Source organism: Dendrobates tinctorius, unplaced genomic scaffold (assembly GCF_039654945.1).
Source record: "Dendrobates tinctorius isolate UK_male_01 unplaced genomic scaffold, ASM3965494v1 ptg000156l, whole genome shotgun sequence".
NCBI classification, from domain to species: domain Eukaryota; kingdom Metazoa; phylum Chordata; class Amphibia; order Anura; family Dendrobatidae; genus Dendrobates; species Dendrobates tinctorius.
In genome coordinates, this window is record NW_027361823.1 from 7,326,664 (window position 1) to 7,398,752 (window position 72,089).

Genomic DNA, 72,089 nt, shown 5'->3' on the forward strand with positions numbered 1-72,089 from the left:
TAGGGGTTTTCCACCCAGTGCACGTTGTTAGCAGTGCAGCGTGCTGAACACTAACAGAGTGTAATGTTGGGATTCGGCTTTACCAGGTGGTGCAGGCAGTTGTTACGTAACCATAACTTTGTGATGTGCCAAACACATTCTCATTACTTCTCCTCCAATTCTCTTACTTTTCTGTTGATGGAGGCAGACGAGAACTTGTTTGGCGCAGCGAGGGCTCGCTCACACTGGCGTATAATACGGCAGAGTGCTGTGTGATGTTTTATCAGATAGCACGCAGCCCAATGTTATACTATGGGGCAGAGCAGATCTGCGTTATTTTCTTCAGTCCAAATAGGTCTGAAATTTGCAGCATGCTGCGAGTGACTTTGGAATTTGGATCACCCGTACAAGTCTATGGGTGCGTGTGACACATTGGACTTCACTCTGACCTCATTCAACTACAGTCTGATTTAAGCTGACGAAGACAATGGAGAAGGTGGCGACATTAAGTTCTCCGTCTCCTCCACACCTGTGATACCATACTCTCATGCGAGAGAAGCAGATCACAGTAAACTGACACTGATCAGACGTGGATCAGAGTGTGACCAAACTCATTACCGTAATCCATCTGATTCTCTGGCAATCAGCAATCATGTGAACAAGCCCTTAATGTTATCACCACAAAGAAAAGTAAAGCAGTTGTCGCCCTACTAAAAACGGACAGTCCTCCAGCCAGACCTCCACCAGGAGCTTATTTGGCCTAGAAGATCTGATTTATGTAGAGAGAGATTGACCAGCACTGATAGAAATCATATGTTCTTGGCCAAATAAGCTCCTGGTGCAAAACCGGTTGGAGGATTGGCAATTTTAGTAGGGAGAAAACGTAATTATCATCAGCACCAAAAGTTAGCGACGAGCCAGGTTTGTACCAGAGGAGGGAAACATAAGTATTTAAAGGGGTTGCCCACTACTTTAACACTGATGACGTATCCTTAGGACAGGTGATCAATGTCTGACCGGCGTTGCTGCGACACTTGGCACCATTGGCAGATCAGCTGTTCTCAGTGCCGGCGGGAACTGCTCAGTTACAGAACTGCACAGCAAAGCTCAATCTACTGTAAAGTGGCCACAACCGGGTTCTGCACATCCGCCCCTTATTGATTTGAATAGGTCACGAATGTGCAGTACGCGGCTGTGGCCAGTATACAGTAGACAGCTGTGCCATAACTGAGCAGTTCCAGCCATCACCGAGAACAGCCATTCGGCAGGGATGCCAGGAGTCACACGCACACAGATCAGACATTGATGAGATAAGGATAGGTCATCAATGTTAAAATAGTGGACACTCTCTTTAAATTTACTAAATTTATCTCTGGGATGGGATAGAATCCTAACTCATCCAGTGACCCAGATTGCTGCAGATTGGGGCAGGAACAACAACATACTGCGGCTGACTGATGGTCTGGAGCCACATGGTGTCCCAGAGCAAAAGTCCTAATAGCCCTGCAAATACTGTGATAACCCCAAATATAATATCATCACATACAGTACGATGGCCCCACATATAATGATATCACATACAGTACACTGGCCCCACCTGTATTCTCCCAAATAGTATACTGGCCCCACCTGTAATCCTCCCATATAGTAAGCTTGCCCCACCTGTAATCCCCCATATAGTAAGCTGGCCCCACCTGTAGTCACCCATATAGTACGCTGGAGCCACCTGTCATCCCTCATAAAGTACACTGGCCCCACCTATGTCATCCACCATATAGTACGCTGGCCCCACCTGTGTTGTACCCCATGAAGTACACTGGCCCCACCTGTGTCATTCCCCATATAGTACGCTGGACCCTGATGTAGTCCCCCATATAGTACGCTGGACCCTGATGTAGTCCCCCATATAGTACGCTAGACCCTGATGTAGTCCCCCATATAGTACGCTGGACCCTGATGTAGTCCCCCATATAGTACGCTGGACCCTGATGTAGTCCCCCATATAGTAGACTGGCCCCACAAGTCATCCCCCATACAGTACACTGGCCCCACACGTCATCCCCCATACAGTACACTGGTCCCACACGTCATCCCCCATACAGTACACTGGCCCCACACGTCATCCCCCATACAGTACACTGGCCCCACACGTCATCCCCCATACAGTACACTGGCCCCACATGTCATCCCCCATACAGTACACTGGCCCCACATGTCATCCCCCATACAGTACACTGGCCCCACATGTCATCCCCCATACAGTACACTGGCCCCACATATCATCCCCCATACAGGAAACTAGCCCCACATATCATCCCCGATACAGGAAACTAGCCCCACATGTCATCCCCCATACAGTACACTGGCCCCACATGTCATCCCCCATACAGTACACTGGCCCCACATGTCATCCCCCATACAGTACACTGGCCCCACATATCATCCCCCATACAGGAAACTAGCCCCACATATCATCCCCGATACAGGAAACTAGCCCCACATGTCATCCCCCATACAGTACACTGGCCCCACATGTCATCCCCCATACAGTACACTGGCCCCACATGTCATCCCCCATACAGTACACTGGCCCCACATGTCATCCCCCATACAGTACACTGGCCCCACAAGTCATCCCCCATACAGTACACTGGCCCCACATGTCATCCCCCATACAGTACACTGGCCCCACGTCATCCCCCATACAGTACACTGGCCCCACATGTCATCCCCCATACAGTACACTGGCCCCACATGTCATCCCCCATACAGTACACTGGCCCCACAAGTCATCCCCCATACAGTACACTGGCCCCACATGTCATCCCCCATACAGTACACTGGCCCCACGTCATCCCCCATACAGTACACTGGCCCCACATGTCATCCCCCATACAGTACACTGGCCCCACATGTCATCCCCCATACAGTACACTGGCCCCACGTCATCCCCCATACAGTACACTGGCCCCACATGTCATCCCCCATACAGTACACTGGCCCCACGTCATCCCCCATACAGTACACTGGCCCCACATGTCATCCCCCATACAGTACACTGGCCCCACATGTCATCCCCCATACAGTACACTGGCCCCACATGTCATCCCCCATACAGTACACTGGCCCCACATGTCATCCCCCATACAGTACACTGGCCCCACATGTCATCCCCCATACAGTACACTGGCCCCACATGTCATCCCCCATACAGTACACTGGCCCCACATGTGGTCCCCTACATAATACTTTTTTTGATTTAAAAAAAAAAAAAGTAAAAAAAAAAGACGCTCATCTGATTCTTGTTCCCTGCTGCTCTGGCTCGGCCACGGCTGCAGCGTAACCAGGGCCGTGGCTGCAGCATCACCAGGGCCGCACGCCGCACCGTCGCCGACTCGCCCATGCCACGCGCTCAAATTAAAAATGGACACGGCCGCAAGATTTCCTCCTGCTCATGCTGCGGTCCGGGGGCGGGGCCTTGTTGACCGACGACGTTCAGCGTCACCACGTCGCGGCACGGTTTTAACCCCTGCTGTCTGCCGCCTTGCCAGAAACTTTCAAGGGCCGGCGGCAGGAAAAAAAAAAAAAGAGGCCGACCGGCCGCCACCTGCGGCCCATAACCTCATGAAAATGGCGGCCCAGCGGGAAAATGCCCGATTGGGTAAGTGGCCAATCCGGGCCTGACTGGAACCATATGGCAGATTTAAAAACAAAACAAAAAAGAAACTGACTTTTCAGGGCAGCAGCAGGAAAAAAAAAAAAAAAAAAAAAAAAAAAAAAAAAAGAGGCCACTCTTGATCTGGTGACAGGTACTTTTTCTTATCAGGGCTCTCAATTTCCAAGGTACTCCTGAGGTCAACTAAAATATTCTTACGTCAACCACAGCTAGAAGTAATACCGCAATATAATGGTTATATAGACGCCTGGTGGCCTATGTAGACTTGCAGTGCGGTGACCCGGGTGTTGTGGCCATGTTAAGACTGAACGTGGACTCATCTCTGTATTTGAAGGTTTGGGGCGGCCTCGGAGCTGTCTTTATCAGAGCCCCATCATGGATTGCTTGGGGACATTCTATGGCTGAAGATGAAGATGCTCAAGCCCAGGTTACGCCGATGTGAAGGCTGCCATCTTGTGGCAATTTTTGCCCAAACTTCTCCATTAAGGATAAAGTTATGTACTTTCTATCGTTGTATGTTATCTTTTGCTAACTTTATAATCCAATGATAATACATGGAAAACTAGGCTTTAAAGAGGCTTTATCAATGCTAGACATTCCTGGCTGCCCACAATATAACTGATGGAAACAGATAGTGGATAATTAGTCTTTTTAGGGCCCATGCTTGCAGTATCTGTACTGCTCGTCAGCAGGGTCCCCCATACATATAAGCATATTCCCTAGAAATGTCCTCGCATCTCCACTGTTTTACAGGAAGCAAACCTAACATGTATTTGGAGATCACTATGCAGCAAAAAAGCTTATTTATGTCGCAGTGCTAGAAAGGGTTAATCCTACGAAGCCAAGCAGTGCGACATTAACGGAACACAGACCAGACTGGCACCGAGCAAACAAAGTATAAGGCCTGTCCGGCCACCTAACCTTTTCTAAAATTAGTAATATTCGTTTTATTGATCCACGGCAACTCACTCTCCAATGCCTTCTTTGAACTTCATATTCCGTTTGGATGGACATATGACCGCTGCAGTCAGTGACTGGCAGCAGCAGTTACAAGTCTATTCAGGCAGAGCATGTAGTACAGAAAACAGCTCGGCTTCAGAAAACCGGCGGTATGGAAGCAGCAAGGGTTCAGCCTCTGATATTTTACACAATACTGAGCATTTTCCTGTAAAAAAAAAAATAAAATGTAAGCAACTGGCCTACTTCTTAACCCCTTCACGACCATTGACGCCACGTAGGCGTCGTGACAATACGATCCATGACGCCTATGTGGCGTCATGAATTGATTGCCCCCGTGCGGGTCGGGTGACCGGTGTCACTGAAAGGTCACCCGACCCGCACACAAAGGACCCTACACAGTTAACACCTGGGGGTGTGGCTTAGCCCCCACGTGCCTACGATCGCTCTGATTGGCTGTTAAAAGTGAAACTGCCAATCAGAGCGATTGTAATATTTCACCAATGAAAATTGGTGAAATATTACAATCCAGCCATGGCCGATGCTGAAATAGCATCGGACATGGCTGGACACCGAGACCCCGACCCCCCCCACACCGACTGATGGCACCGATCGGCTGCCGCCACAGTCTGACGGCACCGATCGGCAGCCGCCATCATAATCTGCCCCCCGCCTTCCCTCCGCCCCCCAGCCCTCTGATCATCCCCCCTCACCCTCCGATCACCCTCCTTTGTGCCTCCGATCTCCCACTATCCGTCCCGGTGTCCCGCCGTCCAGCGTCATGGGCGCCGCCATCTTGGAAGATAACGGGTGCATGCGCAGTGCGCCGAATCGAATCTGCAACGCTGCAGATTCATTCATTTATTTTGATCACTATAATAAACTTTCATAGTGATCAAAATAAAAAAAAAGTAAATCACCGCCCCCCTTATCACCCCCATAGGTGGGGACAAATAATAAAAAAAACAAAATATTTTTGTTTTATTTTTCCGTTAGGGTTAGGGCTAGGGTTAGGGTTGGAATTAGGGTTAGGGTTAGAAAGAGGGTTAGGGTTAGAAATAGGGTTAGGGTTGGACTAAGGGTTGGAATTAGGGTTAGGGTTGTAATTGGGATTAGGGTTGGGGTAGGGATTACGGTTAGGCTTGTGGTTAGGGTTAGAGTTGGGATTTCGTTAGGGGTGTGTTGGGATTAGTGTTGTGGTTAGGGTTATGATTAGGGTTGGGATTAGGGTTAGGGGTGTGTTGGGGTTAGGGTTGGAGATAGAATTGAGGGGTTTCCACTGTTTAGGCACATCACGGGGTCTCCAAACGCGACATGGAGCCACCATTTATTCCAGCCAATTTTGCGTTCAAAAAGTCAAACGGTGCTCCCTCCATTTCGAGCCCCGACATGTGCCCAAACAGTGGTGTACCCCCACTTATGGGGTATCAGGGTACTCAGGAAAAATTGCACAACAACTTTGGGGGTCTAATTTCTCCTGTTACCCTTGGGAAAATAAAAACATGGGGGCTAAAATAATTATTTTTGTGGAAAAAAAAATGATTTTTTATTTTCACGGTTCTGCGCTATAAACTTCTGTGAAGCACTTGGGGGTTCAACGTGCTCACCACACATCTAGATAAGTTCCTTGGGGGGTCTAGTTTCCAAAATGGGGTCACTTGTGGGGGGTTTCCACTGTTTAGGTACATCAGGGGCTCTGCAAATGTATCAGGATACAAATCCAGCTCACCAGATACGGCATTCCAACATCGGAGCACGAGACCGCTGTGTCAAAGCGCACAATCCAAGGCAAATGAGAAAAAAAACTTTGTCCAGCTCCACGATGTAGTGAAAAATATTCTTTATTCACTCAATAGAAATGAGGTTTAAAAGCCAGCATGAGTTACAAGGCATGCGATCGATCTACGCATTTCGAGTGGCTAGGCACTCTTAATCATGATGATCATGATGATCATGATTAAGAGTGCCTAGCCACTCGAAATGCGTAGATCGATCGCATGCCTTGTAACTCATGCTGGCTTTTAAACCTCATTTCTATTGAGTGAACAAAGAATATTTTTCACTACATCGTGGAGCTGGACAAAGTTTTTTCTCATTTGCCTTGCTCTGCAAATGTAACATGACACCCACAGACCATTCCATCAAGTCGGCATTTCAAAACGTCACTACTTCCATTCCGAGCCCCAACGTGTCCCTGAACAGTACCCCCCCACATATGGGGTACCAGTGTACTCAGGACAAACTGGACAACAACTTTTGGGGTCCAATTTATCCTGTTACCCTTGTGAAAATAAAAAATAGTGGGCTAAAAATAATTTTTTGAGGAAAAAAAAATAATTTTTTATTTTCACAGCTCTGCGTTATAAACTTCTGTGAAGCACTTGGGGGTTCAAAGTGCACACCTCACATCTAGATTAGTTCCTTGGGTGATCTAGTTTCCAAAATGGGGTCATTTGTGGGGGGTTTCCACTGTTTAGGTACATCAGGGGCTCTGCAAACGTAACATGATGCCCACAGACCATTCCATCAAGTCTTCATTTCAAAGCGTCACTACTTCCCTTCCGAGCCCCAATGTGTGCCCACACAGTGGTCCCCCCCCACTTATGGGGTACCAGCGTACTCAGGACACACTGGACAACAACTTCTGGGGTCCAAAATATCCTGTTACCCTTGTGAAAATAAAAAAATAGTGGACTAAAAATCATTTTTTGAGGAAAAAAAATATTTTTTATTTTCAAGGCTCTGCGTTATAAACTTCTGTGAAGCACTTGGGGGCTCAAAGTGCTCACCTCACATCTAGATTAGTTCCTTGGGTGATCTAGTTTCCAAAATGGGGTCATTTGTGGGGGGTTTCCACTGTTTAGGTACATCAGGGGCTCTCCAAACGTGACATGACGCCCACAGACCATTCCATCAAGTCGGCATTTCAAAACGTCACTACTTCCCTTCCGAGCCCCAATGTGTGCCCACACAGTGGCCCCCCCCACTTATGGGGTACCAGCGTACTCAGGACACACTGGACAACAACTTCTGGGGTCCAAAATATCCGGTTACCCTTGTGAAAATAAAAAAATAGTGGACTAAAAATCATTTTTTGAGGAAAAAAAAAAATTTTTTATTTTCAAGGCTCTGCGTTATAAACTTCTGTGAAGCACTTGGGGGTTCAAAGTGCTCACCTCACATCTAGATTAGTTCCTTGGGTGATCTAGTTTCCAAAATGGGGTCATTTGTGGGGGGTTTCCACTGGTTAGGTACATCAGGGGCTCTGCAAACGTAACATGACGCCCACAGACCATTCCATCAAGTCTTCATTTCAAAGCGTCACTACTTCCCTTCCGAGCCCCAAAGTGTGCCCAAACAGTGGTCCCCCCCACATATGGGGTACCAGCGTACTCAGGACAAGCTGGACAACAACTTTTGGGGTCCAATTTATCCTGTTACCCTTGTGAAAATAAAAAATAGCAGGCTAAAAATTTATTTTTTGAGGAAAAATTTTTTTTTTATTTTAACGGCTCTGCGTTATAAACTTCTGTGTAGCACCTGGGGGTTCAAAATGCTCACTATGCATCTAGATAAGTTCCTTAGGGGGTCTAGTTTCCAAAATGGGGTCATTTGTGGGGGAGCTCCAAAGTTTACGCACACAGGGGCTCTGCAAACACGACATGGTGTCCGCTAACGATTGGAGCTAATTTTCCATTCAAAAAGTCAAATGACGCTCCTTCCCTTCTGAGCCATGCCGTGCGCTCAAACAGTGGTTTCCCCCCACATATGCGGTACCAGCGTACCCAGGACAAACTGGACAACAACTTTTGGGGTCCAATTTATCCTGTTACCCATGGGAAAATAAAAAATAGCGGGCTAAAAAATCATTTTTGAGGAAAAATTTTTTTTTTTATTTTCATGGCTCTGCATTTATAAACTTCTGAGAAGCACTTGGGGATTCAGAGTGCTCACTACACATCTAGATAAGTGTTAAATATTAATAATCCGTTAATTTCTTATAAGACTCAGTTCTGTACATTGCTTTAGCTTACACGACATAGGCTATTTTTAAGCTTGGCTCATGGTAGAAAGACAGCTCCATATATGTAGAGACCACGTGCTTTAGGAGACGTATATAATTCATGGCTAACTGTAGAGGTCGCTCTTCTTCCCTCACCATCATGAGAGACAGACACGAAGATGTCATCTGTTCTGGGCCATGACATGACATAACAGCTGGTATGTTACTTTACTACGAAGAAGCCGAACTGAGAGACAGACGCCATTTGCCATGCGAGATCCCGGAGAGAAAGAAGAATACACGTTGCTTTGCTATGAACTGATGGACAATCTCTCACCTATTTTTATTCACCCGTTTTTCTGTAATAACCTTTCTTTGATGGAAGAATCCAAATAAACCACTATATTTTTATCTGGTAACTAGTCCTGAGTATTTTACAGGATAAGCATTATTTTACATTGGAGAGCCAGCCAGATCTGAATTTTTGTACTTTTTTGCGGATTTCCCTCAACTTGCCCACAGGGGGGATTGAACTTTGCTCATATGTGCAAGTTGTCAGGAACTCCATTATTCACAAGAATCAGACGGAACCTAGACGTGAGGACTAAGAAGTGCCAGATAGATTGAGAAGTACTACAAGTGCCAAAGTGCCAGACGTGCTGAAGCCAAGACGTGTGAAGACAAGAGCCCAGCGTTGTCCATCAAAGGAACAAGCTGAGACATTTCAAGGTAAGATAAAATGGATGTCATTAATTGTCTTGCTAAGCAGAGTAAATTGAAATTTAAGTCTGTAGACAATTCTAATTCAGAAGTTTTATGGTTAAGTTTATATGCCGAGTGTGAACTCGAGAATCAAAGGTTAGATTCTAAGTTTTTCAATAGAGAAAGAGAGAGATTAAAAAATATTCTACAGATGGTAGATATATTTCATAGATCTGTGTCAGAGAAATCCAAAAATGATTGTGTAGAGGATAGTGATATTCCCGAGATTCACCATGCTAGTAACGGGTTGGACCCCCTTTTGCCTTCAGAACTGCCTCAATTCTTCGTGGCAGAGATTCAACAAGGTGCTGGAAGCATTCCTCAGAGATTTTGGACCATATTGACATGATGGCATCACACAGTTGGCGCAGATTTGTCGGCTGCACATCCCTGATGCGAATCTCCCGTTCCACCACATCCCAAAGATGCTCTATTGGATTGAGATCTGGTGACTGAGGAGGCCATTTGAGTACAGTGAACTCATTGTCATGTTCAAGAAACCAATCTGAGATGATTCGAGCTTTATGACATGGCGCATTATCCTGCTGAAAGTAGCCATCAGATGTTGGGTACATTGTGGTCATAAAGGGATGGACATGGTCAGCAACAATACTCAGGTAGGCTGTGGCGTTGCAACGATGCTCAATTGGTACCAAGGGGCCCAAAGAGTGCCAAGAAAAAATTCCCCACACCATGACACCACCACCACCAGCCTGAACCGTTGATACAAGGCAGGATGGATCCATGCTTTCATGTTGTTTACGCCAAATTCTGACCCTACCATCCGAATGTCGCAGCAGAAATCGAGACTCATCAGACCAGGCAACGTTTTTCCAATCTTCTACTGTCCAATTTCGATGAGCTTGTGCAAATTGTAGCCTCAGTTTCCTGTTCTTAGCTGAGAGGAGTGGTACCCGGTGTGGTCTTCTGCTGCTGTAGCCCATCTGCCTCAAAGTTCGACGCACTGTGCGTTCAGAGATGCTCTTCTGCCTACCTTGGTTGTAACGGGTGGCAATTTGAGTCACTGTTGCCTTTCTATCAGCTCGAACCAGTCTGCCCATTCTCCTCTGACCTCTGGCATCAACAAGGCATTTCCGGCCACAGAACTGCCGCTCACTGGATTTTTTTTCTTTTTCGGACCATTCTCTGTAAACCCTAGAGATGGTTGTGCGTGAAAATCCCAGTAGATCAGCAGTTTCTGAAATACTCAGACCAGCCCTTCTGGCACCAACAATCATGCCACGTTCAAAGGCACTCAAATCACCTTTCTTTCCCATACTGATGCTCGGTTTGAACTGCAGGAGATTGTCTTGACCATGTCTACATGCCTAAATGCACTGAGTTGCCGCCATGTGATTGGCTGATTAGAAATTAAGTCTTAACACACAGTTGGACAGGTGTACCTAATAAAGTGGCCAGTGAGTGTATATATTTTGTGTAACAGTGTTATACAATTAGTGAGTTATATGTAATTATTTTATAGAGTATAATCCTGTAGTTTTATGGTTTGTGGATATATACATAGTCATACAGTATATATAGAGTGTTTGTAGAAGTAGAAATAGTAGAACTGTATTTTTTAATGAAAATTAAAATCTACATCAGTAATAATATTTAGAATATGAATATGATATTAACCTTCTCTTTTATGTTTCCTTAGAATTTTCATTTCAAAGCAGGACTTAATCGGGAAAAATTCTCTTCCAAGGATTTATGCCTTTATTTACACAGGAAGTTGCAATAATTGCATGATTTTATATATCTAACCCTTAAAAGGAAATAACTAACTGCATTTTAAAATATGTTCTGTGTGTGTGCTTTCCTGCATGGTTCGAATGACTACCACAGCATGTGGAATTTGTACCTTGCTCTAATAATAAGTATACCAGTATACTATGTCCCTGTTCCTTAGGGAAAGAATTTTTAAAGGGGTCTCAACTTTTGCAAACCAATGGAATTTTTTTTCCAGGCCTAAATGTCAAGTATAGCTATACAACATATATTTATGTCATGAGTATTTGGGGAATATTCAAAGAAATATTAAGACTAAATTTAAATAGTTTACAATGCATTGATAATTAGGATAATTTGGGTTAAAATACGTGTATTCATCACACCTTCGTATGTGAGGTATTTGGTTTAAACTTAAATATGTGACACAGTCTGAATGACAGTGACTGAGTGTATGAGCAGCTGCTGAGCGAGTAATGTGATACGTTTGTGAGGCCTCAGGATCCTGAATGCATGAGAGAAAGAAAAAAAAACCCCAAAAGCTTTTATCTTTAGGAGAAATATGCAGATCAGATAAATTATTAGAATATTAAGATACATAATGAAATATTATCTACACAACATATATTTCTATAGTTCTTTAGTAATTATTTCTTGATTTAGTTAATTGTGGATAAGTGCAATCGCACAACAAAATAGAAAATAGTTTATGAAGAAAATCTATTCTTTCCTTATCAGCTTTAGCTCTTTTAAACAGGCACCAGCACAGAGCCTGGTATTCACCAGCTGCATCTGGGAATAGTGGACCTTCCTTCTCTGTCCAAGTGTGTTAATCTTAAACTACATTTAAATTAATTTTTCCAAAGGATAATTTTATGATATTCAAATTAATTTTAATGGTTACACATCTTCAGACAAATAATGGTATAAGCAAGTATAATATTTACACAATTTATAAATTAATTATTTTTAATTTTGGTTTTGATAAATGAATTATTTCATGAAACAATATTTTTTGGTATTAAGGGGGAAAAATATGTTTTTTATCCTGACTACATCATCACATTTGATTAATACCTCTTCTTCACACATTTTAATAGGAAAAAATATTAATAAGGTACAATGGTATAAGTATTGGGTATAATAACAAGTATTATAAAGAGTCATTTCTTTACACTAAGAGGAATTACATGCAAAGTTGCATGATTTGAATATTTTGATAACACAAGTTTATGACAATTATGAAATAATCCAGATCATGGAAATATTAAGGGTATATGTTACTGAAAACATAACTACTCTGCATCAACATAAAGGCCTTATTCTTATTTTTATTCTTATTTTTCATTATTTTTAATTCTTTCACCAATATTTAGTAAAGTAATGTCTACTGAGAATATTGCTTCATTAAATATAGCAATTATATGGTTCTTTTACTAAGGAAAATGTTTCACTTCTGTGTTATATGCAACAATTCTTTTATTCATTCATTCGCTCACTCATATATTCTTATTTTGGTTCATGGCTATACATTCCTACATATTATTAGTATAATAAATATATTCCTTATTAATAAAGATGATAACACTGGTTACATAAAACACAGTGACACCTATGGGTTGAAAAAGGTAATTACACCTATGACATAAAAAATGTTCTATCACATGAAAAATATGGATAATAATGTATTATCACTTATTATTGGTTTATTATTTCAAATATTGAAATCTATATATGGTACAAATTCTGATAATTATATGGATATTACTGATTGCTATGGTACGCTGTGATATTATAGGATAGGAAAATTACCAGATTTGGTATAGAATAGGGAATGCAGACTTCAAGCAAGATACTGAAATTATGTTAATAAAGACTTTTCATATTTCTAAACTTCATTGATTCTTATCAGTTGCTAGAAGAAGAATGTCGCTATCCAGAAGTCCCAGAAGGTAACAAAGCTATGATTACTGAGTAATATACTGTGTTAATTACAAATGCAGTATCCACCACTGACAGTCACGAGTGCAGTATCCACCACTGACAGTCACGAGTGCAGTATCCACCACTGACAGTCACAATTAAAGTGTCTAACCTGACAACCAGAGGATGATGATCCTATGATGCTGAGATGAACGGTGTTATCACGTTTTTACCAAGTTCCAGAGGTTTTCAATCACCTGAAAAGCTTTGATGAAGGCTGGTGAACAATGAAGGTAATTAACCCTGACATATGTCCTGTGCATTAGGACAAGGACTGGTTATGGTGCTATGTTTAGCAAGGAAGAGTCATTTTAACCCTTGCTTTGCTGACCAAAGACGTCACACCTGTTCAAAGACCAGTGCCGATGAAGGATTCCAGAATATCCAAGGCGAGCCAATGTAAGCCCAGGTTTTTTAAAGGTGACACTGCACAGATATTAAAGCTGCATCTATAAACTTTGTTTTCGTATTAACATTTGAAATTATGGACTTTGATTTGACACACAACACAATTTCTACAACATCTATATGCTACAGAAAAACTGTGTTTTTAAAAGAACCAAGAAGAAGACAGAAGACATCAAAATGAAGACCAGATGACATCAGATGATGATGACTGGACCTGAGATGCTTCAATTTAGACTTAGGGAAGTATAATTATACATATTTTATATGAATATTGTTCACGGCTTACCATAACATGAATTCACATCAATTATGTCATTGAGTACTTATAACGGTAATCTGATATTATTATTATTGATATTAAATTATTTTGTCAAAGAAGAAGAAAAGAAGAAAGAAGATCTTGTTATATTTTGAGGGTTCCAATTAATGTCTGTCTCCCTCAAAAGGGGGAATTGTTAAATATTAATAATCCGTTAATTTCTTATAAGACTCAGTTCTGTACATTGCTTTAGCTTACACGACATAGGCTATTTTTAAGCTTGGCTCATGGTAGAAAGACAGCTCCATATATGTAGAGACCACGTGCTTTAGGAGACGTATATAATTCATGGCTAACTGTAGAGGTCGCTCTTCTTCCCTCACCATCATGAGACAGACACGAAGATGTCATCTGTTCTGGGCCATGACATGACATAACAGCTGGTATGTTACTTTACTACGAAGAAGCCGAACTGAGAGACAGACGCCATTTGCCATGTGAGATCCCGGAGAGAAAGAAGAATACACGTTGCTTTGCTATGAACTGATGGACAATCTCTCACCTATTTTTATTCACCCGTTTTTCTGTAATAACCTTTCTTTGATGGAAGAATCCAAATAAACCACTATATTTTTATCTGGTAACTAGTCCTGAGTATTTTACAGGATAAGCATTATTTTACAATAAGCTCCTTGGGGGTTCTAGTTTCCAAAATGGGGTCACTTGTGGGGGTTTCTACTGTTTAGGCACACAGGGGCTCTGCAAACGCAACATGACGCCCGCAGAACATTCCATCAAAGTCTGCATTCCAAAATGGCGCTCCTTCCCTTCTGAGCTGTCCCGTGCTCCTAAACAGTGGTTCCCCCCCACATACGGGGGATCGGCGTACTCAGGACAAATTGCACAACAACTTTTGTGGTCCAATTTCTCCTGTTAGCCTTGTGAAAATAAAAAATAGCGGGCTGAAAAATCATTTTTGAGCAAAAAAAATTGATTTTTTATTTTCACTGCTCTGCGTTATAAACTTCTGTGAAGCACTTGGGGGTTCAAAGTGCTCACCACACATCTAGATAAGTGCCTTCGAGGGTCTAGTTTCCAAAATGGGGTCACTTGTGGGTGAGCTCCAATGTTTAGGCACACAGGGGCTCTCCAAATGCGACATGGTGTCCGCTAACGATTGGAGCTAATTTTCCAATCAAAAAGTCACATGGCGCTCCTTCCTTTCCGGGCCCTGCCGTGCGCCCAAACAGTGGTTTATGACCACATATGAGGTATCAATGTACTCAGGAGAAATTGCCCAACAAATTTTAGGATCCATTTTATCCTGTTGCCCATGTGAAAATGAAAAAACTGAGGCTAAATAAAATTTTTGTGAAAAAAAAAGTACTTTTTTTTTTACGGATCAATTTGTGAAGCACCTGGGGGTTCAAAGTGCTCACTATGCATCTTGATAAGTTCCTTGGAGGGTCTAGTTTCCAAAATGGGGTCACTTGTAGGGGAGCGCCAATGTTTAGGCACACAGGGGCTCTCCAAACACGACATGGCAACCGCTAAATATTCAAGCATATTTTCCATTCAAAAAGTAAAATGGCGCTCCTTGCCTTCTGAGCCCTGCCGTGCGCCCAAACAGTGGTTTATGACCACATATGAGGTATCTGTGTACTCAGAAGAAATTGTCCAACAAATTTTAGGATACATTTTATCCTGTTACCCATGTGAAAATGAAAAAACTGATGCTAAAAGAAAATTTTGGTTGGAAAAATTAAAATGTCCATTTTTTCATTCCATGTTGCTTTAGTTCCTGTGAAGCACCTGAAGGGTTAATAATCTTCTTGAATGTGGTTTTGAGTAGCTTGAGGGGTGCAGTTTTTAGAATGGTGTCACTTTTGGGTATTTTCTGCTATATAGACCCCTCAAAAGTGACTTCAAATGTGAGGTGGTCCCTAAAAAAAATGGTTTTGTAAATTTTGTTGTAAAAATGAGAAATTGCTGGTCAACATTTAACCCTTATAACTTCCTAACGAAAAAAAATGTTGTTTCCAAAATTGTGCTGATGTAAAGTAAACATGTGGGAAATGTTATTTATTAACTATTTTGTGTCACATAACTCTCTGGTTTAACAGAAAAATTCAAAATTTGAAAATTGCAAAATTTTCACCAAATTTTCATTTTTTTCACAAATAAACGCAAAAATTATCGACCTAAATTTACCACTAACATGAAGCCCAATATGTCACGAAAAAACAATCTCGGAATCGCTAGGATGCGTTGAAGCGTTCCTGAGTTATTACCTCATAAGTTAAGGTCAAAATAGGCTGGGTCATGAAGGGGTTAAATAAGTTGATACTGGATCCCTTTACAGAAGAGTAAGGTGAAGATCTGGTCTGGAGCTACTTACACTAATACGTACTGCATGAGCTGAACCAAAATCACTATGTAGCAGAACCACGCCTGTGAAAAGAACGATCCCATACAATTTTAAGTGGCTGCCCATGGAATAAGTGGTCTCCAGTCATGTGGTGGAAGCCACAGACGTCATAACAATGGAAGGTGGGGTTCGTCTTGACGACAGGCGGCGGCGGGGGGATTCGTCTTGACGGCTGGCGGGGTGTTGTCTAGACGGCAGGCGGGGGGGTGTTGTCTAGACGGCAGGCGGGGGGGGTTGTCTAGACGGCAGGCGGGGGGGGGGGTTCGTCTTGACGGCAGGCTCGTCTTGACGGCAGGCCGCGATGGGGTCGGGGGGGTTGTTCACTGAATAGTTAAGGAAGAAAATATTTTCAAGATACAGATCAGTGACAACACAATTAATATAAGTTTTAATGTGCAAGCAGCAGCAATACATTCAACATGGAAGTTTAAAAAAAAAAAAAAGTGAAATTCTTTGTTAGCTAGGACAAATAATTCTCACATAATGAACATGTCCACGAACAACGCATGCCTTCCATGAAAACATTATCTATGATTAGGATTCAATTCAAAGTGTCATTTCATGGCCCTTTGGGTGCCTTGACAAACACTTGTGGTGTCACGTTCAGAGCTTGGAGAGTAACTAGAGAGACTGAGGAGCTTGCAGATGGTGTTTAATTTTATTCTGTAGTCACACAGCCATGTATATTTTTTTGTGTACACAATAAAAATAAATAAGGGATCAGTGAAAAGTGGGTAGTACACGGATAACTTCTGTGCGCCATTTTTTTCCAACTCTCATTGACGCCAATGAGTGTCTGGTCCTAGAGAACAAGAAACCGACATGCCACCAAATTTTCTCAATTTGGGTACAAGGACAAAAAAATAAAAATGGGATGTGTAAATAGCCTCACTGAATTGTACGTATCTATGAGAAGTCGGCTTTGAAACGGAGTACACATAGAAAATAAACCTTGACGTGAAAAATCCCCAGAAGACAAAGATATTTACAAGGCTTTTAAAAAGGCCATAAGAAAAATGAAAAGTCAAAACTTTTACATGCTCATATTCACAAACATCACTGGCTAGAATCCCTGAAAAAAAGCTAGCAGATACGGGAAAGCAACTAGTAAGTTGCTTGAAAATTAATAAACTGATATCCATTTTTTTTATTTAGTTAAAAAATACTGCATACGGTTATCCAGCACAGAAAATGTTCTATTGGTGGCAGATCTGTATTTCTTGGCACATATTGAACACTCACCTGGATATTTCTGAAGAAAGAAAGAAACTCAGCAAAACTGAATCTGGAACCTTCACTCAATACTAAAATTGCAACACAAAGAAGGAAGATTTGTGGAATTGTGGAAATCTCAAGATCAAGAGACATGAAAATGATATGCAAATCATGAGAAATACACAAACTTGCACTCCTTGGCTGCTATCATTGAAGTTATAAATGGTTGTCTAAGAAATGTTCTGTCACCCTGAATGATGCACTTGGGCAAATCATCAAGATCTGCAGCTGGCAACTCCCTTTGTCGACCAATGATGTCCGAGATGAGCAACAACTCTGAAGATGCTGTAGGCCATGTTAGAACGTTTAGGCCACGCACAGTAACATCTAACCAGCAGCCTGGTGTTCTAGGGTTGAAAAATTGCTCCTTGGATACTTTCAGGCTCTCTTATGGCAATGCCCTTGTGATCTCTACAACAATTTACTGTATAGCTATCATTGCGTCTTAGACAAAAGCGTGACTCATTGGTGCAGAGGATAGACCTCCAATTCAGCCATTATCGCCTTGCACTGCACCATGATGGGCTTTGAGAGCGGTGGCATGAGGTCGACACCTTTTGCTGGATGTCTGGTTAGTATTCAATGTTGTGCAAACACTTTCTGATGGTTTCTTCACAAACGATTTGGTGCCCTATGCTTAGTATGTGATGTCTAACTTCACTTGCAGTACAGAATAGATCACTACGTGCCAAACTTCGAAGAAACCAAGAACACGTGGGCAATGCTATGAAGAGACCTTTAGTTGGGAAGATTATGATGAGAGGTGGTATAAAGTAGGGTAGTCGCACCGCTCTAGTTTTCCTTCCAGGTACACTAACAGCTCAGCCCTACTTTGATTTGCCTGTTGAACCACCGGTACTGCCATTTCCCCAAATAGTCAAAGGAGCTATTTTTCAACTCCAGGCTGCATGTTGCTCATGTTACTGTGAGCAGCCAGCATGGTCTAAACATGCAACCATGGCCTAAAATGTACTGGGTCTCCCATCAAGCACATCTTAGACATCATAGGTCTGTAATTGCAAATGGAGATGCCCAGCTTCTTGATGATTCGCGGTAAAAAGTGCATTCACCGAGGCAGAACATTCCTCAGACAAACATTAATAACCTCATTGATAGCAGCCAAGACGGGCAAGTGAGTGTATTTCTGTGCGTGTGTCTCATACTCAAAAGCAACAAAAAAAAAATTCAGCTCACCCTTGATGGAAGCCAGGTAAGTTTCTGGTGTGGAGAAGCACAGAGTCTTCTCTCTTCCAGATGTTGGTATTGCTTGTGAATGAAGTGAATCCAGACTCAGTCCTTAAAATAAAATCCTTTATTTCATAATTAAAATAGATATGTCAACACTACAATAAGATTTTGCAAAGGCAGATTGGGGATAAGGGGTGCAAGGAGGTGAAACTGGAGAAAAAAATTACTCTGAAGACCGAGTTGAAGAACACAGTAGTTGTTCAAAACAAGATTTTTTTGGATTGAAGCTGCACTCACTCCCTTCACAAGCTCATACTCGATACTGAATCAATCGAGATGTTTAGAAAATTTTGATTAAATTTTTTCCACATTTGCATATCAGCTACTTGTCTATTGGTCCTGCCATTTCCAAAATTCCACAACTTTTCTTTGATGGTGTTGCAATTTCAATTTTGACAAGTGAATTTAAACTGAAATAAAAGAAATAAAATGCTAGTCAAGGGCATTCAAATTAAGGATCGTCAGTGAGCCAAGTGTATACGTCTTAAAAATAATCGAAAATTCGTAAAATCTTTGGGCTGACATTTATGTTATGTTCACATTAGACTTCTCACACTTAAAGCTGAACACTCGTTCCCCTGGACGACACTTCAGTCTCTCCAATTCCAGTTCAAAGTTTTGCTGCCAAGAAAAACTCCAAAGTAAAAAAGTCACATTGGGTCTGTTGTTCAAAAGACGCAATAATCAGATGGACAAGTGTCCGAGGTCTATTCAGTCACCTGTGCACATGCTTTTTGCATGTGAAAAAAATGGATGGACTTCGACCACAGGATTAACTACACCGTACATGTGACCACCACAAACATACAACATGAATACAGCAGACTTGGCAGTTTTGGAGAAGATTAGTAATCGCTCTACTACTGGTGAAATGTATTCCCTCTCTCCTGTCTCCAGCATATCGCCTTAGATGGCTGCTCTTGTCTATTCCTAGATTTCCTTTTTTTGTAGAGATCTTTTTAGAAAAAAAAAAGCAGTAAATTTCACTTCGAGCTTTCTAAAGTAACGAAAAAAACGAAGGCACTAATAAGCAAGTTAGAAAATAAACAAACAAAACCTTTTTGAAGTGAAGAGTTAAAGGAAACTTCACTAAGAGATGCTCCATGATTTATCTGTATGTGTCAACGGGCGTGCTGCCGGTGGGCAGAGCTTCACTCCCTCCTGCCGTACCATAAACTGCTTGGATGGGGAGAGGGAAAAAAAAAAAGATGAATCTTTTTTTCTTTATTCAACCTTTAGTACTTAAAAAATAGGACAGAACGGGAAGGTAATATAGAAAAATTATAGAATGTGATTTTATTTTAAATAACTTTAGTGCTGCTTTATACAAGGCAATTAACTATTGTTTCGATGTTATGCTAAAATATTGATAAGGAACGTGTCTAGAACTTGGACCCAAATACGCGGATCAATCATGACGTTTGGAAAGAACGTAAAAGCAGGGGATCCCTCAATATTCCTAGGCCTAGTATAAATACATGTAGACTCCTTGAACAGATGGAAGATGTGCTGGTGGCTTATGCCTTTTATACAAGAACAAACCATGAGTGATTGGCCACCAAGTATCCAGTATCCTGCAAACTATCCAGGAAAAATCCACTATGTTCAGTAGGCCCTCTACACAAGTTTTACAAATCATTCACACAGAAGGACACCGACCCTTTAATACATGACAGTCGATATCAGCAACTCACATCACGCTAGAGAGGGTTCTCTCTACAAGGCTCTTTACTTAATAGAGAACAGTTACTAAAGGTCCAAAAGTGGAGGCTGAAGAGCAGAAAACCTGCTCATCAATAAGGTCCATGCTGTATCCCTGCCGTCCACAGGATGTCTCCTTCTACCTACGTCAGCCAGGTAAGATGCGGTGACGTGGGCTCAGTCCAAACTAACGTGCATTAAAACCCCCTGGGTTGTTGCACTTTTGGATTTTTTCATCTTGTCGATAGCCCTTATTAAATCTTGCTGCTGAATTGGTCGGATCTCCTCACAGGGGCTAAAAGGAAAAGAAGAAAAAATAAATAATTTCCAGGTAATTAATGGGACGTTCGTAAATGTCTGAAGATATATACTGGAATGAAACAATGCGTCTGGATAGTCAGGCTGAACAGGGCTCTTAGCGCAATAGTCGTATATTAAGTATTAAAAATCAACAAACTGATTTAACCTCTGATGTGGAACATAGACAAGGCTATATACTCCTATAATCACACTATTCATGTATAAATGGAGATTTAGACAATGTACGTCTAATTATATTCATATATATGGGGCCAATTCCCCCTGACTGCTAATTAAATGAATGACACAATGTAATTTGCCCTGCACTGAGAAAATAGCAAGTGGCCCGACAATAAGTCATAGCCTTTAACAGCCGCTTCCAGCGAGAGCGTCACAAAGAAATAGCACAAGCACCAGTGATCATGAACTATCTCCCAAATTACTCACATGTGTGGAGTATATGCCGCGTGTCCCTCACCCCGACACGCCTTTCATCCTCTTCCTCAGGGGGCATGTAAATAGGTGATATGTGTTAAGTATACATTGGTGTGAAACTATACAATACCTGACCAACTCAAGGGCTGACCAAAGTGTGAAAGTAAACAGTAAAAATAATGATGACAAAAAAAGAAACAATGTGTGTGCATGAGATTTCTGAAATCTCAGACATAGTTGGTACAGTCAAATGCAGATGAAAATTAGCATAAAGAAAAATAATTAAAAAAACAAAGCAAGAACGCCCAGTGTGAACTTAGCTTAAAGACTTGTGTACATACAGTTGTGGCCAAAAGTATTGACACCCCTGCAATTCTGTCAGATAATACTCAGTTTCTTCCTGAAAATGATTGCAAACACAAATTCTTTGGTATTATTATCTTCATTTAATTTGTCTTAAATGAAAAAACACAAAAAGAATTGTCCTAAAGCCAAATTGGATATAATTCCACACCAAACATAAAAAAGAGGGTGGACAAAAGTATTGGCACTGTTCGAAAAATCATGTGATGCTTCTCTAATTTGTGTAATTAACAGCACCTATAACTTACCTGTGGCACCTAACAGGTGTTGGCAATAACTAAATCACACTTGCAGCCAGTTGACATGGATTAAAGTTGACTCAACCTCTGTCCTGTGTCCTTGTGTGTACCACATTGAGCATGGAGAAAAGAAAGAAGACCAAAGAACTGTCTGAGGACTTGAGAAACCAAATTGTGAGGAAGCATGAGCAATCTCAAGGCTACAAGTCCATCTCCAAAGACCTGAATGTTCCTGTGTCTACCGTGCGCAGTGTCATCAAGTAGTTTAAAGCCCATGGCACTGTGGCTAACCTCCCTAGATGTGGACGGAAAAGAAAAATTGACAAGAGATTTCAACGCAAGATTTTGCGGATTTTGGATAAAGAACCTCGACTAAGATCCAAACAAGTTCAAGCTGCCCTGCAGTCCGAGGGTACAACAGTGTCAACCCGTACTATCCGTTGGCGTCTGAATGAAAAGGGACTGTATGGTAGGAGACCCAGGAAGACCCCACTTCTTACCCCGAGACATAAAAAAGCCAGGCTGGAGTTTGCCAAAACTTACCTGAAAAAGCCTAAAACGTTTTGGAAGAATGTTCTCTGGTTAGATGAGACAAAAGTAGAGCTTTTTGGGCAAAGGCATCAACATAGAGTTTACAGGAGAAAAAAAAAAAAGAGGCATTCAAAGAAAAGAACACGGTCCCTACAGTCAAACATGGCGGAGGTTCCCTGATGTTTTGGGGTTGCTTTGCTGCCTCTGGCACTGCACTGCTTGACTGTGTGCATGGCATTATGAAGTCAGAAGACTGCCAACAAATTTTGCAGCATAATGTAGGGCCCAGTGTGAGAAAGCTGGGTCTCCCTCAGAGGTCATGGGTCTTCTTCCAGCAGGACAATGACCCAAAACACACTTCAAAAAGCACTAGAAAATGGTTTGAGAGAAAGCACTGGAGACTTCTAAGGTGGCCAGCAATGAGTCCAGACCTGAATCCCATAGAACACCTGTGGAGAGATCTAAAAATGGCAGTTTGGAGAAGGCACCCTTCAAATATCAGGGACCTGGAGCAGTTTGCCAAAGAAGAATGGTCTAAAATTCCAGCAGAGCATTGTAAGAAACTCATTGATGGTTACCGGAAGCGGGTTGGTCGCAGTTATTTTGGCTAAAGGTTGTGCAAACAAGTATTAGGCTGAGGGTGCCAATACTTTTGTCTGGCCCATTTTTGAGGTTTTGTGTGAAATGATCAATGTTTTGCTTTTTGCTTCATTCTCTTTTGTGTTTTTTCATTTAAGGCTAGTTTCACACTGTTACACCGCTCCGCCATACTCACCCGACCTCCGCTCCCACGCCGCAGTCGCCCTCCGCTCCCACGCCGCAGCCTCTCTCCACCCGACGGCCGCGGCGGTCACCTGAGACAGGTCCGCGACCGATGCCTTCCCTGCATGCTATGCGCATGCGCCATAGGCCGCGGCCGCGCCTCCTTCCTGCTTCTTATGCTCCGGCTGTGCCCTAACCCGGAAGCACCTGTGGACCAATGGCTGACCAGACGGGGCCATATCAGGCCGCTTCCCCCTGAGGGAGGCGCCTGATCGTTGTGTTTCCTGACACTCTGGCCTCGCTCCTTCGTGCACACACTGCTGCTGCAGTTCCTGTCTCGGCTGCTCCTCACAGCAGCTTCTCAGTCCCGCTACCTGTGTTCCTGCCGACCTACTCCAGTCCTGCCTTGTGTTCCTGCCGACCTTCTCCAGTCCTGCCTTGTGTTCCTGCCGACCTACTCCAGTCCTGCCTTGTGTTCCTGCCGACCTACTCCACTCCTGCCTTCAGTGTTCCTGTCGTCCTACTCCAGTCCTGCCTTGTGTTCCTGCCGACCTACTCCAGTCCTGCCTTCAGTGTTCCTGTCGTCCTACTCCAGCCCTGCCTTGTGTTCCTGCCGTCCTACTCCAGTCCTGTCTTCAGTGCTCCTGCCGTCCAACTCCAGTCTCAGTCTTACTCCGGTCCATCCTGAGCCGCCCCTCTCGGTACCGGCTACCGTGGTACTCGAACCCCTGGGCCTGCTCCTAACGGTCCCTGTATAGGGGTCGGTTCCACCTGGCAGCTCGCCCGGGGCCCCTCGGTGCCACGATCCAGAGGGTCCACTCTCGGAGTTCCCGCTCCTGACCACCCGCGCTAACACACACTAGCGCTTTTGAGCGCAGCGACGGCCTGCGCAGGCTGCCGCAAAGCCCCGCCCCCTGCCGTGCCTCCGCCGGTAGCTCCGCCTACCGGCGCATGACGCTGCATGCGTCCTGCATCCACTATCTTTATCACTGGGGGCGCAGGCCGTGCGCAATATGCGTTTGGCGGCGCATGCGTCCTTTTGACGGTGCGCCGACCTGCGCCAAACGCAACTTCTGCAGTTTGGTTGCGCTCGGCGCACCATCAAAAAGGCGCATGCGCCGCCAAACGCATACTGCGCACGGTCTGCGCCCCCAGTGATAAAGATAGGGGACGCAGGACGCATGCAGCGTCATGCGCCGGTAGGCGGAGCTACCGGCGGAGCCGCGGCAGGGGGTGGGGCTTAGCTGCAGCCGTGCGCAGGCCGTCGCTGCGCTCAAAAGCGCTAGTGTGAAACTAGCCTAATACAAATTAAATGAAGATAATAATACCAAAGAATTTGTGTTTGCAATCATTTTCAGGAAGAAACTGAGTATTATCTGACAGAATTGCAGGGGTGTCAATACTTTTGGCCACAACTGTATTATACACATACACTCAGCATATTTTTTAGACATGTTTAAAATGTTTTTATGTTTAGACAAGAAAAAAATAACAAAAATATTCATTACTAATGAAAACTTTCCCAATGTTGTAAGGAAGTGATAATGTCACTTTAATGGACAGAAAACCCCTGTTAGAGCTACACACCACCTCTGGAGCCGGCACATTAGGCTTCAATCACACATTCGTGTGCATGTTACAATCAGAGAGAAGTGGACAGATGTTTTTCTCACGTGTCATCCTAGATTATCAAGTTTTTTTTTCTTTTTTCATCCCTTATTTTTTCTCTGAAACAAGTCCACCCTGAACTTTGTTTTATCCATTGACTCTTAATGTATCAGCTAAATGGAATTAGTCAGCTACCCCACCTGAGAGCAGCATGATGATGGGGCAGAGACCCTTCTTCCAGCGATGTATCACTTACTGGGCTGCTTTCTGCAGGTTTTTTTTTTTTTTATAAAAATCCCAGTTCTTGCTGCTGCAGATCTAGCGGAGGACTGATTGGCAGATGTGTACACTGTGCATAGGCAGAAAGCTGCCAATCGGTGTTGCGGTTACACAGGGGTCATGAATATGGAGGACTACATGACAGTCGGTTTACTACTCCTCTAAGTGATACTATACTGCTGATACAAGGGTGATTCTATCAAAACTACAGCACGCAGCACAGTAATTCTCACATTACTGGAATCAGGGTGTCTATCCATACAACAAGCTGCTCTCAGATTAGGTGTCAAAAACTTGGGTGATAGAGGATGAAACTAGGATTGGACTCTGAAGTACACAGCAGGTCATACTAGTTTCATCATGTCTCTCGGATCCCCTAAAGCTGGAGTCACACATAGCGACTCACCTGCGATCCTGACAATAATATCAATGTGTCAGGATCGCTGGTGAATCGCTATGTGATCGCTGGTGAGCTGTCAAACAGGCAGCTTCACCAGCGATCAGCACAGCGGCGTCGATGTGTTGGTTAGTTACTAGCGCGCTGATGCAGGGAGCTGGTAACTAACGTACACATCGGGTATCTAAGGGACGCAGACAGCGATCTCGCTGGTGAGATCGCTGTTGTGTCACAAAACTTGTGACTCAGCGGCGATCTCGCTAGCGAGATCGCTATGTGTGACGGGACCCATAGACTTTACTGGCCGAGTCTAATCTGCAAATCTCAGGAGACAAGGACATCCGAGACAATGGAGACAATTTTAATAATTTAACCGATGTCTGAATGGCTCAATGAAATTCCATCGGTCACTGTGCTGTCCAAGAAGAAAAAAAACAGAAAGCATTAGGATATATCACATGGATGTGTGAATGTAGCCTTCTCCACACAGCTCGGCAGCATGTACATTATCCACACAACTGAAGTGCCCAGCGCCCCTGTCTGCTCTATGAGAAAGCCGCCGACTGACACATCAGCTAGAGACGTATCTCAGGGAGAACAATGCGATTGTCAGCCCGAAATCAGACATATGCGATTGACACATCTCCCAATCATCAGGATTACCATCACAAGAGGCAATACGAGTGATCCCCACACAAATTACACCATCGGTCAAACCTGGCGGCGTTATCAGCGGGTTTGGCCAACATTATGGAGTCTTTTAGAGTCCAAAAAAGTCCCAGTCCCCAGAAACAAAATTTCACTATAGAAAATTAAAAAAAAAAAATCCCCCCTACTCCCACCAAAAAATATATAACAAAATCTTAATTTAAGCAATAGGTCATTTTCTGATGATAGCTTTCCTGTGAATGAATGCCTAGGGGGTAATCCACTTGTCCCAAGCAAGTGTGGCATGACTGCTGCTTGTGATCTATTATCTCCTATCCTTGTGGTCTCCCTGGTGTGTGTTTTGGACATGTGGTATCCGTGCTTCTCTCCTCTGCTGGAAGCTAAACCTTATAGGGAACCTGTCAGGAGGATTGTGCACAGTAACCTACAGACAGGGTCAGGTCGGCGCCGTTATACTGATTACAATGATGGTTGATGAAATCCGTCTTGTGGTTGTAGTTTAATCTTTATTTTCAGTTTTGAGTTAATGATATGCTCGTTCTCCAGGGCGGCCTGTGGGGGGGTCTTCATGAGGTGCTCTGTTAGGTATTCACCAGTATGGTGTCTGACAGGTCACTGATCCCTCACGGACCTGCCCCCTATTTAACATACTGAATATTATTTACATCTTGGAGGAAAAAAAAAAAATCACCTTCTGCAGGCAGCGGCGTCTGCGCTGCAGCATGATTGCCTGTATAATGTGCATTTAACTCCTTTATTTGATGCTACAATATAAATAAATTCATAAAAGAAAAATCTGTCTCAAATTGGCACCAGCGCAGCTATCAGTGATCCCATAGATGCTACTGCGCAGGCGGCGCCATCTTGCTAGAGAAAAAAAATGCCTCCTCCAAGATGGCGCCACCTGCGCAGTAACATCTGTCGGATCACTGATAGCCGATACTGTGCAAGCGTGGCTGGAGCCATTTTGAGACTTTTTTTTTTTTTAAATATTTTATTTATAGCATCAAATAAAATAATTAAATGCACATTATACAGGCAATCATGTTGCAATGCAGGCACCAGCGCCTGCCTGCAGAAAATGATTATAATATATATAGAGGGCAGGTCGGTGAGGGATCAGTGACCTGTCAGCAGCCACATAGATGAATATGTAAGCAGAGCACCACATGTAGACCCCTCCACAGGCCGCCCCAGAGCACGAGCATATCATTAACTCAAAACTACAAATAAAGATTACACAACAACCACAAGACTGATTTCATCACCCCAGGTATTGTAATCAGTATAACGGCGCCGATCTGACAATGTGTGTAGGTTACTGTGCACAATCATGCTGACAGGTTCCATACAGCTTTCATTCCTGCCCTGTAGTGATCAGATAGATCAGTGTCAGACAGGGAGAGAGAGAACTTGGTAGTGGTACAGTTCTCTCAGAGATCAGGAAGGATGCCATATGACTGTTCTGCTTCATCACTAAGGAAGCCGACTGTGGAGGTTAGCAACACTAGTCCATATAACACGCTTTTGGCATGGGACCAGACAAAAGTTTACATAGTTCTCATACACTGCTATATTGTTGCCTGCTATCATGTAAAACACCTCTACTTAGGCTCGATGTTCAATGCAGTTCAATAGCCACAACATATCAGGCCTCCTTCACACGTCTGCACAAAACATGTACAAGAAAAACCGGTACCGATGTCCGTTTTTTCCATCAGTGTTTTTGCAATATGGTTAAAGAATTGAATTACAAACCTTCTCCCAATGATAAACACGTCCAGCTCACATACCATACAAGGATGCCATCCGTGTGCTGTACGTGTTTTTCATGGATCCATAGACTTGTGTTGCCCCTTTCATCCGTGCTGCCAAAAAAACATGGACACGTGCATAGCAGCATAGGTGATAATGGGTATGTGTCCAACCCATGAAAAAACACATGCACATGTGAAGGAGGACAGCACTAGCACGGGTCAGGCTCCAGTATACAACATGCTCACCTTTCTTCAGTGTTGCAGATTACACTATCCCGGACACACAGCAGAGCTGCATCTCTGCACATTTCCTTCAGGTCACTTCCAGAGAATCCATCCGTAGAGCTAGAAATCTGAACCAAATCTACATGAAGGTCCACCTACAGGAGAAGAGGGACAGACATTGTTAAAGTAACCAGAACCCTTACAAACAATATTTTCTGGTCTACATGATTTTGTTATAGACATATCCCAGGATTGTAATTTTAACAACATACACTCTACCTGCATTGTACCACTTCCCATCTGAGAAGTGAACGTTATGTCCACGTTACTGTAACATGTCAGTGGTCACAGGCAGAATACGTCAGTCACTGAGTGGTATCAGCCAGGACGTCACTTATAATGATGATACAATATCGGTATAACAATGACATTCATGTGGTCAATGCCAAGTCTCAAACTTCTCTCCTGATCACGTTATCTAACTAAGAAATTTTGCTAAAAAAAGAAAACCGCAATACTCACCCAGCCCTCACCTCGCTCGCCATGCAAGCACTGCTCCACCTTCTTTGGTCCAGTCTTTAGGGGGCCATGTTCAGTGTCTGACAACGCTTGGCATCTGCTGTGCAGACTAGGAGCCGCGACATCACAACGCTGTCAGGAGGCGACAAAATACACCAAAAGGGGGCCAGGCGCCAGGAGATGCTGAAGCTGACCCACTGATGACCGGACCAGAAAGCACTGTGCAGTGGGACAAGTGAGAGCTGGGTGGGTTTATGTTTATTAAGTTCTGGGGTTTCAAATGAGGCCTCAAGTCATAAAAATGCAGATTCGACTCATATCAAATAAAGTCAATGCAAAGTGAATTTCCTGGAGAAGTTCTAAAGATTTCTAGATTCAAATTGTAGCTGATTCGTTCGTCTCTACAACACCTAACTAATTTTTAAGGAAAAAAAAAGACCTTTAAGACTGGTTTCACACTAGCGTTCGATTGCGCAGCGCATCGTGCGCACGCGCAATGTTCCCCTATGTTTAACATGGTGATCGCAGGGTCTTGCGAATGTACGCGCTCTTCAGCGTTTAGCGTGCGCTGCGCATTTTACAGGTGTGCGCCCAGACGCGCCGTACGCTACATGTTGCATTTTTTTTCTGGCGACATCGTTAAAAAAATTGCGCGCGCACGCGCTTTGAGTAAACAATGTCTAGACACTGGTCTAGAACTCCCCCTAAACAAGCAACATTGTTTTGGAGGAGTGTACATAAAAGGTGTCTTCAGGGTCAGACAATTACTCTACAGACAGCCTTGCAGAGAGCAGACAAAAGCCCAGAAGAGCCTACAAGTGTGGATTCAAGCTTCAGGAGCCAAAATGTGAGTATTCTTCAACATAATGTCTGTGTGTCCTGTACAATTTTATAATGTACTAATGTATATATTTTTTTTCTGTTCAGCATGTCTTCTTCTGGCTCAATGTATTCGCCAACACGGCAAGAACTGGCCCAAGCTGATCGTGAGGTGAGAATCTTGCTGCCTTTGGGTAAGTATAGCTGCCTCTAGAAATGTGTTTTAATTTTTTCTTTCTTTACAGACATCAGACACGGGCACTGAAGAAGTAGTGCGGGAGCGGTCTGAGCGGGAGCCGTCTGAGGATTCTGAACGGGAGCAGCGTAGTCAAGTCGAGGCGAGGAGACACAATGTGAGTGTATATATATATATATATTTTTTTTTTTTTTTTTCTGTCTTTATTTATCTTGCTTCTTTTCTGTTTCTTTTTGTATCTTTTCCAAAATTCTAAACATTCTATATTTTTTTTTTCTAGGTTCCACAACGGGATGACGAAGTCTACATCGACAACAAGCACCTGATCCGCCTTGTTGAGGAGCGTATCCCGTTGTGGGACAGCCGTGACCAACAGTACAAAGACACAGTGGTGACCCGGCAGCTCTGGAATGAGGTGGCGGCAGCGATGATGGATGACTGGGACAGCGCCTCTACAGCTTCAAAAAGGGCGTTCAGTAAGTATAAAGATGCTCTGTGATACTGCATTGATTTATGGTCCTGATGGTGCTGGTGTTTTTTTGGCAAGATATATTCTTGCATGAAAAGCACCAATGCCTTGTGGAAAATTGTGATTGCTTTTTCAACTGCTGTCTTGATCCTGTTTTCACTCTTGCTCCTGATGATACTGTTGTTTTCGCTGATACATATATTGTAGCAGGAAACAAACAGTGTCCTCAGTATCAACAGTGACTGCATTGTGTCTAGAATTTTATTTGTGCTGCAGCACTGACTGTTTGCAAAGTTCTATCCGGTGTGTGTTTTTTCGCAACAGTGAACAAAATCCGCACACGTTGGCGCGCGATGGAGGACCGCTTCAACACTGATGTTCGTGCTGAGGGACAGGTTCGGAGTGGTTCAGCGGCAAGGCACAGAAGAAAGTACCGCTATTATCGAGAGTTGGCTTTCCTGAGACCGGTCCCTGCCAGCAGAGCGCAAGTGTTTTTTTTTTTTTTGTTATTACTATGTGCTTTTCTATTCAACAGGTGATGCTTCTTGTTAATGCATGATACTCATGTTTTCCCTTTCTTTCCACAGCACTTGGAGCAGCACCCTGCAACCTGTCCCGGGAGCGGTTCTTCATCGATCGACCTCGGACCTGTCCCAGCCATGAAGCATCTTGCAGGTCAGCAACACAGACAGCGGGCACTATCCGCCAGCGGCAGAGGGCCTTGGACAGGCCTGTCATGCCCGAGTTCATGCACTTGAGCGAGGCCTTTCATGCCAGCCTCAAGGCGCTGACCGCCAGAACGGAAAGCGGTTTTTCCCTGATGGAACGTGGTTTTAACCACATGGAACACCGCTTCCACTCTGTCGACCAGCGCCTTGACCGTCTGGAGGCCGACCTCAACAGACCAGCGCACCATTTTTTCAGTAAAATTGAACAGGGCATGGCGGAACACCTTAGTCCTGAGCAACAGCTGAGTGTGTTACAGGCCTGCAACACTGCTTACTTGCAGGCTATGCAGCAGAATCGGTATGTGCAGCAGTCAGTGGTGTCATTTCCAACAGTTCCACCGCTGACTCGCTTTATCACACTACTGACTTCTGCTGCATACCACTGCACGGCCACCTGCATTCCCAGCGAAGCCGGACACCACTACACCACCCCAAGTCTGAGTGCTGCTGGACACTCCTCCACCACCACCACTATGGCAAGCCCCGCTCCTGTATGGAGCACCGCCACCGCACCACCAGCTTGGAGCCAAACCACCACAGAACCTGCTTGGGCCACGACACCACCAGTCAACACCAAAGGAGCACCGCCAGCACTCCACAGCAACAGAGCACCGCCAGCACTCCGCAGCAACGGAGCACCGCCAGCACTCCGCAGCAACGGAGCACCGCCAGCACTCCGCAGCAACGGAGCACCGCCAGCACTCCGCAGCAACGGAGCACCGCCAGCACTCATCAGCAACGGAGCACCGCCAGCACTCATCAGCAACGGAGCACCGCCAGCACTCATCAGCAACGGAGCACCGCCAGCACTCATCAGCAACGGAGCACCGCCAGCACTCATCAGCAACGGAGCACCGCCAGCACTCATCAGCAACGGAGCACCGCCAGCACTCATCAGCAACGGAGCACCGCCAGCACTCATCAGCAACGGAGCACCGCCAGCACTCCTCATGTCGATATAACCGCCACCAATTCTCCTCCTCTGAGTCCCCCAAGAACTTTGGATGAGATCCCACACAGGCAGCCTCCTGCTCAGAGCACCGACCCAAATTTCTCTCCTAGGAGCACCGCCACTTCTAGCAGCACCGTCACCACAGAGCAGCAAAGGGGTGATCCGCATTCCCTATTTTACAGGGCAACGCCACAGTCCACCGTCACCAGGCGGTCAACAAAAGTAAGGCGGTCACAGGATGCAAGTCGGTCCGGGCAGGATATTCCTGCGCCAAAGAAGAAGAAAAAAAAACAAAACTTTGTTTGTCCATCCACCGTCTCCTCCTAATGTGTCTCAAGCTGGCTCAATGTCCATTCCAGAGCTCCCTTCCCCCAGTACTTTTGTCGCCCCTTCTCCTAGAACCCCTTCCTCTACCTCCAGTCGTTCCTCGTCTCTCCACGCACCCAAAGTCTCCCAATCTTCCCCCAAACGTCATTCCTAATAAATTTTTTTTTGCTTCATTTTTGTTACAAAATAAATGTGCACTTGTGCTTTCAAAAAATTTGGAATGGTTACTGTGTCTATCGCCGACCACACACACTGCGCCGTACACTTAGCGTTTTTGCAACAACATATATCTCCATTACTGTTTCTTGCGTGAGACATGTTTCTTGTGTCAATCTTGGAGATAAGTGTGATGTCAACAAACCAAATCTACATGACTTGCCTTTTCAACAACAGTCTCTACATTCTAGTAATATTGCACATACTCGATCCAGCAGGGTTCCCCAACTCCAGTCCTCAAGGTCCACCAAAAGATCATGTTGTATGGAATCCTTTTTTTTTGGGCTCTTGTGAAACAGTTATCAACGGAGCTATGGATTTCATTACAACATGATCTGGTGGTGGACCTTGTGGAGTGGAGTTGGGGAACCCTGCTGGATCCAGTCTGTCTGTACAATATTACTAGAATGTCGACACTGCTGTGAAAAAGACAAGTCATGTAGATTAGTTTAGTTGACAAAACATATCTCCAAGACTGACACAAGAAACGTCAGTAATTGAGATATCTGGTGTATTACACACCCTGAATTGAGCAGGGTTTCCCAACTACAGTATTCAAAGCAAACCAATATAGCATGTTTTTAGTAATTACATTTGAGCTAAAAAAAATAAAAAGTAAACATGATCTGTTGGTTGACATTTACGACTACATTTTGAAAACCATGGCTATAGAGGATGGTGTTGAGTGCAAGGCATATCTATTGTTCTCATTTAACTATTAGACAAAAAAGGCAAGGAACTATAGATATAACTTGTAAATAACCACAATCTATATAGTCACCTACTCAGGAGTATTAGTGAATTCATGATGCACAAAACACAGCATCATATATTCACTGATAGACCTGGCTACTTGCTAATGGTATTGGGAGTGTAAAAACAGAGAATGCACTCAGTACAGGTATCAATACAGTTTTTTTTATTAACATACAAAGAACATGCAATAAAACTTTTTTAAACCATTTGCTCTTGCCATTCCACCCGTCCTACATCTGAGTTGAAGTAGGCCGCAAATTGGTCCCTCATTTGGCCAACTTCAACGGATGACCTGAGAGGGTGCTGTGTAAATTCAGGCAATGGATTAGGATCAACATCGAGATCAAAGTTCGGGTGCTCTCGAGAAAGTACAAAGTTATGTAGAACAACACATGCCTTGACCACCTCATCCACTGTTTCCAGTTTCAGATTAATAGCTGTGCCAAGAACGCACCATCTAGATATGTGGATACCAAATGCACACTCTACTGTTCTCCTGGCCCTGGTGAGCCTGTAATTGATAATTCTTTTGTTGTGGTCCAAGTCCCGGCTGGAGTAGGGTTTCAGCAGGTTTTGGCACATCTTGAACGCTTCATCACCAACTATTACAAATGGCTGTGGAGGACCTTCGGTGCTGGGAAGAGGACGTGGCAAGGGGAAATTTAAGTTGTTGCCATACAACCTCCTGCCCATGTCCGATGTCTTAAAAGCCTGGGAGTCATTCCCACGGCCAAATGCCCCAATGTCCACTGCAATAAACATACAGTCTGCATCCGCAATGGCCATCAGTACAGTAGAAAACACGGGTATTACATACCTGGTAATGTGTTTTTTCATGAGACATGACGGCACCACGAGAGAGGGGATCCGCCCTACGAGGACAGGAAACCTTCAAGATAAAAGGGGGCGGCTCCTCTCTCCGCATCAGTTGTTTTACAGAGCACGAGAGGAACTCCGCAGGTTAGTGCACACATGAACAATACATATTTTACACTGTTAAATTTCCAACACCAAGGGAGTGTATAATACTAACGAAACACCCAACTAATGACGTGATCAATAGGGCGGGAATATAAGGGTGCCGTCATGTCTCATGAAAAAACACATTACCAGGTATGTAATACCCGTGTTTTTCCATGGTACATGACGGCACCACGAGAGAGTTACAGAGATTTGTATTCTCTTTTAGGGGGGGGATCACTGCCTGTAACACTCTTCTCCCAAATGTGAGATCAGAGGTGGCAGATAGGTCTAATCTGTAATGTCTGAAAAAGGTAGATGGAGAGGACCAAGTGGCCGCCTTACAGATTTGGTCGATGGAGGCGTCCGCTTTCTCCGCCCAGGACGTTGCCATGGCCCTCGTGGAGTGGGCTTTTAGGCCCTCTGGAACAGCCCTACCTGCACTACTATATGCTAGTATGATGCCCTCTCTCACCCATCTAGCTATAGTTTGCTTAGAGGCTTTAAGGCCTTTCCTTGCTCCTTGATACGAGACAAATAAGGCTCTCTGTTTCCTCCATGGTTTTGTCACCTCTAAATACTGTAGGATACATCTTCTAACGTCTAAGCAATGTAATCTCTCTTCCTTTTTGTTACCGGGGTTAGGACAAAAGGATGGCAAGATTATTTCCTGGGCTCTGTGGAATTTTGACACTACCTTAGGGAGGTATGCTGGATCTAATCTCAACACGACTCTATCGTCCATAACCTGAGTGTATGGTGGATCTGCTGATAGTGCGTGTAAGTCCCCAACCCTACGTGCCGATGTGAGCGCCACTAACAAGGCTGTTTTTAAAGTTACCACTTTATCTGATGTTGCGTTTATTGGTTCGAACGGACTTTCCGTTAGGGATGATAGGACTAAATTTAGATCCCAGGGAGGAGGTTTAGGAGATGGGACAGAGTCAGCTCTAGCACAGGCCCGGATAAATCTGGCGACCCATCTATCGCTTGCCAGGTCATAATTAAATAATGCTGCCAGGGCTGAAACGTGTACTTTCAGGGTGCTGACTGCTAAGCCCAGGTCCAAACCCTTTTGTAGGAATTCGAGTACCGCCCTCACAGGCACTTCCCCCTCCTGTATTGGTCCTGAGGTGGACAAAAATTTTCTCCATATCCTCCCATATATTTTTGTGGTCACTGGCTTTCTGCTACTAATTAGGGTGGAAATCAATCTTGCTGAAAAGCCTTTCTTCTCTAACAGTGACCTTTCAAATTCCAGGCTGTCAAATACAGCCTGGAATTCGGAGGGTGATTGAAGGGACCCTGTGTTAGGAGGTCATGATCCTCTGGGAGCACCCATGGGTCTGTCACTGACATCACCCTCAGCCAATAGAACCACGGCCTTTTTGGCCAAAAGGGAGCTATCATAATTACTCTGGCTTGATCCTCCCTGATTTTTTTCAGGACTAATGGAATGAGGCATATCGGAGGGAAGGCGTACAGGAGACCTGATGTCCATCTTATTCTGAAGGCGTCTACTGCCAGTGGCATGTCTGCTGGTCTTAGGGAGCAGAATTTTTGAACTTTCCTGTTGGTTTTTGAGGCGAAGAGATCTATTATGGGTTTTCCCCACCTCTGCACAATTTGCTGAAAAATGGACTCTTTTAGGCACCATTCTCCTTGTTTTAAGTGGTTCCTGCTCAGAAAGTCCGCCTTCAGGTTGTCCGTGCCTCGGATATGCAGGGCCGATAATGAAAGGAACTGATGCTCCGCCAGAGTCAGGATTCTTTTCGCTATTTCCATCAAAGACCGAGAACGAGTGCCCCCTTGATGGTTTACGTATGCAACCGCCGTACGATTGTCTGATAGGACTTTCACATGATGTCCTCTTAGGTGTGTCAGTAATCCTTCCAGCGCTCTTTCGATGGCTAGTAGTTCCCACTCGTTTGAGGATGGATCTTTTTCCCCCCGCGTCCAAGGGTCTTGGAGCCACAGGGTGTCTAGATGGGCTCCCCAGCCCCAGGGACTGGCATCTGTTGTGACTACTCTGGAGGCTGCATATGTCCAGGGTACTCCCTTCGGAGAGGACTCTATCTGTAGCCACCATTTTAGCGACTGGAGTACAGGATCCGGGATGGTAAGCTTCTGTTCCAACTGCCCCTGAAGCGTCAGATCGTTTTGTAACACACACCACTGAAGTTCCCTTGTGTGAAGTTGGGCCCATTTTACCGCTGGTATGCAGGAGGTTAGGGACCCCAACACTGACATGGCTTTCCTCAGAGTCATTGTTGGCTTTCCCAACGTTGTCCTGATTAGGTTTTTGATTTTCTCTTCTTTCTCCTCTGGGAGGCGACACTCCTGCATTACCGAGTCTATTGTTAGGCCCAAAAAATTCTGGACCATCGTTGGCTCCAGCCTGGATTTTTTGAAGTTCAGTTGCCAACCCAGAGTCTGAAGAGTCTCTATTACTGTCTTGACTTGTTCCTGACAGTGAGCGAAATCCTTCCCCACTATCAAGAAGTCGTCCAAATATGGTATTACTAGAGCATCTTTTTCTCTGAGATGTGCCGTGACCTCCGCAATTAACTTCGTAAAGACCCGGGGGGCTGTTGCTACCCCAAAGGGCAGAGCCTTGTATTGAAAATGATGCCACTGAGAGTTTATCTGGACTGCCACTCTGAGAAATCTGCGGTCTTGCTGCCGGATCGGGACATGATAGTAAGCGTCCTTGAGATCCAGGACCGACATGTAACACCGAGGGAAGAGGAGTTTCACCGTAGACCTTATCGTCTCCATTTTGAATGATGGGACTACTAGATACTTGTTGAGGCCTTTCAGGTTTACAATCGTCCTCCAGGAATCGTCTGGTTTCTTTATCAGAAATAGGGGGGAGTAAAAACCTTCCTTCTTTTCCCCTTCTGGAACTTCTTCCAGTACGCGTTTTTGTATAAGCGATAACACCTCCCCCTCCAAACTCTTTTGTCTTTCTTGAGATGATTGTACCGGAGTTTGAATGAATTTTTGTGGTGGCCAGTGGTGGAATTTTAACTCCAGACCTGACCCTACTATCTGTCGGATCCAGGTACTGGATGAGATCCTTTCCCAGGCTGGGAGGAAGTGAGAGAGCCTTCCCCCCACCTGAGAGGGACCGTCACTGGCCGGGTTTTTTGGCTTCTCTAGGGGGCTTACTAAAATAGAAGCCTCTCCCTCCTCTGTATCGTCTGTCAGAATTATTTCTGTCACGTTCTTTGAACTGTTGCCTTCTAAACTTTCGGCCCCTCTGAAAGGAGCGCCGAAAGGCCTGAAACGGTTGTTTCGGAAAATTCTTTTTTGTGTCACTCGCTTTTTCCAATACTTCATCCAGTGCTGGACCGAATAAGAAATTTCCCTCACATGGTAGAGAACAAAGCTTCAGTCTTGCCTGTGTGTCCCCCGGCCAGCACTTGAGCCATACCGCCCGCCGTCCTACATTTGTTAAGGCTGCTGATTTTGACGCTAGTCTGGCCGAATCTGCCGACGCTTCTGCAAGAAATCCCGCCGCCGCTCTAATAGCCGGTAATGATTCCAGAATCATGTCCCTGGGAACTCCTTGTTCTAATTGATCTTCCAAGTTGTCTGTCCATATCTTTAGGGACCTAGCCACACAAGTGGCTGCGATGGCGGGTCTTAGTGCGCCAGCCGAGGTTTCCCAGGCTGATTTAAGGCAATTGTCTACCTTTCGGTCCAGTGGCTCTTTTAGGAACCCTAGGTCCTCAAAGGGTAGGGAAGATTTTCTGGCGACCTTTGATATCGCCACATCAATTTTGGGGGCCCTATCCCAGGACGAGGAAGCTTCCTCCTCAAAGGGGTATCTCCTTTTTAGGGAATTCGTTATCTGGGACTTCCTTTCTGGCTTTTCCCATTCGCGTTTTATTAGTGCTTTTAGTTGCTCGTTAACAGGGAAGGACTTACGTTTTTTCTTTTGTAATCCGCTGAACATGAGATCTTGGGCTGTCTTTTTTGTCTGTTCTTCTACTAGTCCCATGGTAGATCTAACTGCTTTAATGAGCTCATCCGTAGTTTCTACTGGAAACGTATCTTCCTACTTCCTAAATACTGAGACTTATTTGAGTCGTCCTCTGACTCTGTAGAGTCTTGCTGAGAGACCCCTGAGGGGCTTACTCTCCTATTTTTCCTTTCTGTATCTACAGGTTGTAATGCTCTTACTGATTTTGAAACTTCTGTCTGAATTATGGTCCTCAGACTAGCCGAAAATGAGGGTGTCTCCTCCGCTATGGTTTTGTTAATGCATTCCTGGCACAACTTTTTGTTCCAGGCTGCCTCTGTGGGATTTTTACATAAGGCACATTCCTTATTCTTCGACTTCCCTCTACATTTCTTAGGGACGTCCTATACTCCACCCCGCCAATGTATATAAGAGGAGGAGGAGGAGAGGGAGAGAGAGAAGAAAAGGAGAAAGAGAACAGATATTAGATTACTGGACTTTCTCGAAGTTCACTCACCACTCGGACGCTTCGTAGAACGGGTACCGGATCTGGAGGTTGGCTGGTCCTTTCACTGTCTCCCAACGAGACTACGGACCCCTCTTTCCTGCGGTGACGACCCGCCCGTGCGCTGCCCGAGTGGCTCACACTACTGCTGCGACGTGCTTTCTCCTCTGAGCGCGACCGCCTCTCTTTTGCTTCCTGGCGTGGTAGCACATGCTCTAGCGAAGGGCTCTCCATTACGCTGCTTATGGCTGCAAGCAGTCACTTCTGCTCCAAATTGGTGCTGTGACGTCCGCTCGCCTTTTCTGGCGAACTTAAATAGCCCCCCTTTTTTTTTTTTTTTTTTTTTTTAGACCAATTGGTCTCGCACCTGCCGCGCCTCTGTGTGACGTGTGAGCATGCGTGCTCCGTGCCCCTCCCGGGACCGTGCACACCTTCTGCATCTCCTAGGCCCGTGGTGTCGTGCGCGCTGCTCTACTTCCGGGTCGCCGCACCACTTCCGGTTCGTCGGCCATGATGCGCGCTCCCGGTGCGGCCCGGCCGAGTGAGCGTCTGCATTTCAGGACCCCCAGACACCTCTTACCTGCATGGTGGACCCCATCTCCCCGCTCTGGCGCAGGTATGTGCGGAACCGACCTCCGCTGCGGGGTCCGGTGCTCACAGGGAGGGTACACAATCTGTGGCCTCCGAGGAGCTCTTCTGCCCGGGCACTGATGTGCCTCCCGGGCCGCATGGCCACTATATGTCAACAGGGAGGGAACACTATCAGTGGCCTCCCTGGACCTCCTCGCTGACATCCGCTCGCCTGGATATCTCCTCCGGCTGTGGCCATGCTCACGCTCAGGGGGGGCATAGGTGTATATGGCCCCCGAGGCGACTACCGGTACCTGGTGACGGGTGTAGCAGACCCGTGCCTGCCAGTAGTCACCCGACCCAGGCATCCTCTTCTTTCTTCTTTCATCCAGAATCTTCAAGAGGTTTTTCTTGAGGGTTCCCCATCGAGGACAGGAAACCAACTGATGCGGAGAGAGGAGCCGCCCCCTTTTATCTTGAAGGTTTCCTGTCCTCGTAGGGCGGATCCCCTCTCTCGTGGTGCCGTCATGTACCATGGAAAAAGTACTTTTTATAGTTGAAGAACTCAGAGCCAGTTCTTTTGGGCTTGATAATCCGGATGTGTTTCCCATCCACCGCTCCTAAACAGTTAGGGAAATTGCATACAGTCCAGAATCTTTCAGCGATGTCCAACCACTTTTCTGCGGTTGGCATGGGCATGAATTCGGGACAAAGAACGTTCCAGATAGCCCGGCAGGTGTCCGCTACAATTCCAGACAACGTTGAGATTCCAATCCGGTACTGGAAGTGCAGTGACGAGAGGGTCTCTCCAGTAGCCATGAATCTGTGACACAAAGAAAATAATAATTAATATTTGTGTATAATTTTTTTAACACATTAAAAAAAAAAAAATTCTGCAGCCTTTGGTTCAATACATGCCATCCAAAAATTAACGCAGCTTGTAGTTACCAACATGGCAGAACTGTAATTCTGCCAGATTTGGAAGAGTACATGTCACAAGCAAGAAAAATCAACAGCCATTGGTTTAGCAAAACTACCTACCTTAATGTGACCAGGAGCCGTTCCTCAGGAGTAATCGCACGCCGGAGCTGCGTGTCCTGTCTCCGGATGACTTCTTTTACCTGACCAAGCAAATAGTTAAAGGTTTCTTGGGTCATCCGGGTAGAATCCGTAAATTTCTCCGGGTTTGCCTGGAGCTCGCTGTAGAGGGTGAGGTACGCTCCACGGCTCTCCCGGAGTTCAATAATGGGATGTATCCACATACGCCGCTGCTGCCGTCTTCGCTGCCTCTCTCTCTCCCTCTGTTCATGGCAAGCAACGGCATAAGCCTGAGCCGTCCTCATGTCCAGATCCAAGTCAAAGTAAAAGCTCTTCCAGCGCAGATCCATGTTTCTCAAGTCAAATGCAAGCAGATGTGAAGAATTCAGGTGTAAACAGGGTCTATATAAAGAATTTCCATAGACACGCCCACTGGTGTCCCATTGGTGGTGTGTTGCAAGAATTTTTCAAGGATTTTTTCTCCTGTTTATTGCGCATAAAAAATGCAAACGCATGAAAAACGCTGCGATTTTTTGTTGTAATACGCACAATAATGCTACAAAATACCGCAGCGTTTACATGCGCTTTTGACATGCGTTTCATGTGCGCTCCAAAAGCAGCGCAAAAAACCGCTAATGTGAAAGTAGCCTAACACAGGGTGTCGCCACTTAGGATAACCTTTTCCAGGATGACCAGCTGATCAGTGGTGATGACATCATTAAAGTGACAAACATTAATCCCTTTCTGCCAGCTGACGGGATAGTACATCAGCTGGCAGTATCTCCAGCTTTGATGAGGGCTCCAGCGGTGATCCCGCATCAAAGCCGGGACATGTCAGCTGTTTTGAACAGTTCATCACCTCTATGTATCAGAGGCGATAGATTAGTGGCAGTTTCTAGCCTCCCATGGAGGCTATTGAAGCATGCCAAGAGTAGAAAAAAAAAAAAAGTTTCTAAAATATGAAAAAAAAAAAAAAACACCAAAACTTCAAATCACCCCCCTTTTCAAAATAAAGTAATAAAAAAAAAAATAAAAAAAAAATCAAACCTACACATATTAGTTATCGCCGCGTTCAGAATCGCCTGCTCAATAAAAAAAAAAAAAAGGATTAACTTGATCGATTGCTAAATCGCATAGCCAGAAAAAAATTAGAAACACCAGAATTATGTTTTTTTTGGTCGCCGCGACTTTGAATTAAAATGCAATAATGACTGACCAAAAGATCGTGTCTGCACAAACGTGGTATCATTAAAAACGTCAACCCGGCACGCAGAAAATAAGCCTTCACCCAGTCCGAGATCTGAAAAATGGAGACGCTACGGGTCTCGGAAAATTGCGCAATTGTTTTTTTGTTTAGCAAACTTTGAAACTTTTTTCACCACTTGCGCGTCTATGAACTTGTAATGACCTGGAGAATCATAATGGCCGGTCAGTTTCAGCATTTAGTGAATCTAGCCAAAAAGCCAATCAAAAAACAAGTTTTTGTTTTGCAATTTCACCGCACTTGGAATTTTTTTCTCATTTTCGAGTACACGACATGGAAAAACCAATGGTGTTGATTCAAAAGTACAACTCGTCCCACAAAAAATAAGTCCTCACTTGGCCATATTAAAGGAAAAATAAAAAAAGTTATGGCTCTGGAAAGGAGAGCGAGAAGTGAAAACGCAAAACCGAAAAAAGCTCCGGTCATGAAGGGGTTAAAGGTCTTCCCGCTATTACCTCAAATGTCAATGGCAAGTGTGAGATGAGTTTCTCTTTCTTGGAAAGGGAATAATAATAATAATAATAATAATAATAATAATAATAATAATAAAAATGTTATTTCTATAGCGCTGACATATTCCGCAGTACTTTACATTTCAGAGGGGACTTGTACAGACAATAGACATTACAGCATAACAATAATCACATAGATCATAACAGATACCAAGAGGAATGAGGGCCCTGCTCACAAGCTTACAGTCTATTAGGAAAGAGGGAGACACGAATGGTGGGTGGTAACAGTTGCCCTGATGGTATGGACCAGCCATAATGTTAAGTGTGTAACAGTACAGACACAGAGGGCTAATGGATGCATAAAGCATGTGGGAACATGATGCGGGAACCTGGTTATGGTAAAACTTTTGGCTGTAAGGGAAAGAGCTGGAAACCTCAGTTAATAGGTTACTTACGTTCTCATTCCTCAGTATAAGGTTCAGGATGGCCTCTCGCTGTCTCATAGACTGTAAAGAAAGGGAAATGATAGCAATGTTAACAGGAAACGAGAGCCAGCGATGTCACTTTGCTATGTGAACATGAAGTCTTATATAAACTTGAAAAGTTGCTTAAACTATAAGAAAAACTATTTCCTTCTAAAGTTACTTGTAGGATATAATATCCACTATTACTAACAGGGCAGCAAAGGCAACTGCTCATATGGGCACAATATGACAGCACTAGAAATTCACAGGTGCAATAAATTTAGCCATAACTACACCTAAAGTGATCAGTAGCCCTGCTGCCCGCTGGCATCCATAGCAGTAAGGAGCGCTAGCATACATGTCTCTGGAATGCAACAACCCATCCAACCTACAATCATTACACTGCAGGATTTCATTGCAACATATATAATCATATTATCAAGGTTTTTCACAGTTTCACACATATCACACTGGTAACACTGACTTATTAAAAATAATCTCTGGAGCAGATTCTCCTGCAGGTCAGTGTCCGGCCCACAGTCCTGAGCAGCTCATTTACATATAAGAAAAATGTGGATTTCTCTGGAATAAGACATCAGATCGCAGATACCAAGGTGTCATTATATTCAACTTTATATGACCAGCAGGCCCATATAGACGGCTTGTGATGGTTGATCCTACTAACATTCAGTTGCTTCTCAGTAAATTACAATATCATCAAAAAGTTATTTTAAGTTCTTAAATACAAAAAGTGAAACTCATTATATAGAGTCATTACAAACAGTGATCTATTTCAAGTGTTTATTTCTGTTAATGTTGATGATTATGGCTTACAGCCAATGAAAACCCAAAAGTCATTATCAAAGTAAAATTTGAATAATTAACAAAAAAACACCTGCAAAGGAGTGTAAAAATGTCCCTTAGTCTGTTTCAGTAGGTTCCACAATCATGGGGAAGACTGCTGACTTGACAGATGTCCAGAAGGCAGTCACTGACACACTCCACAAGGAGGGTGTCACAAAAGGTCATTGCTGAAGAAGCTGGCTGTTCACAGAGTGCTGTATCCAAGCATATTAATGGAAAGTTGAGCGGAAGGAAAAAGTGTAAAGACAAAGGTGCACAAGCCACCGGGATAACCACAGCCTCGAAAGGATTGTTATGGAAAGGCCATTCAAAAATTTGTTGGGAGATTCACAAGGAGTGGACTGCTGCTGGAGTCATTGCTTCACGAGCTACCACACACAGACATATCCAGGACATGGGGTACAAGTGTCACATTCCTTGTGTCAAGCCACTCATGACCAATAGACAACGCCAGAAGCGTCTTACCTGGGCCAAGGAGAAAAAGACGTGTCCTGTTGCTCAGTGGTCCAAGGTGTTGTTTTCAGATGAAAGTAAATTTTTCATTTCATTTGGAAATCAAGGTCCCAGAGTCTGGAGGAAGAGTGGAGAGGTCACAATCCAAGCTGCTTGAGGTCTAGTGTGACGTTTCCACAATCATTGATGGTTTGGGGAGCCATGTCATCTGCTGGTGTAGGTCCACTGTGTTTTATCAAGACCAAAGTCAGCACAGCCATCTGCCAGGAAATTTTAGAGCGCTTCATGCTTCCCTCTGCCGACAAGCTTTTGGAGATGGAAATTTCATTCTCCAGCAGGACTTGGCACCTGTCCACACTGCCATATGTACCAATATCTGGCTTAAAAACAACAGTATCACTGTGCTTGATTGGCAGCAAACTCGCCTGACCTTAACCCCATAGAGAATCAATGGGGTATTGTCAAGAGGAGGATGAAAGACACCAGACCCAACAATGCAGACGAGCTGAAGGCTGCTATCAAAGCAACCTGGGCTTCCATAACATCTCAGCAGTGCCTCAGGCTGATTGTCTCCATGCCACGCCGCACTGATGCAGTAATTGATGCCAAAGGAGCCCCAAGTACTGAGTGCATTTACTGTACATACATTTCAGTAGGCCAACATTTCGGAATTTAAAATCATTTTTTCAAGCTGGTGTTATAAAGTATTCTAATTTACTGAGATAATGACTTCTGGGTTTTCATTGGCTGTAAGCCATAATCATCTACATTAACAGATATAAACACTTGAAATAGATCACTCTGTGTGTAATGACTATGTAATATATGAGTGTCACTTATTTTATTGAAGAACTGAAATAAATTAACTTTCTGATGATATTCTAATTTAGTGAGATGCACCTGTATATGTATTTTTTTTCTCTTTTTCTTAAATGTAATGTCCATCCATGAGAGATATTGCTATTCCCATTTCTGCCTTTCACAGCGGAGAAGAGAACAACCACAATGGTACCAGGCCGCTAGAGGTGGGCTTACAAAAACAACTGTAGAAATAAAAAGTTATGGAAATAGGATATCACAGCAGCCTGTGTTTTCGCCTCGGGTCATGCATCCTACAAGCAGATATTCCCATCTCAGTCATTAGAGGCAGAGATGGTAATAACCAAGAATGATTTACAACATACAGAAATCCCAACTGGACTATTTCTGAATGGAGGGCCAGCTACCCAAGAGATGGATAGGAGACAAGTGGAAGTCAAGTTTCCACGTATGATGGCATCAATATAGATCGACCACCGCACTGATCTATGCGTTAACCTTCATGAGCGATTTATGACATCCTACATAAGATTTTAGATTAGATACCGGCTGATTGATGTGAAACCTCGTCGGCATTCTCCTCATGATCGCAGTGTCCAGGTCCTGGGGACGGTTCGTGGCTCCCATGACAACCACCTATGTCACAATGGAGCAAAATGAAGTAATAAATGACAACATGACATTGTTTTAACACTGAATAATTGGCATAAATAGTGAACAACATACATATAGACTAGCGTAAAACAAAATGATTCACAAGACCCTGGAGCAGTAGCCACATGGGTAGTCCATGACCGACGGATTAAATCAGACATTAAGAGCAGGGAAAGATGTGTGCTCAGCACTGGAGCCTGCATCAAAGACTGGGACACGACCTTTGACGTATATACAAAAAAACCACGGCACTCCAGAGAAAAACAGAGGAGAATTGGTGCTCAAGTAAGGTTTCCAACCCATAGACATATACAAAAATACTTGGCACTCAAAATCGGAGAAGCAATTTTTTTTTTATTGGGCATCCAGACAAAAATAGACTCATATCATATGTACGTTTTCGGTCCAACAATGGACCTTCATCAGAAAGGTCTTTTTGTTTCTTTTAGAGTAGATGTTTATTTTGTAATGACTGGAGCTCGAGTCTATCAAAGGGGCTGAATACAATATGACTGGATGAAGCAGGCCTTAGGGAGAGAGAGGCAGCGCTGTCTGGAGCAGTGTCTGCAAGGGGCTGCAGCAATCCAGGATGCTGCCGTGAGAGGAGGACCCCTCTCACGGCGGCACCCTGGATTGTTTCAGCGGCCTCTTAGCGCTGCAGCCCATTCCAGACAATGCTCCAGACAGCGCTGCCTCGCTCTCCCTAAGGCCTGCTTCATCCAGTCATATTGTATCCAGCCCCTTTGATAAACTCGAGCTCCAGTCATTACAAAATAAACATCTACTCTAAAAGAAACAAAAAGACCTTTCTGATGAAGGTCCATTGTTGGACCGAAAATGTTCATATGATATGAGTCTATTTTTGCCTGGATGCACAATAAAAAAATTGCTTCTCCGATCTTTGACGTATATATACGCCATGAAGGGGTTACCGTAAATAATTTCTTACAGTTATGGCATCCACCACCACGATATTCAGCCTTGTGTGTCTGATTACAGAGGAGCTTACCTGACAGCTATAGTCCGTGTCCAGTCCATCCCAGAGACTCATGAACTGAGCCTTCATCATTGCTGTTGCCTCGTGATCAGTGCTTGATCGACTCCGAAGAAAAGAATCTTCATTGCAAAAAAAGAAAAGACATAAAAGCCAGGAAATGCTAAAGATTAATGTGGGATCTGAATTTTATGCTTGTTAATGACTTTAGAAATATATAATCTTACTAGTTAGCATCTATAGACTAAACCCAGTCTATCGATATCACCTAGACTCACTGTCAAATATAGTTCTGATGCTACACTGGGCTTCTTGTTTTTCAATGGAGCCGTGTGATGGGCCATAACCTTTAATTAGTATCATTTTGGGGTAAGTATACAGTCTTGATGGCTTTTTCTTCCATTTTCGAGAGGGGGGAGATGAGAAAATTTTTTTTTAGGTGTTTGATTTTTTTTCTTTCTTTCTGGCGCTTATTGTATGGGCTTGTTGCCTTTTAAAAAAAAAAAACAAAAAAAAACTTCAGGCTCAGTTACCGTTCAAAAAAGCCTGAACTTTACTTGCCCGCCCCAATGTCCAGCACTGTGTCCAAGCACATGCCCCAGACTCGGTTTAGCCGCAGTGTTAACTTGCAGCCATATGGAGACGGGCAGCAGCGGAGATACAGCACTAGACCTGACGACGGTAAAGAGGGTATTTTTTTTTTTTTAAAAAAGGTAACTGAGGCTGTAGCCATTGAAAAGGGACACTGCCTATCATTCATTTTATGTTCTAGGATTGGACTTTTCAGGATGCTTTTTTTTATTTTACATATTTCTTTAGTTTCTTGCTTGGGAAAATGGGACAATACAAACTTAAGTGAAATTTCGTAATTTTTTTTCTTGAGTCCGCTTTCCCCCCAGGATAGAACCCACATACTGAAGTATATTACAGAAGTGAGAAACTCCTATGAAAAAATTTCAGACATGGTGGCGACAGAAGCCTTCAGGAGGCCCCCTGCTGCCAAAGTAAGGTATATACTTGAGTATAAGCTGACCAAAGTATAAACTGAGGCACCTGATTTTACCACAAAAAAAATGGGAAAACTTATTGACTAAAGTATAAGCCTGGTATGCACAGTCATCGTCCCCATCCTTGTATGCATGGCCCCCCACAGCTGCCCGAATACTCCCCTCTCCCCATGCCAGAACTATATGCATTGAGGGTAGCAAGTATTCATTCCTATTAAGTAGTGCATACAGTGTGAGCCGCTGGGCAGTCATATGTGCCCTCTACTTAAGAGAAAAGAATATTCACCTCTCTCCATGCCCATGAGAGTGGAAAGAGGTGAATATTCATTTCTCTTATGTAGCGGGCACACGTGACCGCCCGGCAGCTGCGGCTAACACTGTGTTATTACGGGGAAATTAATATTTACTGTCAGCGCACTGAATATTCATTTCTCTTTAGCAGCGGGCACAGGCAGCTCCTGCCTCCTGTGACCCGCTGCTTTAACGCTCCCCCTCCCGGACACCGCACTCAAGTATAAGTCGTGGGTTGGGGGGGGGGTTGTTTTCAGCACACAAATAAAGTGCTGAAAAACTCGGCTTTTACTCGAGTATATACGGTATTTCATCCCACTCCCTGCAATTGCGCATTAAGCAGGAGATTGGGAGCACTGTCCATAGTTAAACAGCAGCAATTGGAGTTAGCTTTTCTATAAAAAAGAATATATAGAGTATGCATTAAACATAACATACTGAATTTTTGTGGGATGCTTATGTGCCTTATTAAAACAAGTTGTCCAGCATTGAAATTCTATTTTCATAGGCACCAACTATCATAAAACAACAAGTGGAAGCTCAGTTCCAGCAGTCATGGGGACTGTGTTGGATGTCAAGTACTAAGGAGTTTCACCGCATACCATTGTTTCACAACGTGAAGGTAAAACAGACAAATGATCAGACTTTTCTAAGGAGCAGAATATGAAGAGATAAAATCCTGCATCTTAGAAAAGTCTGATCATTTGTCTGTTTCACCTTCACGTGGTAATAAAAAAAATTGCATTTGTGAAACAATAGTGTCCAGTGAAACTCCTTAGTACATGTTCCAAAGGTCTAACACCTGCTAACTTCATCTGTGTGTATGCCAATATCCCTTACCTGCTTGGATGTTACACCACCACTGAAGCCTGCAATTGGCTGCAGCGGTCAGGCAAGTAGAGCGGTGCATTATCATTACCGTTCAACTCACCTGCCGCTGCAGGCAATTACAGGCTTCAGTGGTCTTGTGACATCGGAACGGAGCAGTCGCTGCTTCCGGAGCGACGTGACCATCTGCGTGGCCTGGACTGGATCCAGTGGGGTGACAGGACATTATTATTGACCTCTTGGACTCCATCTTAGTTACATTTATACGGCCATGGTTTAGCAGGATTAGTGGCATATATTCATGCAGCTATTCATATTACCTATTGGGTATATTTGACATTTTATGTTATTTGACACTTTGCACTTAAGCTAATCCTTACATGATGATATTTGCCATTATTGGCTATTTTTTGTGCATTTATTTTAAAACTTAATCAGCGACAACTTCATGATATTGTTACCCTTTGTCTCTAGTATCTTACATGATTTACCCTTAACACTGGAAATCTCTCCTGCTTCTATATGATGTATTACCTGGGACTATTTTTACATTCAATACCTAGCTGGGGTGCGCACATTTTTTCTGTGCAGCTTCCTCTCTAACTTGACAAAAAAATAAATTCAACGCCAGACCACTAACATAATGACGATGGGGTTTAATAAAAATAAAGCACAGGAGCATTGGAGCCATATGCACTAGTTCTCTGTCATAATACCCTATAGGAAGCATTGTACCTATCTCATCAATGAATATGATGGATGGCTGCAGCTTCACAGCCAGGGAGAACACAGCGGCAGCCAGCTTCTGGGACTCTCCATACCACTTGTCAGTCAGAGTCGATGGCTGCAGGTTGATGAAGCGACATCCGGCTTCCTTAGCTGTTGCTTTAGCGATGAGAGTCTTACCACATCCTGGTGGTCCGTAAAGCAGCACACCTATATAAGTGAAGGACACAACATTAACAAAAGGTATATAACGCAGCAGACATCTAGAACTACATGCTTGATGGACAGAAATGTAAAATCGACTATTCGCTGTCACAATACCGGACATAAAAAAAAAAATCATCCTACTAAACAGCCATCACAGAAAACTGCATAAGATTTAGCAATCTGGGGTTAATGCGCTGTTAAACAATAGGTGTCTGTGCTGCCAGCATTTGTTTTCCTCCACAAGATATGGCTCTTCTGTTCTCCATTTGGCAGAGGATCAGATGGATTTGAGTCTTACTTTTAGGTGATTTGTTCCAAGAATTAAAACTTCTGAGTAGAGAGCAGCCCCTTCTTAAAGAGGATGAGACTTATCCTGTTCGAGAGAATTAAATAGTTACATATGGAAGAGGATTTTTTTTTTTGGCTAAATGAGCTCATTTATTCAAAGTCTCCCCCCTCCGCAGTCCGCAGGGGCTCGTGCGATCTGAAACTGAACCTAGTAATTTTTTGTCGGAATCTACAGTCAGAGAATGCCATCTTACACAACAGACACACACTTCTTAGGAGTTGTGGGAATCTTATGTATATTCAGTTTAATCTTTGCAGTGCAGAATATTAGGCCTGCTGATTGTCAGTCCGTGCACGAGAATAAGCTGCGCCCAGAGAGTTGTACTCTGCAATCTCAGGCAAGTCTATAGAGATTGAATGGAGCACACATGGCTCGCACACATGGCCTCCTCTCCATTCCAGTGATGTGTCAAACCGCCACCAATACACAAGTTATCACCAATCCTGTCAAAAGGAGTTAAGTTTTAAAAAGGGCTTAGTCCTAAAAACTATGGCCAGAGTCATCAAAGCTTTTACACTAGAATTCTGGGGTAAAAAGTTTAGAAAAGATGCAAAATTTTGGCACACTTTGAGGCTGCAACTTTGAGCATTCTCAAGTCATTTTCGCACAGCTCCAACAAACAGGGTGGCGCTGGGGGATAACGGGGTAACATATTCATGATTTGTGGCAGCGTTCGATATGCGATATGCCACAAACCTTACTCCAGTAAGGTCTACAGTAAGATTTCTGGCAAGGCATACATGGTGGTGGGCGCCACTTGTCAGACGCTACTAACTCATTAACACGTCTGCGTGTCTTAATGAATCAGGAGCGTCTTACTCTGTGTACCCTTATCAAAACCATTGTGAACAACGCCAGTCTTGATGTATTGGGGTATACATCTTTTGTGATATAACAGTCTGTGTTTAGTCCCCATAAACATCATGGGGTTGAATAGGAACAGTCCTCAAAGCCAAAAATCATTTATCAGGTTAGTGATCTATCAGATCCACCTTTGCAGCAATGCAGCGACTGTACAGTACAAGATTTAATGGTAACATTTAATTTATGGATTTAACTATAATGGGAAAAAAATTCTGGAAATAAATTGATTTCTTTTTTGTTTTGGGGAATGTGTGTGTGTGGGGCACGTATTTATTAATATATGTGGATTGCAATTTTACTCCTTAGCCCCTTCGGGAAGCTGCAAACTTTTGATAGCTAATATAATGCTTTGGAATACTTTGCATTATTGCCTGTCAGTGGTAAACCTACATAGTCTAATAATTATGGCTGACCTGAGGGTCTATTGCCAAGCCGCCTTTGTAACTCATCGGCACCTAGCAGTCCCATCACAGGATGCCCACGGACTGACAGAAAGAGCCCCATCGTCTGCTGCTAACATCTTAGATGCTGCAGTCACTATTGACATTGAAGGGGTTAATCAGTCGGCGCTGGGTGTAAGCTGTATAATACAGCTGGCATGTGTTATTGATGCAGCAGGAAACTCTCTGGCCGTTAGAATGCTGTAATTGGAAGTGAATTGAGCAGACCTATGTGGGATGAGGTTACGTAAAAGGTAAACATGTATCCAAAACCACACACACCGCAATACAGTTCACAGCAGCTACCTTTGGGAGGTTGAAGTAGTCTTGAGTTTTCAAATAAATGCTTCTTCCTTATTGGGAGAATTACTGTGTCTTTCAGGTCTGTAATCACTTCGTCAAGGCCAGCAATGTCACTCCATGTTACCTGATCGGAGAAATTATCTACAAGTGAGTTAAAAAGGTGTGCGTGGGGGGTTGGCTAGCTCACCCTCCCTGTGTCCTGCACAGAGTCTCCGCTGCCGCTACGGATGTCCGATATCGTCTGCAGCCAATAGATGAGCTCAGCGGCCATACCTGAACACATGGCACAAACTGCTGAGCTCACTGATTGGCTGCAGCGCTATCAATGCAACGTCAGTGCTGAAGATGATAACACCGGGAGCAAGGGCGGAAACTCCAAGCTGGATCTGGGGAGGGCAAGTTAAGCACAGTTTAAAGAAAAAAAAATGCAGCTAGAGACACAAGTTTCCGAGAGCATAAACATCCTCTAAATAGGCATATAAACAATTAAAATAATATATTTATAAACTATGTAATTCTTGTCATAAAAGAAACAAAAGCTGTAATATGTCCTCATCCCTGCATAAAACACAATCTGAACACGTCCGATGTGTATTCATATTTTAGGTTAATGTATATTTTGTGGATTTCCTTCTAAGTTTTTTTTTTTCTTTCACATTCAAAATAGCTCAATTTGTGAATCTTTTCTCACCAGTGAAAAACCATTCTAGCATTTAATGCAAATCTAAAGCAACCTTGTATTTCAGATACTATTTTATTAGCAATATCCAGAGTCAAATAAAGATCTATGAACCAAAATACTGCAGAGATTCGATTAAAATCTATGGGAGCAGAAAAGAAAAGCAGATCAAGAAGTAATGGCTTACATGGAGCTGATAAAGTATTTCCACCAAATGAATGATACTGGTGTATCCCTTACCTGCATACTAAGAGGATCGACAAGATGGGCTGCAATGCTCATCTCATATTCTGTTAGCTTCACATTCTTCACGCCGATCTGTCTCATCAGCTTCTCAGCCTGAACAACAAAAACACAAGAAAGTAGTAATAACTAAAAAAAAAATTTCTAAAAATAACAGCATCTAACACAGTAGAAGATACATTTATTTGGGATTTATAAAATTCCATATGGATAATCATTTTTTCCATTGCACTAGTCCAACATTTATGATAGCGGGGTTGCTTCACTACAAACTATGGGCCTAAGGCCACGTTCCCACGGTTAGTATTTTACATCTATTTGTAAGCCAAAATCAGGAGTGGGACAATCAGAGGAAAAGTATAATAGAAGCACGTCACCACTTCTGGATTTATCACCCACTCCTGGTTTTGGCTTAAAGCTCGCCAAATACTGACTGTGTAAACACAGCCATACAACTATGATCTGAACAGATGACCAGAATAGGGTGAAGCAGATCTAGAAAGAAGTGGAAAAGCCAATAGAGCACGAAATATAAATCACAAGTAGTGACGAGCGAACGCGATCGGATAAGGTGTTATCTGAGCATGCTCGTGTGCTAACCGAGTGTCTTCGGCGTGCTCGAATAATATGTCCCCGCGGCTGCATGTCTCATCACTGTTCAACAGCTGCAACACAAGCAAGGATTTCCCGTTTGTTAGGAAACCCCTGCGTGTGTGGTGGCTGTCAAACAATTGCGAGACATGCACTATTCGAGCATGCCGAAGACACTCTACTAGCACCCGAGCATGCTCGGATAATACCTTAATAGAGCAGGTTTGCTGATCACTAATCACAAACACTGTGCAAAGAGACGTAACCGTGCATCTGTAATATGGCATATCCATACAACATGAAAGCAACGTCTGATGACCAGGAGTCCATCTGCTACAATAATCCAGAGAATGGTGGTCCCAAGCTTACCATTTCCACTATGAATCCAGGCACAACTGGGATTAGAGGGTCTGCGTTTTTGCTGTGAATTTCGGACGCAGCCTCCATAGAAGTCAATGGAGAATGATTGACCCTTACCTGCTTCTGGGCTTCGATTTTCTGTTTCCTGGTTGGGTCTATGGCATCTACCATCCATTTAATGGTAAAATAGGTGACAGCGCCAAATATTGTCAACCTGAAGATGAGACCAACAACTTCATTTCTGCTTAGCGGGCGAGAAAAGGCTTCTGGATGGACCATTTTCTGAAACAGAAGAAGCATTTATTTTACTCTTGGAAAAAAAATACAAAATGTTAAGTTATCTTGACCTTTTTCCTTCCATGGGGCTAAGGCACTTATCACAATGCAGATGTCAGGCTGATTGACAGCCGCCTCCCCGGTCGCTAACAACGCAGGCACGCGGAGTCAGCGCGATTTACGTTACATGAGCGGGCGCAAATCAGCAAGGAATGCTGCACATGATTCTGATTTCCAGTGCCTTACGCTGGGTCTACGCCACCAGTACAGATGAGTGATTATGTTCGGAATCGGTCGCCGAATCTGAATTTGCCATATTGGTACCCTATTTGTGACGAATTTATGTTTGACGATTGACTCCGAAAATATTTGGTTATTTCTACTCTCATTGACGTTCGGCGAATATTGCAAATACAATATTCGCTGCAGATAGTAATCGAAACCGAATTTTGAAAAATTCACTGAACTCATTAGATTGAGGGGAGACACAGAAATAGAGAACGTGAGTTTGGTTTCCTGCCACCTCCACACTGACAGCTCTCCCTGCATGTAGATGTAGCAGTCAATCAGCTCTGCGGGCAGGGAACCATGACCTATAGACCTTGACCTCAATCACACCGCCTCCGAGTGACTTCTGTACCATAAAACAGAACCATATTGTACAATTAATTGAAGACCAGCCCGGTTCTGAGAGGTGCCGCATCACAGGCCAAGTCCACGTATAGGATAGCATTCATCCGGAAAGGGAGAATGAAAATGATCTTGTGTCATGCCATTGATCAGACCTAGTCAGTAGGATTAATCTGATTCCGCTGCATAGAATCTTGCTTAAGAGGGCATCCACACAGGACTGATACGCTCCTCCGGTTTTCTGTCCGGTCCCCCGTGCCCTCCAACCCAGCGTCATCCACTTATTTATGAGTAAATTTCCTGCCTAATCAGCCCTGTATAACATTTTTCTGTAACAATTAGGTTTAAAAAAAAAAAAAAAAAGCATTTATATTGCCCCCATTTGCTATGATAATTAGGGCTTAGTCTATTCGAAGGGGTGTTAGTTGCCCCAGACAAGACAGCCCTCTTTCTATATTCTCACGCCCCTGTGCGGGTGATAATTTGCAGGAGCGGTCGTCATCACCAACTCATGCGTGTCTCACGCCGCACATTTTGGCAGCATCACTAGCCGGGTGTACGCTTCCCAACTTCAGAAGCGCACCGAGCATACGGTTCTCCGGCTTCAAAGGCGCGCTGCACATGACCAAAGATCAGAAGACTGCTTCCAGTCATGCGCAATGCGCCTCTGAAGTCAGGAAGCGTCCACCCGGGTGCTGACATATGCATGAGCGGCGATGACGACGGCTCCTGAAAAAGCATTTATAAGGCCACCTTTTCCTATGCTAGTTAGGGCTTTGCCTAGTCGATGGGGCATTCGTTTCCCCTCACTTGTCAGCCTTCTTTCCATGTTATCATGCCCTTGTGGGCGTGATAACAATTTTTTAAACCTCATTTTTACAGACAAAAGTTATACAGGGCTGGAGAGGCAGGTAATTTACTCAGGAATAAGCGGATGCTGTTTGTTTGGAGGGCACGGGGGACCTGACAGGTTCACTTTAACCCCTTAACGACCAATGACGGCCCGCACCTTTTCCGGGACATAACAGCTGATCTGATCAACTGACATGCGACCAGAACAGCCGCGGGTAGAATCGCCATTCACCCGTGGCGGCTGTTAACATGTTAAATGCTGCTGTCAAACTCTGCAGGAAGCGCGTCATTACCTCTTCCTTTGGCGGGTCACCGATGGGTTGGCATGACAACCCAGGGTCAGGAGAAGACCCCTGTGGTTGTCATTGCTGGGTCGCTATGAGCGCCGCCTGGTGGTCAGCACTAATAGCAAGTGAGCATTTCTGTCACATAAGGAAACAAGAGATGCTCTGGCCTTATAAGGTCAGAGCAGACAGCCTGCAGCAACTGCACTAGCGCAGCGCTCCTAAAGACTGCGTCATCTCTTGTTTCCTCATTCCTATCTCTTCTTGAGGACACGCGGCAGCATCAGCTCCGGGTGCAGTTAATTCGATTTCTCGGCCAAAAGGACCTGTGATCACGTGACTCCAGCAACATCTCCTCAGACCCCGTGACGTCAGCTGAAAGAGCCAGTTCAGCACGGAGTTCCGTCTTCCTCATTCTCACCGGGGTTGTGCAGGGGTGCACAACTCCATAAGGTTAGTGGCCCCTTGGCTCTTTTAGTCGCACAGTGCCCTAGACCACCAGGTTCTTCTCATGTGCGCTCCCTGTCTCTCTTTTTCTTTACATTGCTCTATGTAGCAGAGGTGATCGGACAACTGCAGCTTCAAGTCTCCCATGGAGACTATTGAAGCAAGTAAAAATAAATGTTTTTAAAAATATTAATAAAAAAAAACAAAGTTCAAATCACCCCCCTTTGCCCCATTCAAAATAAAGCAATAAAAAAAAATCAAGTATACCGCCGTGTTCAGAATCGCCCGATCTATCAATATATAAAAAGAATTAATCCAATCGGTAAAAGGCGTAGCAAGAAAAAAAATCGAAGTGCCAGAATTATGTTTTTTTGGTGGCTGCAACATTGCAATAAAATGCAATAACGGGCGATCGCGATCAAAAGTTTGTATACACACCTAAATGGTATCAATAAAAACGTCATTTCAGAACACAAAAAATAAGCCCTCACCCGGCCCCAGAGCCCAAAAATTCAAGACGCTATGGGTCTTGGAAAATGGTGCAATTTTTTTTTTTTTTTTACAAAATTGGAATTTTTTTTTCACCACGTAGATAAAAAAAAAAGTAACCTAGACATGTTTGGTGACTATGAACTTGTAATGACCTGTAGAATTATAATGGCAGGTCAGTTTTAGAATTTAGTGAACCTAGTAAAAAAAGCAAAAACAAGTGTGGGATTGTACCGTTTATGCAATTTCGCAGCACTTGGAATTTTTTCCCCGTTTTCTGTTAAACGACATGGTAAAACCAATGGTGTTGTACAAAAGTACAACTCGTCCTGCAAAAAAGAAGCCCTCACATGGCCATATTGACGGAAAAATAAAAAAAGTTATGGCTCTGGGAAGAAGGGGAGCGAAAAAATGAAAAATGCAAAACCAAAACTACCCCTGGTCATTAAGGGGTTAAGCTTTGTTGACATGTGGCAGATTATTTCAAAGTAAGTGAGTCACATTCTGTATGTAATAGATGGATTATATTCATCTAAAATCAGCAAAACAATGAGAATGCTACAGATATGAGATATCCATTTTCTTTTTACCGCATGAAGGAGATGCTTGGATTATTTTTTTTTTTTTTTGCGCATACAAGTAAATGGATGAAAATCGGATCCAGTACACAAGGAAAACCATCTTTTCCTCATAAGCAAAAAAAAAAAAAACGGACATCTGAGCGAGGCTTAAAGGGGTTGTCCACCAGTAGGACAACCCCTTCTTGATGTAAATGTCTGGCTCCGATAAAATGATAACGCCTATACTTGCCTCCTGTGTCGGCGCTCGCTGTCCGCCACCTTCACACGAACAGAACATGAAGAGGAAATGAGAGATCACCTGCAGTCCAGACTTCATGTTCAATTCGTGCAAAGGAGGAGACAGTGACGCCAGAGCTGATCGGTCGCCGGCGTCATGTGTCACAACGACCGCACGTGAGCCCCAGGGCCGCGAGTGCCGACACCACAGGTACACCGCCGACACAGGAGGCGAGTGTAGGCTTTATTATTTTAGCGGGGCCAAACATTTAGATCAAGAAGTGCCTGTCCTAGTAGTGGACAACCCCTCTGATATTACAGTTGCACTTCTGGACCAGTAGAAGCTCGGATTTGGCTGTAGAGTACATGAGATGGCTGATTGATGACGCCCAGTTGGCCAGATACTAATGGCATCTGCTAGATATGTGATATATGTCTTACTAGACCAACATATAACATACATTCATTACATTATATTTCTTGACATTTTTCTGATGATTTTTTACACAATGATAATCCTGTTAATATTTTATACCTTGTTTTATCATTTAGAAAATTCTATACATCTACATTGTTAGCAAACTCAAGACTTACAAGTTATAGCAAAATGTATTTCCAAGAGATGTTCTCATGGCACCGACAAAAGAATGTTTGTAGATTTGTACTTCTCTAGCACTAGTTTCTGAGCCCTCGACCTTGGATTTACACAGGACTTGTGTTAGATAAGCAGGCGTATTTAGGGGAGACCGTCCAAGACAGCGTCTATCGTCTGTATGATGACTAACATGTGGAGAAGTTCATTACACATAGATCTTAACCAATAAGAAATGGCTCAAAAAAATAAAGGGAACACTTAAATAACACAATGTAACTCCAAGTCAGTCACACTTCTGTGAAATCAACCTGTCCAGTTATGAAGCAACACCGATTATGAATCAATTTTTCCTGCTGTTGTGCAACTGGAACAGACAACAGGTAGAAATGATCGGCAATTAGCAAGTCAACCCCTATAACAGGAGTGGTTGTGCAGGTGGTGACCACAGGCCATTTCTCTGTTCTCGTCCTTTTGGCCACTTTTGCATTTTGTCATTGCTCTCACCCCTAGAGCCGGTGTCTACAACCCACAGAAGTTGCTCAGGTAGTGCATCTAATCGCGGATGGCACATCATTGTGAGCCATGGCAAGAAGTGTAGCAGTGTGTCAGCAGTGTCCAGAGTATGGAGCAGAAACCGGGAGACAGGCCAGTAGACATGGCGGGGGCCGTAGGAGGTCAATAACCCAGCAGCAGGACCGCTACCTCATTTGTGCAAGGAGGAACAGGAGGAGCAGTGCCAGAGCCCTGCAAAATGACCTCCATAAGGCCACTAACATCCATGTGTCTGCTCAAACTGTCAGAAACAGACTCCATGAGGGCCCAATGTCTACAAGTGGGTGTTGTGCTTACAGCCCAATACTGTGCAGGGCGATTGGCATTTGCTAGAGAACACCATTGGCAGGTTCGACATTGGCACTCTGCGCTCTTCACGGATGAGAGAAGGTTCATAACTGAACACGTGACAGAGTCTGGAGATGCCATGGAGAACGATCTGCTGCCGAACATCCTCCTGCATGACCGGTTTGGCAGTGGGTCAGTAATGGCGTGGGGTGACATTTCTTTGGAGGGCCGCACAGCCCTCCATGTGCTCGCCAGAGGTAGCCTGACTGCCATTAGGTACAGAGATGAGATCCTCAGACCCCTTGTGAGACTATATGCAGGTGCAGTTGGCCCTTGGTTCCTTTTGATGCATGACAATGCCAGACCTCATGTGGCTGGAGTGTGTCAGCAGCCAGTTACTGCATGATGAAGGCATTGAAGCTATGGACTGGCCTGCCTGTTTCCTGACCTGAATCCAATCGAGCACATCTGGGACATCATGTCTCATTCCATCCAACACCATGTTGCACCACAGACTGTCCAGGATATGACTGATGCTTTACGCCAGGTCTGGGAGTTGATCCCTCAGGAGAACATCCACCGCCTTGTCAGTACCATGCCCAGGCGTTGTAGGAGGTTATACAGGCACGTGGAGGCCACACACAATACTGAGCATCATTTGTCTTGAGGCATTTTCACTGAAGTTGGATCAGCCTGTAATTTAAATTTTCCACTTTGATTTTGAGTATCATTCCAAATCCAGATCTCCATGGGATATTCATTTTGATTTACATTGATAATTTTTATGTTTTAGGGTAGGGGCGCACGGTCAGTAAACATTGCGGGTTGGATGCTGTGTACTTGCGCAGTGTCCAGATGTTACCGCATAGTGGATGGGGGTTCACAAAATCCTATGTCCACTATGCGTGCAGGGACGGACATGTGGCGCGTCTTTCCAGTCTCTGCAAGATAAATTTCCCCCGTACAATGTACGGTTCATGCGGCATCACCTGCGTTCAGTAGCCGGCAGTGGGCATGTGCTGCGGCGTGTAAAGCGATGGCGATTCCTCAGCGCATCCCACTAGGTAATGAATAAAGACCTGCACCTGGGATATCTCGGGGGTGATATGTTAGTGTTCCCCTTATTGTACTGAGCAGTGTATGAACGAGCGCCTAGAACATGTCCGGGGACGGATAAGGCAGACGTGGCTTGGGACTGATGCTGGGCGGCCATCACACAGAAGCAGGAGACTTCGTGCACTATAGAGGGGTCACCTCTGACAGCAGACCCCTCCTGAACCCTAGGATCAGGCACACCGACCCCGACACGCCCGCCCTCATGTCCTACGTCAGGCAGAGGAGCAGCCGCCGCCATTCTGTAAGGTACAGGTATATGTGAAGCCTCCAGGGTCTGCACCATGTCAGTGAGAAGAAAGCCGACCCCTGACGAGGCCGGGAGCGGAGATGGCGGCTCCGCAGCACAGGGCGATGTATGGCCGCATCCTGTGACCTTCGCCGGCACACTGCCCTCTATGCCGCCTCACGGGCTGGGACACCGCCCACTCCCCACACTGGGAGCCGGTAATAACGGGAGCCATGACCGGAGGACAGTACTCCCGCCCGCCGGACACAGGCGCCACTCACCGGCTGATGACACTGCCGCTCCAGGAAGTGAAACCAAGAGCGCCGGCTTCACATGGCAGCGACTAACCAGCAGCTGCGCGTGATGTCACCGGAAGGGGCGGGGCCTCCCAGTACACAGACCCCATACCAGGAAGCAGCGCTGTGTGAGGAGGAGACCCCCGAGAGGGGCGAATGTGTATGTGGGGGAGGAAGAGACCCCCGAGAGGGCTGAGTGTGTATGTGGGGGAGGAGGAGACCCCCGAGAGGGCTGAGTGTGAGGGAGGAGGAGACCCCGAGAGGGCATGTGGGGGAGGAGGAGACCCCGAGAGGGTTGAGTGTGAGGGAGGAGGAGACCCCGAGAGGGTTGAGTGTGAGGGAGGAGACCCCCGAGAGGGCTGAGTGTGAGGGAGGAGGAGACCCCCGAGAGGGCAGAGTGTGTATGTGGGGGAGGAGGAGACCCCCGAGAGGGCTGAGTGTGAGGGAGGAGGAGACCCCCGAGAGGGCTGAGTGTGTATGTGGGGGAGGAGACCTCCGAGAGGGTTGAGTGTGAGGGAGGAGGAGACCCCGAAAGGGCATGTGGGGGAGGAGGAGACCCCCGAGAGGGCTGAGTGTGTATGTGGGGGAGGAGACCCCCGAGAGGGCTGAGTGTGTATGTGGGGGAGGAGGAGACCCCCGAGAGGGCTGAGTGTGAGGGAGGAGCAGACCCCCGAGAGGGCTGAGTATGGAGGAGGAGACCCCCGAGAGGGTTGAGTGTGAGGGAGGAGGAGACCCCCGAGAGGGCTGAGTGTGTATGTGGGGGAGGAGACCCCCGAGAGGGTTGAGTGTGAGGGAGGAGGAGACCCCGAAAGGGCATGTGGGGGAGGAGGAGACCCCCGAGAGGGCTGAGTGTGTATGTGGGGGAGGAGACCCCCGAGAGGGCTGAGTGTGTATGTGGGGGAGGAGACCCCCGAGAGGGTTGAGTGTGAGGGAGGAGGAGACCCCCGAGAGGGCTGAGTGTGAGGGAGAAGGAGACGCCCGAGAGGGCTGAGTGTGTATGTGGGGGAGGAGGAGACCCCCGAGAGGGCTGAGTGTGGGGGAGGAGACCCCCGAGAGGGCAGAGTGTGGGGGAGGAGGAGACCCCGAGAGGGCAGAGTGTGAGGGAGGAGGAGACCCCCGAGAGGGCATGTGGGGGAGGAGGAGACCCCCCGAGAGGGCTGAGTGTGAGGGAGGAGGAGACCCCCGAGAGGGCATGTGGGGGAGGAGGAGACCCCCGAGAGGGCTGAGTGGGGGAGGAGGAGACCCCCGAGAGGGCTGAGTGTGAGGGAGGAGGAGACCCCCGAGAGGGCTGAGTGTGGAGGAGGAGACCCGAGAGGGCATGTGGGGGAGGAGGAGACCCCCGAGAGGGCCGAGTGTGAGGGAGGAGGAGACCCCCGAGAGGGCTGAGTATGTATGTGGGGGAGGAGGAGACCCCCGAGAGGGCTGAGTGTGAGGGAGGAGGAGACCCCGAGAGGGCATGTGGGGGAGGAGGAGACCCCCGAGAGGGTTGAGTGTGAGGGAGGAGACCCCCGAGAGGGTTGAGTGTGAGGGAGGAGACCCCCGAGAGGGCAGAGTGTGGAGGAGACCCCCGAGAGGGCAGAGTGTGGAGGAGACCCCCGAGAGGGCAGAGTGTGGAGGAGACCCCCGAGAGGGCAGAGTGTGGGGGAGGAGGAGACCCCCGAGAGGGCAGAGTGTGGGGGAGGAGGAGACCCCCGAGAGGGCAGTGTGTGGGGGAGGAGACCCCCGAGAGGAATGACAGGCTGCACAGTCGAGTAGGGAATGAGGACATAGGACTCAGTGTGAGTGTTGTTAGGATATATTTTGGGGGTAAATAAATATGATGTTACTATGTGGGGCTGCGTGTTAGAAGGTTGCACAGTGAAATTGCTGCTGCAACTTGTATGGGGCTATCTTTTAGGGTGGTGAGCTTTCACAAGAAAGGGTTGATGTTACTTGAGTGGAGATGCACGAAGAAGTTGATTATGAGGGGCTGTGCGGAGAAGTGGAGGATAATGATGAGGGGCTGTGCGGAGAAGTGGAGGATAATGATGAGGGGCTGTGCGGAGAAGTGGGGGATAATGATGAGGGGCTGTGCGGGGAAGTGAGGGATAATGATGAGGGGCTGTGCGGAGAAGTGGGGGATAATGATGAGGGGCTGTGCGGGGAAGTGGAGGATAATGATGAGGGGCTGTGCGGAGAAGTGGGGGATAATGATGAGGGGCTGTGCGGGGAAGGAGGTTTCATGCTGGGGGGCTGTTTAGGGAACGTGGGGGAGGTGATACTGCTGTGCATGTTGTGGGGCTGCACAAGGAGGGGGATAATGTGGCATGCTATGGAACAGCATGCTGGGCGGTTGCAATGGGAAATGGGTGATGTTACTCGCTTAGGGCTGCATCAGGAAGAGGGTAATGTCACTTTCGTGAGGTTGCATGCTGATCGACCAAGTGGAGAAGCAGGTAATGTCAGGTGCTGAGGGCTGCGTGATGAAGGGAATAATGTTACCCGTGTGGCTGTATTCGGGAGTCTTTATGGTGAAGGGGGTAATGTCACTCGTGTCTGGCTGGATGCCTGCATGGAGTAGGGGGGGGGATGTTACTGCCGTGGGGTTGCAAGTTGTTGGGGGTAATTTCGCTCTCGTGTCTCTTGCTTTCATCGTCTCTTATCTCCCACGTGGCTTTATTCTACATGTTGATTTGTAAACTTCATTGTTATAGACTTGTATATATACATACTGTATATTTATATCTTTCTTCTCTTTGTTAGACTTTTTTTTTTTTTGTCTTTTAATAAAACTGAGAACTATGGGTTGAATCTTCATTTCTATAATTACAGTTGTGCTCAAAAGTTTACATACCCCGGCAAAATTTTTGCTTTCTTGGCTTTTTTTCAGAAAATATGAATGATAACACCAAAACTTTCTCCACTCATAGTGGTTGGGTGAAGCCATTTATTTTCAAACTACTGAGTTTTTTCTTTTTAACCCCTTAATGACCTACTATGTGCCTTTTAATGGCGGCAGTTAAGGGTGCTTTTTAACGGCACTGAGAAATAAGTGTATAGCGCGCCCTAGAATCGGAATTTCTCCTGTGTCCCGGCTACCGGGGTAAGTTGAGACCCCAGAGAACATGATCCAGGTCGGTTTTTACCAACCCCAGTGTTGCAATCACCATTATTAATGGAATAATGGCGACCGCAAAAAAAAAAAAGTTGGGCTTAACCCCTTCGCACCCGAGCCTGTTTTTGCCTTTGTGACCGGGCCAATTTTTTCAATTCTGACCAGTGTCACTTTATGAGGTCATAACTCTAGAACGCTTCAACGGATCCTACTGATTCTGACATTGTTTTCTCATGACATATTGTACTTCATGATGGTGGTAAAAATTTTTAGATATGAGCTGCGCTTATTTGTTAAAAAAATCAAAATTTGGCGAAAATTTAGAAAATTTTGCAATTCTCAAACTTTTAATTTTTATGCCCTTAAATCAGAGAGTGATATCGCACAAAATAGTTAATAAATAACATTTCCCACATGACTACTTTACATCTGCACAATTTTGGAAACATAATTTATTTTTTAGGAAGTTATAAGGGTTAAAAGTTGACCAGCGATTTCTCATTTTTACGACAAAATTTGCAACACCATTTTTTTTAGGGACCACCTCACATTTGAAGTGAGTTTGGGGGGGTCAATGTGACAGAAAATACCCAAAAGTGACACCATTCTAAAAACTGCACCTCTCAATGTACTCAAAACCACATTCAAGAAGTTTATTAACCCTTCAGGTGCTTCACATGAATGAATGGAATATGGAAGGAAAAAATAAACATTTTTTTCACAAACATTTTACTTCAAAACCATTTTTTTTTATTTTCACAAGTGTAAATAGAGAAAATGAACCACAAAATTTTTTGTGCAATTTCTCCCGAATACGCCAATACCCCGTATGGGGCTAAACCACTGTTTGAGCACACGGCAGAGCTCAGAACGGAAGGAGCGCCGTTTGACTTTTTCAATGCAGAATTGGCCGGAATTGAGATCGGATGCCATGTCGCATTTGGAGAGCCCCTGATGTACCTAAACAGTGGAAACCCCCCACAAGTGACCCCATTTTGGAAATTAGACCCCCCCCAAGGGACTTATCTAGATGTGTGGTGAGCACTTTGAACCCCCAAGTGTTTCACTAAAGTTTATAATGTAGAGCTGTGAAAATAAAAAAAATCATTTTTTTTCCACAAAAATGATCTTTTAGCCCCCAATTTTTATTTTCACAAGGGTAACAGGAGAAATTGGACCCTAAGAGGCACAGGAAACTTGGCCAAAGTTGAAGGAAAGATGAATGCAGCAAGTTATCAGCAAATACTGGAGACAAATTTGCACTCATCAACCCGGAAGCTGCACATGGGACTTACTTGGACGTTCCAACATGACAACGATCCATAACACAAGGCCAAGTCGACTTGTCATTGTCTACAGCAGAACAAAGATTCTGGAGTGGCCATCTCACTTTCCTGACCTTATTATCATTGAGCCACTCTAGGGACATCTCAAGAGCGTAATTCATGCTAGACAGCCCCAGACTTTACAGGAACTGGAGGCTTTTTGCCAAGAAGAGTGGGCAGCTTTACCATCTGAGAAAATGAAGAACCTCATCCACAACTACCACAAAAGACTTCAAGCTGTCATTGATATTAGAGTGGGCAATGCACAGTATTAAGAAGTGGGGTATGTAAACTTTTGATCAGAGTCATTTAAAAGGCATATCGGAGGTCAATAAGGGGTTAAAAAGAGAAAACAGTAGTTTGACAAAAAATGTTCCTAAGAATTCTACTTGTACGGCAGACAGCTGTAGCCTGCTTTGGGAACTCCTTACTACCTAGTCCCGGCTCACTATCGTTGCTGTTGTGCCCCCAAGTCTGGTGTGGGAATAAAGCGGTGACAACTTCTATTCCTGCGGTGTCTGCTGTAGGACCAGTAGTATCCGTACAACCTCGGGGACCGGACCCCGGCCTTGCGCTTAGAACTTGGGAAGGGTTCTCCTCTAACACTGGTCCTTGTTCTCTTCTCACATTCAGTACTAATTCTTTCCTTCCTATGGAGAGTCAGGCTTTCTATCAATGTTCCTTTCTTGTGCCAGCGGACCCAGGTCACTGAGGTCTGCTGCAGCACTTCCTTCATCCCACTCAGGGGATCTCCTTTCACAGACTGACCTCGTCAGACTCCTGTGACTAACTATCTGAATCCCATCCTCTTCCCGCTCTTTTAGTGCAGACTAAACTCCACTCACCTCCCAGCACGCTTTGTGTTCCAAGCAGGGAGCCACCAAAGGGTGCTTTGCTACACTACTATGTTGTGTGGGATGCAGGTGTTGGAGTGTGGTCAGGTGTCTCCAACTTACCTGAATGGTGAGGCACCACACCTCAGGAGGAGGTGCAGTACCTCTGTGGCGACTGAACCCTCAGGGGCGTCACATTCACACACTGCGATTTGTTGGGGAAACAATCTGCAGCAAAGTCCTTACCAGTAGACCCACAGTAAGTCCTTCAGATCTCGCTGACAATTTCTTTCCTGCCCTCAGCAGCATTTAAATAAGAAAGAAAAAGTAAAAAACCTGCTCCCTGCTAATGCAGCCGATTTGTTAGGTCGCAGCAGTGTCTCTCGGTGGAGCTCTGCCTTCTGTGGTGACGACTTGCACGCTTTGTGGCCCATTCAGCCTGATCAGTTGCAGAAATCATTTGGGACAAAACATTTTTTATAAGGATTTTTTTTTTTTTAAGGGACGGGAGTTACTGAGGGTCTGAGTGCTGGTGCCCCCATTTCTCCATAGGACAGGCTCCAGCAGAGGTCACACTACGTATTTTACAGAGGTGTAGAAACACTCTTTGCAATTTGAGGCGTTTTCTTAGCCAAGAACATAATTTGCAGTATCTCAGATCTATAGTACATAGTACACATCAGACCTGGGCAAAGTGCAGCACGCAGGCCAAATCCGCCCCCATGACTGTTCCTGCCTGGCTCCTGGAACTAGGCAGCCAAAAGGCTGAAAACAGTTATCCACGGGCTGCGCCATGTGACCGCACTGCCCGCCCGGTCTCCAAAGTTGCCAACAGTCTATAAGTTCCAAGACAGTCAATAAAAATATGGCAATTTTTTGCCCAATCCTTAAAAAAAAAAGTAAGACGTTCATGATTTTTTTTAAGCTGAAAAAACTTATGCAGATAAATTTTTATTGATTATTATTTTTCAGTGAATGCGGCTATTCATAATAAAATTATGGTCTGTAGCTATGTGTCACAGTCATAATGATTTATTATGGTTTTCCAGTGTGTTCATACTGTAAGTTTTTTTGCCAATCTGTGATTTTTTTTTTGATGAGCTGTCCAGAAAATAATTAAAAAGTAAAGTTATCATCTCTCCCTGCGTCCCAATATATAGTGGAGGAGAAACCCTGCCGGCATGAATATAGTGGAGGTAGAGTGAGCCGCTGATTCCTCCTACTATTCGGAACAAGTGACTGACAGCAGACGTGATGATGTCACTACATCGCGTCTGCTGTGCAGAGTCAGTGCACGCAGGAAAGACTGGATCAGAGCACCGGGGGAACAGGAGTAAGGGGAGTTTTTTTTGTGTGCTTGTGATTTTTATGTGTGAATGTGTGGGGACTTATATGGTACATGAGGATTGCTGTGTCCTGCCTTATACTGTATACAAAGGGGCTGGATAGGGCTCATACTGCATATAGGGGGGCTGTGGTGACCATCATACTATGTGGAGGATCATACTGAGTATAGGGAGCCTGTGAGAACCATTATACCATGTGTGGGGTGCTGTGCGGACAGACATACTGTGAGTGGCTGGCTGTGAGGACCATCGATACTGTCTGTGGGGGAATATGGGGGCCATCACTCTGTAGAGGGCTATGATGACCATCAAACCATGCATGGGGGGCTGTGAGAGCCATCATACAGTGTGGTGAACTGTAGGGCCATCATACTGTGTGGAGGATCACCAAATTATGTTGGGGGGCTGTGGCGGAATCATCATTGTGTGTGGGAGCACTTTGGGGACATCCTATGGGATGTGGGGGACATCATACAGTGTGTGGGAGGGCTATGGGGGACGTCATACTGTGTGGGAGGGATGTGGGGACATAATACTGTCTATTGGAGGGCTGTGTGGAACATCATACTGTGGGAGGCTGTGGGGGACATCATACAGTGTGGGAGGGCTGTTTGGACATCATCCTGCATGTGAGAGGGCATCATATTGTGTGTGGGAGGGCTGTGGGGGACAGCATACTGTGTGTGGGAGGGCAAAGTGGGGACATCATACCGTGGTGAACTGTAGGGCCATCATAATGTGTGAGGGATCACCAATTTTTGCTGGGGGTGCTGTAGTGGAATCATCACTGTGTGTGGGAGCGCTTTGGGGACATCATACGGTGGTGTGGGAGAGCTGTGGAGGACATCATACTGTGTGAGAGGGTGTGGGGACATCAAACTGTATGTGGGAGGGCTGTGGTGGACATCACACTTTGTGTGGGAGGGCTGTTTGGACATCATCCTGCATGTGAGAGGGCTGTGGGGGCATCATACTGTGTGTGGGAGAGCTGTGGGGGACATTATACTGTGTGTGAGGGACGTGGGGACATCATACTGTGTGTGGGAAGGATGTGGGGGACATCATACTGTGTGTGGGAAGGCTGTGGGGGACATCATACAATGTGGGAGGGATGTGGAGACATCATGCTGTGGGAGACATCATACTGTGTACAAAGGATGTCCAGACATCATACTGTGTGTGGGAGGGCTGTGGGTGACATCATACTGTGTGTGAGAGGGCTGTGGGAGATATACTGCGTGGGAGGGCTGTGGGAACATCATACTGTGTGTGGGAGGGCTGTGGGGTCATCATACTTTGTGTGGGAGGGCTGTTTGGGCATCATCCTGTGAGTGAGAGGGCTGTGGGGACATCATACTTTGTGTGGGAGGGCTGTTTGGGCATCATCCTGTGAGTGAGAGGGCTGTGGGGACATCATACTTTGTGTGGGAGGGCTGTTTGGGCATCATCCTGTGAGTGAGAGGGCTGTGGGGGACATCATGCTGTGTAGGATGGATGTGGGGTCATCATGCTGTGTGTGGGAGGGCTGTGGGGGACATCATGCTGTGTGGGACAGATGTGGGGACATCATACTGTGTGTGGGAGGGCTGTGGGGAACATCATACTGTGTGGGGGGGAGTTGTTATTTATCAAGGTACAATGGCTGAATAACAGGAGCATCTACATATATAATCGCCAGTTGGGACTTCCGGCTGCTGTCCCCGAATCCCATAAGGCACCGCGGCAGTGTCACTTGCGCCTGTGCAAGTGACATTCACGTCACCGCTATTACTGCACATGCGCAGTAACAGCCACAGCTGCGCGCTCTACCCTCACATGCGTGGTAACGACACGGCTGTTGCTGTGCTTGCGTGAGGAATAGTGGTGACGTCTTATGTTTTACTTGTGCAGCTGCAGTAACAGCCTTACGGCCACGACCTGCGCCTGCGCAAGTGACAGATATACGTCACCGCTATTCCCAGTAACAGCCGTAACTGTGCGGTGTACCCGTGCATGCTTACTTACGATTTTTGATTACCTCATGCAACTTCTCCACAGTCCCATACTGTGTATCAATTTGGTCTACTATCTGAGACACAGAAATCCTGTCTACTACTGGTATGTACATAGTTCAGACCACTGAGGCACTGCTTCTGGATTTGCCATTTTAACTGTAATGAACAAAAAAATAACTAAAAATATTTGGCCTCATCACCATTACAGCACAAAGAAAGTCAGTACCACGCCAATACATATATAATGATATGGAGCAGATATGCTGGAAAGTGCGACCGGTGTGAGACATGTCCGCGGCTCCTGTCAGCACCACTAAGCACAGACAGATGGTAATTTCACCGCACTCCAGATGTGATTGCATCGGGCCTATTTCTAGTATGATTTACAAAAAGCAGTGAATGATATGATGCTGATTTGCTGCTACAAGTAAGGATAGGCGTTACAGTAAGCCCCAATTGTAACAGGTAGCAAAATTCATTCTCAGTATCAAATAGTATGAAAGAATAAATATATTAAGCAGCAGTGCACATGCTCAGTCTGAGCTCCAATCTTTCCCTATGGGGTTGTCGAGCGCTCTGCTTTTTCCCGAAGCCCGAGTCAGAATGAACGGAGCAGCGCTCAGGCATCCAACCAGCCACTCCATTTCGTATCGGGTACAGAACAGAAATTCCCCGTTTTGCCGATCGGTGAAGGTCTCAGTGGTCGCCCACTCAGTGACCAGCTATCACCTATCCCATGGTTAGGTGACAACTTGTTTTCACTTCACTGCGCCTTTAAAGTGACTCTGTCAACATAGAATGACTGTTCAAACCAAGCACCAAGGACACACTTGGTGTGGCCCAACATTTAAGTGCTCCTTCCCATCTACTTGTTTTTTTTTCTTCCTTCTATGTTGATTGACATCTCTGGCTTTATAGAACCAGAGAAGGTCAGAGATAGTTGGAAATCAAGTAGTGGGAGGTGCACTTAAATGTTTAAATGTGTGTGTTTTTAAGAATATTTCCTTTGAAAACTCTGTAAATGACATAGAGAATTGCTGTATGTAAACGCTCATGTTAAAATCGCATTGCAATCTGATAGCACTGCATTCGGATGTAAATCAGATGCTAGGTGTGGACAATCGGATTGTACTCGCATGACACTCGTCCGTTTTTTCAGTTCACATATGAGTATGAGCCTTAACATAAAACATTGCACAGACATTGGTGCTTGTGTAACTGTGGCTAGTAGTTTATACATTTTGTGTCCTGCTAGGTGGCGCTATTGCATCAGTTGTGCATTTTAAAGCTATTGAAAAACTATGTATCCAAAAGCCAACAACTTATAGGTCTGATCTATGAGCGGATCACTAATAAACTACATTGATGTTAGCAGTGAAAATAAGAAGTTGTTTTCTTTAGTTGTTACTCCATTCTAAAATCTGACATGAGGAACAGTAAAAATGTATCAATTATTGTTATTTATATGAATTAAGAGGAGGTGAGGGCTCAACAATTATTTGCTGTTTCCATTTGAATAAAAGGAATTGTTTTATATTCTTACATTAAAGGAAATCTCTCAGCAAGTTTCCTTTTATTGTGTTATCTCAGAGCAGCATGATTCCACCAATGTGTCACTTACTGGGCTGCTTGTTGCAGTTTCAATACAGTGTTTTATCAGCAGGAAATTATCACTAGAGGACTAGTTGCCTTGTGCCATATAATCCTTCTACTCTCTGTAACCACCTCCACCACTGATTAGCTGCTTTCTGCCTATGCATAGTGTACACAGATCGCGGCCAATCAGTGGTGTGGGTGGGGTTTTACAGAGCTCCGCACTCAAGAGAACTGCTAGATCTGCAGTGATGTTATCAAAATGATAGCAAGCAGCCCAGTAAGTGACACATCTCTGGAATCAGGGCATTTTTTCATACATCATGCGGCTCCAGATGGAGTGTCAAAAACCTGGTGACAGATTCTATGTAAAGTGGTTGTCCAGGACCATTTTCTTATATTTTTTTTTTTACTATGGGCCTAAAAACTAATAGGCACATAATTGCTAGCAGAGGCAACTACCTGCTTGTTCAACCTTACACCGACTCAGAACAATTATGGGCCACTCCTGCTGGTGATTCAGCTGTTCCTTGTCCACAGAAAAGCTCTTCCTCCTCTCGGGCTGCTCTGTCTATGGGGTGTGACTGCCAACGTCATGCTGATTGACAGCTGTCTGATAATCAGTATGATGCTGGCAGTCACACCCTGTCAATAGAGCAGAGTAGAAGAGAAGCCGCTTCTCTGTCGCCCTTACGTCAGCAGAAACTGCTTAATTGCCGGCAGGAGTGGTCTGTGACCGCTCTATGTTGGCAATGACCGGCACCATGCACAACAGGCACGTAGGTAGCCACTACCTGCCTGCTAGTTCTTAGACCTGTAGTGAACATTTTTTATAGTTCTGAATAACCCCGTTAACACTAATGGGATGTGTTACCCCCTAGTAAATGAAAGGTGATAATTACTGTAAACTGCTAAATGATGAAAACTGCGATACCTGAAGACTGATCCTATGGACACCGATAGAAGAAGGTCCCTGTGCAAAACCAGTATATTAATGTGTCTGTGACAGATACGATTTCTGCATTGGACGTAGATTTGGGCTTTCTTAAATTTCGGCAATTGTGAGCCCTTATTTTCTATTCTTAATACAAATTCTAGTAATCCAACATTCCTCTAGTACTGACAGCCATTTTTCTAATTGAACATTCCATAAGACAAGGCGGAACTGTTTTAAATAAACCACAACCAAATATCAGGAAGAGCAGCTTAAAAAAATAAGCAATGGCTGAGATTTATCATTATGGTGTAATTCTTAGTGCTGACTAATGCTGGATAACCTTACTATGCACCAGACTTATTATCGTGGCTCCTGCCGGTAGATCAATCTGGCCCGTTTTCAGATTGTTCCAATTATCGGCTTATTTTGTGCCATAAATGCTGGCTTCTTTCCTGCTAAAACACAACTATTGTCACCTAAGGCCAGTTTCACATTTGCGTTAAAGGCCGCAGCGTCGGCCTGCGCACAGCCGCCGCTAAGCCCCGCCCCCTGCGGCGCCTCCTCCGGTAGCTCCGCCTCCAGGCGCATGACGCTGCATGCGTCCCCTATCTTTATCACTGAGGATGCAGGCCGTGCGCAGTATGCGTTTGGCGGCGCCTGTGTCCTTTTGACGGTGCGCCGAGCGCAACCAAATTGCAACAGGTTGCGTTTGGTGCTGGTCGGCACACTGTCAAAAGGACACAGGCGCCGCCAAAACGCATACTACGCACAGCCTGCGTCCTCAGTGATAAAGATAGGGGACGCATGCAACGTCATGCGCCCGGAGGCAGAGCTACCAGCGGAGGCGCCGCAGGGGGCGGGGCTTAGCGGCGGGCCGATGCTGCGGCCTTTAACGCAAATGTGAAACCGGCCTAAGTCATGACAAGGCGCTGAACACGCCTAAAACACATAGTCCAGCTAACGCAAAAAATTTTTTTTGGAAAACCATGTGGAAAAATATTAAAAACATCGTTTTTTTTTAATACTCTAAAAACAAGAAAAAACCTAGCCTTAGGCCTGCGCGGTTTGAGCGCTACCACGATCTTAATGCTGCTGCGTTATAAGTATTATTTAACATGCTGTCAAAAAATGAAACCAAACGTAAGCAAAAAGTCTCTCCATTAAAGGTCTGTCTATAAGGACCAACTGGCAACACAATGCAACCGCTGACCGGTAAAGTTTTACCGATCGGATTTCGTTTAAATGTCTGTTTACAATGGAATATGAAAGT

The 72,089-nt window shown here is 45.0% G+C and overlaps 1 protein-coding gene across 1 annotated transcript; it reads right to left on the minus strand.

Moving 5' to 3' along the window:
* Positions 1–16,551: 16,551 nt before the first annotated feature.
* On the minus strand, positions 16,552–59,837 carry ATAD1 (ATPase family AAA domain containing 1). Its single transcript, XM_073548202.1, has 10 exons — positions 59,683–59,837; positions 52,967–53,131; positions 51,896–51,994; positions 50,980–51,100; positions 48,823–49,023; positions 45,977–46,083; positions 44,860–44,949; positions 42,169–42,219; positions 27,997–28,130; positions 16,552–20,705 (listed from the first exon to the last, which is right to left on the minus strand). The coding sequence occupies exons 2-10, from the start codon at positions 53,126–53,128 to the stop codon at positions 20,588–20,590; spliced, it is 1,083 nt and encodes a 360-aa protein (XP_073404303.1). The 5' UTR covers positions 53,129–53,131; positions 59,683–59,837; the 3' UTR covers positions 16,552–20,587.
* Positions 59,838–72,089: the final 12,252 nt, after the last annotated feature.

Excerpts from the sequence above, each read along its gene's own strand:
- ATAD1 (XM_073548202.1), bottom strand. The coding sequence starts at position 53,128 with ATGGTCCATCCAGAAGCCTTTTCTCGCCCGCTAAGCAGAAATGAAGTT. Across the intron at positions 51,101-51,895 it reads TCGATCCTCTTAGTATGCAG|GTAACATGGAGTGACATTGC; the intron begins GTAAGGGATACA and ends TTCTCCGATCAG. Across the intron at positions 46,084-48,822 it reads CATATTCATTGATGAGATAG|ATTCTTTTCTTCGGAGTCGA; the intron begins GTACAATGCTTC and ends TTTGCAATGAAG.